This window comes from Zingiber officinale, chromosome 8B (genome assembly GCF_018446385.1).
Source record: "Zingiber officinale cultivar Zhangliang chromosome 8B, Zo_v1.1, whole genome shotgun sequence".
Classification (NCBI taxonomy): domain Eukaryota; kingdom Viridiplantae; phylum Streptophyta; class Magnoliopsida; order Zingiberales; family Zingiberaceae; genus Zingiber; species Zingiber officinale.
Genome location: NC_056001.1, coordinates 111782367 through 111854455, shown reverse-complemented (window position 1 = coordinate 111854455; position 72089 = coordinate 111782367). Strand labels below are relative to the sequence as shown.

General features: G+C 39.8%; 2 protein-coding genes and 1 pseudogene across 2 annotated transcripts in view; all 3 read left to right on the top strand.

Moving 5' to 3' along the window:
- The first annotated feature begins 4404 nt into the window (after positions 1-4404).
- Positions 4405-5778, top strand: LOC122014196. The gene is made up of 2 exons (XM_042570373.1): positions 4405-5212; positions 5282-5778. Exons 1-2 carry the CDS (start codon positions 4405-4407, stop codon positions 5776-5778), a joined length of 1305 nt encoding a protein of 434 aa, XP_042426307.1.
- Positions 5779-11927: 6149 nt separating this feature from the next.
- Positions 11928-54781, top strand: LOC122014195 (annotated as a pseudogene).
- Positions 54782-69312: 14531 nt separating this feature from the next.
- The window catches only part of LOC122016916 (uridine kinase-like protein 3), a 22978-nt gene continuing 20201 nt past the window's right edge, over positions 69313-72089 (top strand). Inside the window, exons 1-3 of the mRNA XM_042574351.1 lie at positions 69313-69504; positions 69634-69717; positions 69797-69857. Of these exons, the coding sequence (XP_042430285.1) occupies positions 69643-69717; positions 69797-69857 (136 nt within the window). The 5' untranslated portion in view covers positions 69313-69504; positions 69634-69642. The remainder of the gene's footprint in view (positions 69505-69633; positions 69718-69796; positions 69858-72089) is intronic.

The window sequence follows — 72089 nt, the reverse complement described above, 5'->3', positions numbered from 1 at the left end:
CCAGGACTTTTCCCCGTGCCAAACTCCCTGTTTGGACTTTCCCCGTGCCAAGTCTCCATACTTGGACTTTCCGCGTGCCAAGCTACCTGCTTGGACTTTTCCCGAATCAGGTCAACCAGGTCAACCTTGACCTAAGGTTGCACCTACAATCTCCCAAACACCTATTCTTGTCAAACATCAAGAATACAACTCTCTTCTCGTCAAACATAGTCAAACATCAAAACACAACTCGAGTCAGGTCAACTCGAGTCAGGTCAACCAAGTCAACCTTGACCTAAGGTTGCACCAACACCAACAACCTACTTAGGGGGGTGGTCTAATTGGGCTCCCTCTTAGAACGAGAATTGGGGTTTCTACTCCTCAAGAGCTCTAAATAGTTTGCTCCCAAATGAGAATGCCTAATGTTGATGGCTTAGTCTCTACTTCTATTGTTAGGGACGCTAGGTTCCGTTGCACCACTTCTGCCATAGTGGCCCTAATGAATTGGGTGAGTTGCCCTAATGAGATAGGGATTGCCATCGTTTCAAAAACCACCCCAGATTATGGTTAACATTGGCTCTCTAAAGCTTCAGCATGTTGGCTCTTTAAATCCTCCTTCGCTCTTACAACATCTGCCACACAACTTACACTTCAACATGGATTAAAGGGCTCTGACAATGGTAAACATGACCCCCTCTGATGCTTAAGTTAGTCTTGGACTGATGGAATGGGAGGAAATGAGAAAGTATGCACATGTGCAAGAGAGTATACTTGGATATCACCATCACCTACCCTTTTATGCTTAAATCTCTTAGTCGTCCACGTAAGTTGTCATGTTAGCCTATCGTTGGCTTGATGGGGGCTTTGTCGAGTAATGAAGGCAACGTCGTCAGTCTCGTATATTAATCATTGTTCAACCACTTGCCATAGGCCCTATTGACTGACATCTGGCTATATTCAGTGGTGGTTATTGACAATTGTCTATTTGTCAACCATATTTGTTAGGAATGATCAGAGTATTATATGTTTTCGGAGGATTTGGCTTGATAGGGATATTCTCATAGCAAATAGTAGACTGAGAGGATGTTCTTGATCAGAAAGTTCCCATAATGTATATTGGAGATACATAGATGTTCCCAATTGTGAATGTTCTCATAATGTATATTGGAAATGCGGTTGGGAATATTCCTATAGTGATAATGGAGATGCAGAGATATTCTTGAGGGATGTTTTCATAGTGTACTGGAGATGTTAGAAAGTATTGAGTCAGGGATGTTCTTAGTCGGGGATATTCCTATATATATATTAGAGATGTAGGAATGCTCCTAATCTGAGATGTACTCATCTTGTATATTGGAGATACAAATATATTTTCATAATGTATACTAGAGATACAAAAATATTCTCTATCGGGAGTGTGCCCATGTGTATAAGAGATGTGAGGAGATTGCTAATTGGAGATGTTCCTATACTGTATATTAAAAATATGAAAATATTCTTAGTTGGAAATATTCCTATAGTGTATATTGGAGATGTAGATGTTCCCATAGTGTATACTAAAGATGCGGGGATATTCTAAGTTAGGGATGTTCTAAGTCAGGGATGTTCTTATAGTGTATACTAGAAATGCGAGATGTTCTTATAGTGTATGTTGGAAATGCAAGAGTTTTATATTGAGGATATTCCTATAATGTATATTCGAAGATACAAGAATGTTCCCGATTGGGGATGCTCTCATAGTGTGTATTGGAGATGCAGGGATGTTCTCGGTTGGGGATATTTGCATGGTGTATATTGGAGATGTGAAAACGTTCCCGATCAAGAATGTTCCCATAGTGTATATTGGAGACGCGAGGATGTTCTTGATTAGAGATATTCTCATAGTGCATATTAGAGATGTGAGAAAGTTTTTAATTGGGGATATTTTCAATTGGGAATGCTCGTATAGAGTATATTGGAGATGCAAGTATATTCTCATAATTAACATCCTTGGGCTTTAGCATAAGGGATTATTTTAGGATTTAGAGAAGAATCTCATATATTTAGGAATTTATGCATACATTTTATAATTTTAAAAAATTGTTCATCCAATCAATCTTAAATCTTTAAATCAAATTTCGTGATCCCAAGGTCTTTTTATATATACAAGTCTTATAATCAACCGATTAGTCTGGATAGATTATAATTTCTGACTTTGTCAATGGTATATATTAGAGATGTGAGGATGTTCTTGATTAGAAATGTTTCTATAATATATATTAGAGATACAATAATATTTTTGATTAGAGATATTTTTATATTTTCATAATAAATCCTAGAGATGTTTCGAATAAAAATATTCTAATAGTTCCAAGAAGGATGAGATCTGAATGTTCTCTGTGATACGGTGCATGAGAAGAGGGTCTGGCGGATGACGTGGTCAAAGGTCAAGCCCATGAGATGGTCAGAAGTCTAGCCCCTATGAAGGTCAGAAGTCAAGGTTGCGTGGACACGATCAAAGTCTCAGCTGATAGGGCAGTCAAAAGATAAGATTACAGGTTGGACAAGATTCAGCCTCGATGGCAATTGAGGACAGAAGCAGGTCGGAATACAGACCTAGCGTACAGGTCGGAACGTACAAGCCATGGATAACAACAGACAGAAGCAGGTCTGAATACAGACCTGGCGTACAGGTCGGGACGTACAAGCCATGGATAACAGCAGACAGAAGCAGGTCGGAATACAGACCTGGCGTACAGGTTGGGACGTACAAGCCATGGATAACAATAGACAGAAGCAGGTCAGAATACATATCTAGCGTACAGGTCGGAACGTATAAGCCATGGATAACAGCAGACAGAAGCAGGTCGGAATACAGACCTGACGTACAGGTCAGGACGTACAAGCCATGAATAACAGCAGACAGAAGCAGGTCGGAATACAAACCCGGCGTACAGGTCGGGACGTATAAGCCATGAATAACAGCAGATAGAAGCAGATCAGAATACAAACCTGGCACAAAGGTCGGGACATACGAACCAGGGATTACAGAGGACAAAAGCAGGTCGGAATACAGACCTGACATACAGGTCGGAACGTACAAGCCATGGATAACAGCAGACAGAAGCAGGTCGGTATGCAGACCGAGCATACAGGTCGGGAGTATGCTTACCTAGGATGCAGGTCGGGACTTATATCTTCACGACATTGGATAAAAGGATCAAAGAGTACAGATCAGAACTCAAGATAAGCGGAAGTAGACCGATGCATACATGTCAGGATTTATAACTTTATGGCTCAGGATACTGGGATCGATGAAACATGCAGGTCGGGATATGTCAGCTAAAGATATAGGTCAGGATTCATAGCCTCATAGTCCAAGATAAGTAGAATTGGATGCAAGCATACATGTCGGGTTAGATAGAGTCAGACGTACAGCTTTGGAGTCGGGATAAACAGAACCGAACTCGGGTCAGGAGGCGATATCAGATCGGGGTTAGCAAGATATCAGATCGGGTTTAGCAAGTGCAAGGTCCTAATTTAGCAGTCATGAGCGGAGGATACCAGACACTACATGACAAGTAAGCAAGGGAATCGTAACTGCCTATCAGAGAATAATCAGAGTGTCAGGGAATATGCCAATAGTCGGGGCTCGTTACCCTTTTGGTCCTGCCGCCGGCCTATGAGAAGATGTCGCGTGTCATTCACCGCCAGACAAAGTCTGACAGCCGTCATTCCCTGACACCGGCCAGACCCAGAAACATTCGTTGCAGTATAAAAAGGGATGCTTTGTCCCTTACGCAGGTACACTCACTCGTCATTTCTTACTGATTTTTATTTTTCGTCCTTTCTCTGTGCTTCTGGGGAAAAAGTACCTGACTTGAGCGTTGGAGGACACCCAGGGACTTTTTCCCCTGGTTTCTGGTCTTTAATGACCCAGGGGCTCGTCTGAGTGTGTACAGAGCCCTAGCATCATCAACCTAGTCATCACCCTTCGTCATCCGCCCGTGTGAACCCTTCCGGAGGGTGCCAGATAGATCGGACGGTGCAACGACTTTTCGTCAACCCCCAGTACATCGAGGCCCGCCTTCATCCGACTCAGCTTCTGGACGGAATCAAATTTGGCGCCGTTTATGGGAACACAACAATCTGTTCCGGAACGTGAAGATGGAGGAGTCTGGTCGCATCAACGTCACCATGACTACAGGAGAATATGAACTCTTTAAGGAGGCCAAGAGGCAGGCAGCCTCAGAGAAACAAGCAACCGTCTCGCGACCGCGCCAAGCTCCTAAAGCCTCCACGGAGCCCATCCCTGTTTCAGATCGGGGCTCTAAGGGAAAACAGCCCGAGGGATTTCCCCAGGTTCTTTATCACGAGCCTGATTTGGGGTATTACCAGCCATGACCCCATGGCCCCAACCTCAAGAAAGAATAGCATCAAGTCTCTATGGCTGAGAGTTTCCTACCCCGAGATTCGAGGAAGGGGAAGGCTCTCATCATACCGGAAATGTTCCCAGAAGATCCGGATGAGAAAGTACCCTTCTCCGCTAGGATTTTGAACGAAAAATTACCTAAGGGCTACAGGGCCCCATCGATCGGGGAATATGATGGAAGCAAAGACCTGGAGGATCATCTACGTAAGTTTAGGAATGCAGCTTTGTTGCACCAATATAGTGATGCTGTCAAGTGTCGAGTTTTCTTAAATACTCTATCTGGTTCGGCACTACAGTGGTTTGATGAGCTATCACAAGGATCCATCACATGCTTCTTGGATTTCAAGATGGCATTCCTTCGTCATTTCGCTAGCAGCAAAAAATATCAAAAGACAGATTATTACCTTTTCGCTCTTAAGCAAGGGTCGACCGAACCTTTAAGAAGTTACATCAATCGCTTCAACCAAGTGGCTCAAGACGTCCCCACAGCCACTTCAGAGATTCTGATGAGTGCTTTCTGCCATGGATTAGGAGAGGGAGAATTCTTTAGAGATCTCATCAAGAATCCTGCTCGGAATTTTGATGAGATGGTGAAAAAATCACTTGCTATATCAAGGTGGAAGAAGTGCAGGCGGCCCGAAGGAAAGCTGAGAGACCACCTCCATCTGTCAATAAGCCGGAAAGAAGGATACCCCAGCCACCCCCTCAACCTCTTCCACGCGCTAGAGAAGGCAGGCCTACCTTCTAGCACGGTCCGGAGGTTAGACCGGCCCCCTGAGTCGCAGCTGTGCACGCTCCCCGATCTGGACCGTGGAACACTCGGTATTGCACCTATCATCGATCTCGTACTCATGACACTATCATTGTTTTCAGTTCGCTCGGGACTCTAAGTGAGCTGCCGAGTTAGGTTTACCCCCGCCCGAGTTAGCCCCTCAAGTGCTCAAGATGATATAAGAGCAGCGAGCCACGGCTGGACAGGCCGGGCAACCCCGCCCCGACCTAGCCGGACCCAGTACTCATCAACCCGATCGGGAGAGCCAGAGGTAGTACGGGAGGCCGAGAATAGAGGCAACGCCGCCATTCGAGAGATTGGTATGATCTCTGGAGGGTCAACCGATGGAGATTTGGGGAGAGCGCGCAAGTCTCATGTGCGTCGCTTGGAGGTCCACACTGTTGGATACAGCCAGGAGCAAGCTTCTAACCCTGTCATCAGCTTTGGGCCGGCAGACCTGGAAGGTCTGGAGCTGCCTCATGACGACGCCCTTATCATCAAGGCCATTATTGCCAACAGCCGAGTGGCCCGGGTTTTCATTGACACCGGAAGCTCGGTTAATATTTTGTTCAGAACTGCATTTGAGGAGATGCAGATCGATGCCACTGAACTCTAGCTCGTGGCCACCTCTCTATACAGCTTTACAAGCAATGAAGTGAAGCCAGTGAGTCAGATTAAGCTGGCCATATCTCTGGGCATCGAGCCATTGGTGCGCACTAGGAGGAGCCCTTTTATAGTGGTTGATTCCCCCTCCTCTTATAACATCATCCTGTGAAGGCCCGCCCTGCATGAATTTAGGGCTGTTGTTTCTACCTTCCATCAAAAAATCAAATTTCCTGTTGGCGAGCAGGTCGGGGAGGTTAAAGGGAAGCAGAAGGTCTCTCGCAGATGCTATATTGATATGGTCTGAGTGGAGGCTCGGAAGAATCAAAGGATGCAAGATAGTGGCATCCATGCTGTCCAAGAAGAGCTTTTGCCTATGGCTGAAGAACTCATCCCCTGGGAGGAGGTGCAACTATACGCTGAATGCCCTGAAAGTCTAACTCGCATGGCAGCAACCTGCCTCCTCCTCTCAAGGAAGAATTAGTCCAATGCTTAATCCGCAACCGGGATGTCTTCGCATGGTCTACAGAGGAGTTACCTGGAATCAAGCCTGAAGTAGCAGAACACAAGTTACATCTACTACCGGACTCCCGACCAGTCAAGCAAAAGAAAAGGAACTTCTCGATTGACCAGAACAAAATAATCAGAGCCGAGGTGGATCAGGTCAGGAAGGCAGGCCATGTTCGAAAAGTGCAGTTCTCATCCTGACTCTCTAATGTGGTCTTAGTAAAGAAGCCCAACAATAAGTGGAGAGTATGCATAGACTTCCGAGATCTCAATCGAGCTAGTCCCAAGGATTGCTATCCTCTGCCCCGGATCGATCAGATGGTAGACTCAACTGCCAGTTGCGAGAGGATCTACATGCTTGATGCCTACCAGGGGTATCATTAGATCCCCTTAGCGGTGGAGGACCAAGAAAAGACGGGGTCAGAGTGGTCCCTTCAAGCAATCCCTGGTCAGGAAATCACCCCCAGGTCGGCAGCATCTGTCCCCAAACGGGCTTTCCTAAGAAGTCCAGGTCGGGTTCCAGACTCTCGCCCCAGTGCGAGTTATAAGTGAGCTATGCTCTCACGCCCAACGACCGTCCAGGTCGGGTTCCAGACTCTCGTTCTAGTGCGAGTTATAAGTGAGCTATGCTCTCACGCCCAACGACTGTTCAGGTCGGGTCTCATACTCTCGCCCCAGTGCGAGTTATAAGTGATCACGACTCTCATGCCCAACGACCTTCCCGGTCGGTTGTCCCAGACTCTCGCCCTAGTGCGAGTTATAAGTGAGCATGACTCTCACGCCCAACGACCTTCCCGGTCGATTGTTCCAGACTCTCGCCCCAGTGCGAGTAAGTGAGCACGACTCTCACGCCCAACGACCTTCTCGGTCGGTTGTCCAAGACTCTCGCCCCAGGGCGAGTTATAAGTGAGCATGACTCTCACACCCAACGACCTTCCCGGTCGGTTGTTCCAGACTCTCGCCCCAGTGTGAGTTATAAGTGAGCACGACTCTCACGCCCAACGACCTTCCCGGTCGGTTGTTCCAGACTCTCGCCCCAGTGTGAGTTATAAGTGAGCACGACTCTCACGCCCAACGACCTTCCCGGTCGGTTGTCCCAGGCTCTCACCCTAGTGCGAGTTATAAGTGAGCACGACTCTCATGCCCAATGACCTTCCCGGTCGGTTGTTCTAGACTCTCGCTTCAGTGCGAGTTATAAGTGAGCACAGCTCTCACGCCCAACGACCTTCCTGGTCGGTTGTTCCAGACTCTCGCCCCAGTGCGAGTTATAAGTGAGCACGACTCTCACGCCCAACCACCTTCTCGGTCGGTTGTCCCAGACTTTCCCCCCAGGGCGAGTTATAAGTGAGCATGACTCTCATGCCCAACGACCTTCTCGGTCGGTTGTTCCAGACTCTCGCCTCAGTGTGAGTTATAAGTGAGCACGACTCTCACTAACGACCTTCCCGGTCGGTTGTCCTAGGCTCTCGCCCCAGTGCGAATTATAAGTGAGCATGACTCTCACGCCCAACGACCTTCCCGGTCGGTTGTCCCAGACTCTCGCCCCAGTGCGAGTTATAAGTGAGCACGACTCTTACACCCAACGACCTTCCCAGTCGGTTGTCCCAGACTTTCCCGATCGGTTGTCCCAGACTCTCGCCCCAGGGCGAGTTATAAGTGAGCACGGCTCTCACGCCTAACGACCTTCCCGGTCGGTTGTCCTAAACTCTCGTCCCAGGGCGAGTTATAAGTGAGCACGACTCTCATACCCAATGACCTTCCCGGTCGGTTGTTCCAGACTCTCGTCCCAGTGCGAGTTATAAGTGAGCTAAGCTCTCACACCCAAGGACTTCTTTTTTCGATCAACACTCCTTATATTCGCCGGAGCAAAATACAACAAGCCAAGTTCTCGTGCATAACTGGTCAGTAAGCCATATTTCCATTGTTTCTGCTAAATATAAAAATTCGCAGGCATATTCTCAAGTGTCTTAGCTGCTCAAGCCTGGGGATCTTTTGGTGTGAGGTAAGAGGAAGGTGAGGTAAGCAGGTTATCCTTATTACTTTTTGCTAGAAATGTTAGAATAACGCAGGTGTTTTATAGAAACATAACGATACCAGAGCAAGAGGGCATGGGGCTACACCATGAACGGAATCCAAGAAACATGTTTTATTTCGTTAATAAGGTGAACATTTTTTAAGGGTTTACATGGCTACCAGATTCAGAGGCTTGATCCTTCCTGGCTAGATGAGCTTGAGCTCTAGTGAGATCTTCCTTAATGAGATCGATGGCGCGCTTCAGTTGGTCAATAGTCTCCTCTTTGATCCGTCCTTCCTCTTTCAGGAGGGCCAGTTCGTCCTCATGTTCATCTTCAAATAGATAATATAGTGAATCTGACTCTGGAAGTCCGATTGAGCCTTAAGCTTGAGAGCAATCTCGGCCCGGGTTCTGGATTTGGCGGCTAGCCAGAGGTTTTCCATTTCATGAGTAAGGGACTCTTGAAGATCTTTGCCCGCAGTCATCTCCAACAAGGCTTCCTCTTTTTGAGCCAATAACTCCGTTAGATGGGCAATTTGTTGAAGCAAAGAAGCAAGTTCGCTGGATTCCGTTGCAGGTTCTATGGATGCTTGATGCTCTATTAACAAGAGGATAGCTTGAAGAAAAGATGATAGAGGTATACTCGGACCTTTTATAAGGAAGGAGAAGATGAAAGGATTTCCTTGAAACTTGAGTTGACGTTTGGAAAACAGTGTGACATTTATAGGAAAAGAGTATGCTCGGAAATTGAAGAATCAACATACATACAGAACAATCCCATTTATGCCATAGGACGACGAGAAATTCTAAAGGAGATAGACGGAAAATAGGTCAGCAAAAGATGCGAGAACCAGGTCAGGTAACAAAGAGACTTGGGTCTAGTCAGTCGGACTAGAGCCTCCTTCGACTAGACTTGAGGGGGAGGCTTGTGATATGGTGCATGAGAAGGGTCAGGCGGATGACGTGGTCAAAGGTCAAGCCCATGGGATGGTCAGAAGTCTAGCCCCTATGGAGGTCAGAAGTCAAGCTTGCGTGGACACGGTCAAAGTCTTAGCTGACGGGGCAGTCAAAAGATAAGATTACAGGTTGGACAAGATTCAGCCTCGATGGCAATTGAGGACAGAAGCAGGTCGGAATACAGACCTGGCGTACAGGTCGGGACGTACAAGCCATGAATAACAACAGACAGAAGCAGGTCGGAATACAGACCTGGCGTATAGGTCGGGACGTACAAGCCATGGATAACAACAGACAGAAGCATGTCGAAATACAGACCTGGCGTATAGGTCGGGACGTACAAGCCATGGATAGCAGTAGACAGAAGCAGGTCGGAATATAGGCCTGGCGTACAGGTCGGGACGTACAAGCCATGGATAACAGCAGACAGAAGCAGGTCGGAATACAGACCTAGCGTACAGGTCGGGACGTACAAGCCATGGATAACAGCAGACAGAAACAGGTCGGAATACAGACCTGGCGCACAGGTCGGGACATACGAACCAGGGATTACAGAGGACAAAAGCAGGTCGGAATACAGACCTGACGTACAGGTCGGAACGTACAAGCCATGGATAACAGCAGACAGAAGCAGGTCGGTATGCAGACCGAGCGTACAGGTCGGGGAGTGTGCTTACCTAGGATGCAGGTCGAGACTTATATCTTCACGACATTGGATAAAAGGATCAAAGAGTACAGATCAGAACTCAAGATAAGCGGAAGTAGACCGATGCATACAGGTCAGGATTTATAACTTTATGACTCAGGATACTGGGATCGATGAAATATGCAGGTCGGGATGTGCCAACTAAAGATACAGGTCAAGATTCATAGCCTTATGATCCAAGATAAGTAGAATTGGATGCAGGCATACAGGTCGGGTTGGATAGAGTCAGACGTATAACTTTGGAGTCGGGATAAACAGAACCGAACTCGGGTCATGAGGCGATATCAGATCGGGTTTAGCAAGTGCAAGGTCCTAATTTAGCAGTCATGAGCGGAGGATACCAAGCACTACATGACAAGCAAGCAAGGGAATCGTAACTGTCTGTCAAAGAATAATCAGAGTGTCAGGGAATATGCCAATAGTCGACGCTCGTTACCCCTTTGGTTCTGCCGCTAGCCTATGAGAAGATGCCGTGTGTCATTCACCGCCAGACAAAGCCTGACAGCCGACATTCCCTGACACCGGTCAGACCCTAGAAACATCCGTTGCAGTATAAAAAGGGATGCTTTGTCCCTTACGTAGGTACGCTCACTCGTTATTTCTTACTGGTTTTTTACTTTTCGTCATTTCTCTGTGCTTCTGGGGAAAAAGTACCTGACTTGAGCGTCGGAGGGCCTGACCCGGGGGCTTTTTTCCTGATTTTTGGTCTCTAACGACCCGGGGGCTCGTCTGAGTGTGTGCAGAGCCTTAGCGTCATCATCCTAGTCATCACCCTTCGTCATCCGCCCGTGTGAACCCTTCCGGAGGGTGCCAGATAGATCGGACGCAGCAACGACTTTCCGTCAACCCCCAGTACATCGAGGCCCGCCTTTATCTGACTCAGCTTCCAGACAGAATCACTCTATTATATCACCCGGGACAACATGAGCCCAGATTTCCTAGTTCACAAAAAGGTAGATCAGGGAATAAACCATTTGCAATTACAGCCTGATCATGGCCGTTTGACCGCAATTAGTTGCGATCCCTTTTTAGGTTCACCGCCCCCCTAAGTTATAGTTTGGGTTGGGACAGGTGGCTGGAGGCCACCTCGAGGTTGTCTCCTGCTTTGCGCCAGACTACCTGACTACTTGTCTATCGCCGGTGGCTTTTAATCATCCGTCCTAATCTAAATTATAATATGAAGGAACGATGAACGTAAGGAAAGATCATAATTAATTATGATCAAATTATGATCATAATTTAATTATAATTATGAATAATTTATTCCTGATTTATTTTTTTTTAATCAGAGGATCTGTGTCCCATGTGTTCCGTTAGGCTACCGTCGAGAGACTTAATTTTTTTTAACGCATAGTAAAACAATAATGCATTAGATTATAGATAAAATGAGAAAAATAATGGGATTGTAAAACATGGGCCTTCTGATTTTTTTTATCCTACGAAATTCACGAATAAACAATCTGACGAGAAGTACGTTTCCAACACCGCGAATAAAGTAGGGCACCGACGTGGCCCAGGCTTCGCTGATAGAGTCAACGCGCGCTGCCATCCAGTTCAAGTTCGTCGCCCGGCATTGAACGCCGGATTCACCCATCTGGGTTGGCGCCACGTCCTCATCGCATCCGCTACCTAACCGACGTGGCATCGGCCATCGGGTAACCTCCCCGAAGACGCAAGAAGCTACAATACTCTGCATCCGGTGATTGCGCGGTCGGCGATTGCGATGTACGACGGATTATGCGCTCGCACGAGTATTTTATGGGTGCATTTGCCCATTTAACTGAGTGCGCGGGCGCCACAGCACGGATTCTCGAATCAACTACTTGATGGTGGTAGCCCTTGAGCGCTGCACGGGGTCTTGCAAAGCTCCTGATGCAATCCACCCCGGTTTACCACAGCTGTCATTTCTTTTGCCGACTGCGACAGCTGGCGATCTGCAACTGGTATTCTAAAGCAATGCTCTTACGCTTCCACTATCCGGAAACCCTGTAATTGCGCTGAAGACGAGGTTTCATGCAAGGTGTTCCTAGCCGCTCTGTTTTAAATCCCGCTGCCGCTACCTTCTCCCTCGGCCCATCGCGACGCGGCTAGGGATCGGATCGAGGACTCTTTTTGCGGATCAGATCGCATTGCCTCGCTGAGATCGAGGAAGACGGGGGAAACTGACGATCGCTCGTGTTTACAGCTCGATTCTTCATCACTCACCGATCGCATTGGATCTGATCTTGCGGTGGATGTGAGTCGGCTCGGCCGAAAGTTTCGGTAATCGATTGGGCACATTTCCTCAAATCTTTCCTAAGGATTTTCCTTTCTCATTCGATCTTTACCATCTTTGTTTCGGGATTAGAGGATACGTCGACATTAGATTCTAATTTTTCCATTTTTTTTTTGCGATTTGGTGGTGGCTTTTCCCCATTAACTGATTTGGCAGATTTATTTTCACTGAAGGACCGTTTTAGCATTTTTATAGGTTTCGGATGAGAAATATGATAATTTAAAAGATTTAGAAATACACATAAAATTCGATAGCAAGACCCGCAATTTTATGAAAGCAGTAAATTCCAGCCCGGGCGTCCAATGTGAAGTGCGGAGTTGCCTTTTCGTATAACAATTGGAGCATTGGCTTAATATCGCTATTTCTCCTGTGATGTGTTTTCGTCCGGCGTTAGCTCTTTTTGTCGTTTTTAACTTTAGCTGTCAGGAGAGTTTATATAGATTATTAAACATAAAGTAAAGTTACTATGGTTACTTTATTCCTTTCCTGATATCCAAAGTTCCTTCATTTCCCCCCTGATGACAGCTATAATGCGATGCTTCCTTCTGCACTTTGATTTTGCCTATATATGGTTTTAACTTTTATGTGTAGGCCTTTCTAGGACGGATTCAGATTTTTTTTAAAAAATATTAATTTCATTTGACTAAACATTAATTGGTTCTTGAAGCAATAGTGTACAAATTCACAAATTGCTTTACAATAAGTTGCTTTTATAACATATACATCAAGGCGAACTTTTGACATTAACGAAATTTATCTAGGTTACTAAGGTTTCAATAGAAAGAGACACATAGTTTCAGAACTTGGTAGAGAGAAAAGAAAAAGGTAAAAAGGGTGCTGTGACTATAAAAAATATGAGAAAAATCACTTCAAAAAGTAAATGGAAGAAGGGTCATTTTATTTGTTTTTATTTTATTCTCTCATATGATTTTGGTGTTCCCTCATCAAATGTTGAAGGAGACTAAACAAAAGTTTGCTTGATTGATTTTTTTTTTGAAGTTATTACTTTTGATTCATCATTTTATTATGGAATGTTGGTTAAACTTTTTTATTTCTTATGCTTATGTCTATCAATCTAATCATGATTGATACATATTTTTGACTGAATGTTCAAAGAGACCTTGTCTAATCTTCAACAAATTAATCTTAATTTTAATCTTAAACTTGTCTTTAATGTTTTGTTTTTTTTTCATTATTTTATTATGTAATTTCGGTTTAAATTTATATTTCATATGATTTATGTCTAACAATTTGAGCTGAGATCTCAATTGATCTAATGAAATTTTGATTCATAATTCCTTCATCATAGTATTGAATATGTTGTACGATAAAGGTAGCCCTGTGCACAAAACTCTTGCCAATGCGGGGCCGTGGAGAAGCTCTATTGTACGCAGCCTTACCCTGCTTTCCAAGATGTTGTTCTTGATACTCGAACCCTTGATCTCCAAGTCACATTACAATAATTTTATCATTGTGCTAATGCTCTCCTTTATTGAATATGTTGTACGATACTACGATCTGGTGCATCCGAGGGACTTACGATTTGATGGGAGATAAATTTGTGGATAAAGTAAAGTTGTAAAGGTAAACTATTAAGTGAGTTGTGAGAGTTGGGTGATCTATACTTTGGATTTAGATAGATTTTATATAAGCATTGACTTGACTAAGAAACTGAATGTTTCAGCTGGGGATTAAAATATCATGCCGAACCAGTCGAGAAGGGCGAAACATCTCATTTCGCCCATCGACAAGACCTCGGTACTAGGCCCCGCGACAACAGAGAGGTGTCGGGGACCCTCCAACTGTTGTGGAGGGGTCGCGTGACCTCATGGCCGTTGCGGAGGGGTCACACGACCCCTGCATTTGCAGCGGAGAGGTTGTGCGACCCTCGCGTCCGCCGCTGGAGGGGTCGCGCAACCCCTGAGGTCGCTGTCGGAGGGGTTGCACAATCCCCACGACCGCGCCGGAGGGGCTGCGCGAACCCTATGGCTGCGTAGTCACACGCGCGACTTTCTCACACAGCGAGTTTGGTGTCAGGTGAGTTTTTTAAATTAAAACATAGATAAATTGTTTTAATCAACTCCTAGCTATGATAGGGATAATATAAAGAGATTTTATTAAACTCTAATAAAATTATCTAATTAATTTATTTTAATTCTAAAAAATAAAATATTTTATTTATTTATTTATCTATTTTTGTATTTATTTCCAGATTATTTTTATATTTTAAATATTTATGTTAAATATTTTATTTTTAATTAATATATTATATATTTAAAAAATATCGAAAACTATATCGGCATAATGCGATACGATACCGAAACCGTATCGTTCCAGTCCAGGACTGAAACCTCGGCACGGGTCGAGATTTTAAACCATGGTTTCAGCATTATAGTGGTCGATCTAGTCGATTGGAGGTTGATCCTAATTGATTAATGTGCTAAATCAACTCAAGCTAGACTACTCACGAATAAAATACTTTTGTTTGGAGTTGAGTTGACTAGGCTTTTGACCGTGGAGATTAAGTCGACTGGGCGGTCAACTGAGTTCCCATTTAAATTCGAAAGGGAACCGTTTGAAGATGATCTTATCCGGGGCATTTGACTGATGAGGTTTAAGTTGACTGAATCTAGATTGTTAATGAGTCAATTGGAGACAACAACTAACAGCTAACAACCCCTTGATCAATGTTTAGTGGATTGACAAGGGAATTGAAACGAATGACATTAAATAAAACAACTTGGTGAAGCCTATCCAATCATTGATTGATGGCTATAACTAGAGGGAGGGAGGGGGGAGGGGGGAGGGGGGAGGGGGGGGGGGCTTAAAGTACATGAACAGAGCTATTATTCTCAGATTGTTTTTTTTATATGTTTCATGTTTAGGGTGTACGGTTTATACCTTTAAACCCTTAATCTTATTATATATAGTTGTGATTTTTGCATTTATTTTGATTGTAAAAAGTTTTATATGAGGTTTATCCACCTCTGAGAAGAAGAAAGAAAGGAGGGTTTTTGAGTAATGACTAACACACTTTGTTTTTCTTGTTGTATATTTCTAATATTTCCATTGCACTTAACTCTTATATATGGTGTGCAAGAGAGTTTTTTTTTTATTAACTCAAGCGCTATTCAACCCCCTCCCATCTAGTCTTCTATTTCTTCTTATCCAATTGCTATGATCCATTATTTCCTGATACTTTGCTTTGATAGTTCAAACCATCAGATGGGTTCTACTTCAGTCAATGGAGTTGCAGAAAAAAATGACAAGGGTATTCATTTTTCTGGCCTTCATTTGGATGGTCTAGCAACACGAAAGTCCAGGGAGGCAACCTCAAATTCAGCGACTGACAGAGAGCCTTTTGTAATAGGTTAGTTTGTATTAATATTTAGAAGCAATTCATTCTATTGATCTTTTGCTGTGTCATAGGATTTCCTTTCATCTTTTCTACATTTGTAAATGTAAATTTGAAATATTCATTTGTCCATGGTGATAAAATGTTTGTCAATATTTCCAACAAAGCAGTTACTTATTTACTTACCCATAAAATAACTCTTGAGAAATCAATTTACTTGATGGGTAGATCTTGAGACTATAAAGCTTTGATACAATTATTGGGCTGAAGATGACATCATTATTGGAACAGACAGCACCAAAACAACCATTAGTCAATGAAGTTTTGTATGCACCGTTTCTAACCATCCTTTAAAGTTTCAAACCTGTTGTGTCTAAAATGCAGAATCAACCATGTGGTGAATTCTGTCTCCTATGGTAGAATAACACACAAGAATAAGAACCATCTAATATGGTTGTTCTAAGCCTATTCTATGGAGGGAAACCAAGTCAATATAATATAAGATCAAATGTACATTAAGAATTAGAAAAGTCAATACCCACACCTTGTACAAAAGATCTCCCAAGTAAGAGACCTAATAGGTTGTTATATAGAAGTCCTTGTATGGATCAACATGAAGGAAAATCTTTCTTGGTATCTTATTGGTGTAGCACCCATTGAGATATAATTGCCAAGAAAAGCAAATGAAGACAATCTTAGCTATATGAGACTATATATCCAATTAGTCAAATACCATATATATATATATATATACTTTTTTGCCACTAATGGAGCATAAGTGTTATTAATGGAGCCATCAGAGGATGTTTATGCAGTACATGCCCATTTGCAATCCACAATAGACTCGCTAGAAAGAAAGATTAACAAGTTCTCATATGGCCATTAGAATTCAGTGCTGCCATCTTATCAATTAGGGGCACCTTTGAGCTGATAAGAGCCTCTGAGATAGCCTAACAATTCTTGATAGAATGCATTGCAGAAAGAACAGAATATTCTGGGATAAGGAAACATAGCAAATATAATCAGGAAAAGAATGTAAAGTGCTACACTTATGTGGATATTCTGCCTCGCAACAATATGAAGGTTAAGTCTGCGTTATAAATCAAGACCATAAAAGGTTCTAGTAGGGTAGTGGAGTTTAATGGAATAACTATAACTGGCTTGAAATATAGTTGTCTGCTATATGCTTGTAATGGTTGAGTCTTGCCTGCTTGCAGCAAAAGATGGTGAATAGATAGAATAGGCATGGGAGCAGAAGATGGTGGAATTGCAAAAAGAATAGGCAAGGGAAGGGCCTCAACTATCATTTTTGGTCTGTAGAAGAAAAAAAAAGACCCTTCCCCGAACCCTGCTTTGGCAGGAGCTTCGTGGCTGCCTTTTTTTCCTTCTTCTACAAACTTAAAATGATAGTCGAGGCCTTTCCCTTGCCTATTTTAGGTTTGTAGCAGAGATATAGAAAAATGGAGTGTAGTCAAAGAATGTTATGTAGGTTTAAACAAAAGCTCGATGTACATAAAATGGTAGCTCTTCTGCAAACTAGAATACTCAAGGAACTCACTTGATAGACTTAGGGGACAATTTATTATTCCACGCAGATAAGATATAGACAACACATGTACAAGCACATACATGTGGTGGAAGACTACATAGTGTATCACCAAGGAAAAGAATAGAAAAAGAGATTTAACCAAGAAAATAGAAGAGCATGCTATCCTTGAGATAACATGATGTGAGAATTACTTCATCCTAAATCTGCAAGGGAACCTAGTAATAGAGTTCACGTTAAAGTTCATGCAGTCTTAGACCAAATGCTTATTCATCCTTTGTGAACATCATGCTATTAAGATGTAATACTATTAAGGTGTAATACACCACGTATTCACCAACATCAAGGTATTGTGACGTAGGAGGGGATTCAAATTGAGTTTTTAAGTAGTTATCCGTTCATTAAGTTTAGTTTATTTTTAATTTTATTTAATTTTGTCCTAAATATTAGGGAACAGAGTCTTGTTAGTTTATTTATCCTAAATCTTAGGGAATAAGTCTAGTTGGTTATTTTTTTTGTTTATATTTTTTTAGGGTTTTGAGAGCTATATAAACCTCTGCTTAGATGATGTTTAGGACAAGTTATTTTGATATTGAATCAATTGGTTTCGCTTAAGCCATGTTACAACTTACAACTACATCTCTTTTTCTTTGCGCTTTTGATTTCATAATAGGTTTAAGCCTAATTTAGGCTTTTCCTTTTTTTTTTTTACTTCTCTCTTATTTTCTTATTAATCCCTCACTAACTTCACACTTCAGAATAATATACATATTTTGCTCGGCGTCAGTTAGTATTAGAGCTCATTAAGATTCAATGGAGGGTCATCGTGGACATGGTCATGATCGTGAAAGGCAGGTTTCGGCTGAGAAAACCTCACACCATGGTCGTAGCATCCAAGACGAGATTCAATATCTATAGAGACAAGTCACAAAGTTATCTCGGCGTCTAGCTGCACAAGATCGTAAAGATTGTAAGTTCCTTTATTCTCCTTTTGAAAATCCCTAATTTCCAATCAAGAAGAGATGCCCAAGCGCAAATTTGGTTTCAAGAAATACGAGATCAACCGCCCCACCACTTACTGTTGGAACCCTAAGGTTGTTTTGGTGTGATCAACAAGTTAAGTTAGGTTCTGTGTGTTTCTAACCTTGTGTCTAAGTGTGCAGAAGCTTAGGAGCACAGGTAGTCGAGTGGAAGACGCAACTAGAGAGAAGGACGAGACGCGGTGCGTCTGAGGGACGAGGTGCTGCGGAAGAGTACACTGGCGGATGAGAAGGAAGCGTGCGGTGGTTTCGAAGGACGAAAGCCGGAGTAGAAGACTGCTCGAGGAGCAAGAGACGCAGCTAGCGAGAAGGACGATACGTGGTGCGTCCGAGGGACGAAGACTGCGGATGAGTACGCCGGCGGACGAGAAGGAAACACGCGGCGATTCCGAGGGACGAGAAGCCGGAGCGGAAGCCCACTCGAGAAGACCGGAAGTTGGGTTCGGGTGAGCCCTTTTCTGGATGTCCGAGATCACCCAAGCGAGCGGATCCGGAGTTGAAGACCCGGACCGAATAAGTCAATCGGAGTTGACTTTTGGGTCTGGGGCGCCCGGAACGTACCGGGGCACCCGGAGTTGACTTTTTCACAGTGAAAATTCTTTTACTCATAATTTCACTTAGAAAATTTTCTTAGAAAGTTGTTTTTACTTAGAGATTGTTTATGTGAAAATTATTGTAAATTTTTTAAGTTTAAAAAAAAAATTCTAAGTTTTTACCCTTAGATTTTTTCTTAGAACCCCATTTTTTATGTGATCAAAGGGGGAGAAGGAAAAATATAAGTTTAGGGGGAGGTAGACCAAAAAGTCTAGGGGGAGGTAGACCAAAATTTAACTTGTTTTATTTTTGCACTTAATTGCAAATATAGTTAAGTTTATATTATGTCTATTTTTACCCTAGATTAACTTGGGTTGCTCACACCAAAAAGGGGGAGATTGTTGGAACCCCAAAGTTGTTTTGGTGTGATCAACAAGTTAAGTTAGGTCCTGTGTGTTTCTAACCTTGTGTCTAAGTGTGCAGGAGCTCAGGAGCACAGGTAGTCGAGTGGAAGACGTAGCTAGCGAGAAGGACGGCACACGGTGCATCCGAGGGACGAGGTGCTGCGGAAGAGTACACCGGCGGACAAGAAGGAAGCGTGCGGTGGTTCCGAGGGACGAAAGCCGGAGTGGAAGACTGCTCGAGGAGCAAGAGACGCAGCTAGCGAAAAGGACGGCACGTGGTGCGTCCGAGGGACGAAGACTACGGATGAGTACGTCGGCGGACGAGAAGAAACACGCGGCGATTCCGAGGGACGAGAAGCCGGAGCGGAAGCCCACTCGAGAAGACCGGAAGTTGGGTTAGGGTGAGCCCTTTTCCGGATGTCCGAGATCACCCAAGCGAGCGGATCCAGAGTTGAAGACTCGGACCGAGGCGACCAGAGCCGGAGTAGAGGACCTGGACCGAATAAGTCAACCAGAGTTGACTTTTGGGTCCGGGGCGCCCGGAACTGACCGGGGCGCTTGGACCCCTCCAGGGCGCCCGGAACGTACCGGGGCGCCCGGAGTTGACTTTTTCACAGATCGAGTCAAAACTCGATCTGAACGTTGGGGGATAAAATTTTATCCCCCAGGGAGCCTGGAACCCTCAGGGCGCCCCGACCAAGGCTATAAATATAGCCTTGGTCTAGAAGCTTTCACACAACTCAGAGCAATTAATTTCCAACACTTGTACGCTTCAGTTTTAGATTAGTTTCTTTATTTTGCACTTTCACTGCTGTAAGAGGCTTCTCCGCCCGAAGGAGATACTAGTGGACATTCCTTGGATTAACAACCTCCTTGGTTGTAACCAAGTCAAATCCGGTGCCTCGTTTTTCTGATTTACTTTCTACTTTAATTTACAAGTATTAGTTTAAGAGTTCAAGAAAGGTGTTTTTATTTTTGTTTTACAGGGCTATTCAACCCCCCCTCTAGCCGGCCGCAACGATCCTACACCTACAACTTCGAGAGAATGCCGACTTCGCAGCGCCTCTTCGTCCCTTCTTCCTCTCGCGGCGACAGAGACAACCATGAGGATGCGGACCTCGACAACATCGAGTATGACCAGCTCTACTCTCTTGATCGTTTGATCGCTGGAGGCAGCGAAGATGACGAAAAGATCAAATTATTCGGTGATCCAATTTATAACGATGATGAAGTGGATGAGGTTGTCAATGAAGTTGGTGACAGCGTGTTGCAGGTTTCGAGCATTGATAATTTCCCTGTTGAAAGCGACAGAAAAGTTGAAGAGAAAAACCTTCATCCATAGGTTTTGTTCAAGACAAGGAGAATGAAGTTAAAATATTGCCCACAAATTTATGGAAAAATGGTATCTTTGGAAGCTCACGCACTGTGGTGACTTATGCTTCTAAAGTTGCATATGCCTTTGCAACTTTCAGAGCAACAACTTGTGTAGATTCTATGATAGCAAAAGTTGCAATTGATAGGGGAAGCTGTGAAAATATTGTATCTGAAGAAGCTGTGCAAAAGCTGCAGTTGAAGACGGATCGTCATCCAAAACCCTACGAGTTGTCATGGCTGAGCAAAGGGAGCGAGGTAATCGTAGATAGGAGGTGCCTTATAACTTTTTCTATTGGCAGCAAGTATTACGATATGGTGTGATGTTGTGTCAATGGACGCATGTCATGTATTGTTGGGACGACCTTGGCAATATAATCGTAGCGTCATCCACAATAGACGGAAGAATACCTACACCCTCAACATCAAAGGGAGGAACATCGTATGGGCTCCTCGACAAGAAGGAACCCCTGCAAATTTGGTACTCAATAACCCTACACTACTTTCTATGTCTAGATTTTTGAACGAGATGAAGCACGAAGACATGGTCTATGCTTTGCTTCCTTACAAAAGCGATGAAATAGACCTAGATTCAGATCTACCGAGGTGCAATAATTCCTCTCCGACTTTGCTGATTGGATGGCCGAAAACTTTCCTTTGGGACTTCCCCTATGAGAGACATTCAACAACCTCGTTCTGGGGTCAATCTTACCTAATCAATCGGCATATCGTCTTTATCCCTAAGGATGCTGAAGAACTATAACGACAAGTTGTGGAACTATTGAGACGAGGCTATATTCATGAGAGTATGAGCCCTTGTGCAGTCCTTGCTTTACTCGTACCAAAGAAAAATAGTTCGTGGAGCATGTGTATTAATAGCAGAGCCATCAACAAAATCACGGTGAAGTATAGATTTCCGATTCCTCGCTTAGATGACATGTTGGATCAACTTTCTGGTTCAAAGATCTTCTCCAAGATCGATCTTAGGAGTAGATACCACCAGATTCAAATCAAGCCCGGAGATGAATTGAAGACCGCCTAACCCCTTCAAGACACAACATGAGTTGTACGAGTGGATGATCATGTCTTTTGGATTGTCCAATACACCCAACACGTCCATGAGATTCATGCATCAGGTCTTACGACCTTTCATGGGAAGATTCATAGTTGTATACTTTGATGACATCCTCATTTATAGTCCGACACGGGCTTTGCACCTTGATCATCTCTGCATTGTTTTTGAGAAGCTAAAAAGGCAGAACACTTGTACATCAACAACATGAAGTGTTCTTTCTTCATGACCTCAGTTTCGTTTCTTGGATTTATAGTGTCTACCGATGGTGTTCATGCAGATCCATCAAAGATAGATGTAATCTTAGAGTGACCGCAACCAAAAATCATTCACGACGTTCGAAGTTTTCATGGATTCAAGGAATGAAATCTCGAACCGTGCTGTCCGAGACAAACGATTTTTACCATTCCGACACTTTACCGACACCGACATAGTTAGGGCAACAATTTCGGGTGCGTCATCATCACGTCATGTGCGCACAACAAAAGAAAGAAGGGAGAAGGGGGAAGGGAGAAGGAATCAAGACTTACCTGGAAACATTGGGCTTGGCGAGGCCACCGGCGAGAGATTAGTGGTGAGGCAAGGCGGCGGCGTGGCGATGACAAGAAATAATCGTGAAGGGGGAGGAGGCAAATCGTGAATCGTGAATACGAGGAAAAGATGGATTTATTAAAAGTTTTAATTAAAATCATTAATATATATAATTTCTAATTAATTATTATATAAATTATAATTATATATTATATACATTAGTAATTAAGTAAATAAATTGTTAATTAATTAATATAATTATAATATATAATTTTATTATTTTTATTAAAAATATAAAAAAATAAAGTTAAAAAAGATAATTTATATAATATATAGTTATATAATTTAAAAATCATATTTTAATTTTTTTATAATTAAAAATAGATTAAAATTTTATAAAAATATCTAAAATAATATTAAAAATTGATAAAAAAATTGATATATATATATATATATATATACTATAATATTTAGTATATATTATTTAGAATATTTATAAACTGTAATTATATAAATGAATAAATAAATAAATTATATAATTATTATATATAAATTAGGATTTTTATGTTAATTTAAATAATTATTATAAATATTTTTTTTAATGTTAGAATCAATTTGGGATTTGGAATCATGAATATTAACATATTTTTTATGCCTAAGAAATACGTTAAATTAACAATTTTGATAAAGATATATTATCAAGTTACGTAAAATTAGTATACAACTTATTTTTAAATTATATATATATCGAAACCGTATTGACACAGTACGATACGGTACCAAAACTGTATCGTTCCGGTCTGGAACCGAAACCTCGACACCGATCAAGATTTTAAGCCTTGCTGTACAAAGCAAAACCTAAATTCTCGTGTATTGGGAACCACGAGTTAGGTCTTTATATAGAAAAGAAGATATACACCAAAAGACAAAAATACCCCTATAATTATTCTAACACTCCCCCTCAAGCTTGAGAATATAGATCATATACACCAAGCTTGTTACATATGTAATCGATCCGGGGACCTCTAAGTGACTTAGTGAATATATCTGCTAGCTGATCATTTGAGTTGACAAAACTAGTAGATATTTCTCCAGATATGACTTTCTCTCTGACAAAGTGACAGTCAACTTCAATATGCTTTGTTCTCTCATGAAAGACTGGATTTGAGGCAATATGCATAGCGGCCTGGTTGTCACATATGAGTGACATTTGTGTAACCTCTCCAAACCTTAGTTCCTGAAGCAACTGTTTTAACCATATAAGTTCTTGACTAGCAATAGCCATAGCTCGATATTCTGCCTTTGCACTGGATCTTGCCACAACATTCTGTTTTTTTACTTTTCCAAGAAACAAGGTTACCTCCGACAAATATACAAAATCCAGAAGTGGATCTTCTATCAGAGGGAGATCCTGCCCAATCTGCATTAGAATACCCCTCGACTTGAGTATGTTCTTTGTCTTCATATAGAAGACCCTTTCCTGGTGCACCCCTGATATATCGAACAATGCGAGTCACGGCATCCCAATGTTCTTTGCATGGAGAGCTAAGAAACTGACTTACTACACTTACTGCAAATGAGATATCCGGACGAGTGACAGTAAGGTAGCTTAGTTTCCCTACCAATCGCCTGTACCGTTCAGGATCTGAAAGAGGCTCCCCCTGATTTGGCAGGAGCTTGACATTAGGATCCATGGGATTGTCGACTGTCTTTGAGTTTAACATTCCTGTTTCTTCCAGAATATCCATTGCATACTTCCTTTGGGATATAATGATCCCATCTTTAGACTGTGCCACTTCTATCCCTAGGAAATATTTGAGTTTGCCGAGATCCTTTGTCTGGAAATGTTTGAAAAGATGTTGTTTTACTTGTGAAATCCCAAGATGATCATTACCTGTGATGACAATATCATCAACATAAACCACTACATAGATGCAACCAGTAGATGAGTGGCGATAAAAGACAGAATGATCAGCCTCGCTTCGAGTCATGCCAAACTGTTGAATTACGGTACTAAATCTACTGAACCATGCTCTGGGTGACTGCTTGAGACCATATAAAGATTTCCGCAAGCGACATACAAGACCAGAAGACTCCCCCTGAGCAACAAAACACGGAGGTTGCTCCATGTAGACTTCCTCGAGCAGGTCACCATGTAAGAATGCATTTTTGATGTCCAATTGATGAAGGGGCCAATGGCGAATTGCAGCAATAGACAGAAAAAGACGCACAAAGGACATCTTGGCAACAGGAGAAAAAGTATCTCCATAATCCAATCCAAATACCTGAGTATAGCCTTTAGCGACAAGACGAGCCTTAAGTCGATCAACCGTGCCGTCTACACCAACTTTCACCGTAAACACCCATCGACAACCAACCACTGACTTCCCAGGAGGTAGAGGAACGAGGTCCCAAGTCCCACTGCTCTGTAAGGCACTCATCTCATCAAGCATAGCCTGTTTCCATCCTGGATGGGCAAAGACATCACTTGCAGTCTTTGGAAGAGAAACAGACGACAAAGAAGACAGACAATAATAATAGGATGGTGAAAGACGATGATAGCTTAAAGAAATATAGTGAGGTGAAGGATTACGAGTAGAACGTATACCCTTTCGAAGTGCAATAGGAACATCAGAGTCAGGAGATGGGACCGGAGGAAACGGCGAAGGACTTGGCTCCAAAGATGTGCCCTCAGCAGTGTCAGTGTTGGTCGGCGGCAAAGCAGAATGAGGACGACGCTGATAAACCTGCAAAGGAGGAGACGAGGCTGGAGATGATAGAGGCGCCTCCGAAGGACAAAAGATAGTTACTGGTGCAGGTGGAGAGGGAGAAACCTCAGCCTGTGAAGTGGAAGGACCAAAAAAAAGGAACCGACTCAAAGAACGTGACATCAGCAGAGATGAAGTACCGACGAAGAGTAGGGGAATAACATTTGTACCCTTTCTGAGACCGTGGGTACCCAAGGAACACACACTTATGAGATCGGGGAGAGAGTTTGTCAATGCCGGGATCAAGAGCATGAGCAAAACATATAGAACCAAAGACCCGAGGTGGTAGAGGATGAAGGGACTGATGCGGATAAATTACCTCATGAGGTATTTTACCCTGGAGAGTGGTTGAAGGCATGCGATTGATGAGATAACACACAGTAAGTACGGCATCACCCCAAAACTGCTGAGGGGCATGAGAATGGAGAAGAAGAGTCCGAGCGGTCTCAAGGAGATGACGATTCTTGCGTTCTACAACCCCATTCTGTTGAGGGGTATAAGAGCAAGACGTGCGATGCAACACACCATGAGATGTCAAGAAGCTACGAAACTGAGTAGACAAATACTCGCGTGCATTATCACTTTGCAAAGTTCGAAGGGAAGTACCAAATTGAGTTTTTATTTCAAGGAAGAAGGATTCAAAAATAGAAAACAATTCTGATCGATCGTTCATTAGATATAACCATGTACAACGGGAAAAATCGTCTATAAAAGTAACAAAATACCTTGACCCCATTGTAGAAGAAACACGACTCGGACCCCAAACATCAGAATGAACCAAAGCAAAAGGAGACATAGCCCGACTCTCAATGCGAGGAGAAAAAGAACTACGAACATGCTTACCTAATTGACACGACTCACAAGATAAAGACTCTAAGTGAGAAAGACTAGGATGTAACTGTTTCAATTTATGAAGACCTGGATGTCCCAACTGAGCATGAATAAGTAGTGGAGATGTCGCCGCCGAACCAACAAAAGAGGGTTGTTGAAGCTGATATAGGCCATGGGATTCACATCCGAAGCCAATCATCCTTCCCGTACTCCGGTCCTGTAAGGAAACAGATGTGTTAGTAAAAGAAATGACACAATCAAGAGATCGAGTAAGTTGACTTATTGACAATAAATTAAATGGAGCGTCGGGAACATAAAGAACATTATGAATAGAAAGAGATGAAGAAGGATGAACAATACCAATACCCTGGGATTGAGTTTGGGAACCATTGGCCATGGTGACCATTGGGAAAGTACCAGAAGTAGCGAGAGAGGAAAATAGGGATTTATTTCCAGTGATATGATCGGTGGCCCCAGAATCAAGAACCCAAGGACCCGAAGAACGAGATATGCCAGCAAAGGAAGTACCAGCGTGTGCAATGGTAGCAGTGGAACCAGAAGCCTGACGATCCTCAAACCATTTCAGAAAGTCAGTATAGGAAGGTGTTGGAGTCGAATCAGGTGATAACTGTGAAGTGGAAGCTGAAGAAGCAACAGAACTCTGAACGATCTGAGCAGCACGAGGAGGACGACCATGTAGACTCCGGCACTTATCAATCGTGTGTCCCGGTTTATGGCAATGATCACACCAAGGGCGTCCTTTGCCACCCTTGCGAGGTGGAGGTCCTTTGTGTCGAGAGACCAACGCTGACGAGTCGGCAGGTATCGTCAAGACTTTGGCCGGGATATACCAGACTTTGGCCGGGACACGAAGAAGAGTCGCCCAGGTATTGTCCATGGTAGCTTCTGTGGGGCTACCCAGGATCTGATTACGAACATGAGAATAATATGTGGGCAGACCATATAAAGCCAGAGACATAAAAAATTTCTTCCGATTTTCAAGCTCTTCAGCAGGATTGGCCGCAGGTGGGAGCAGTTCATTGAAATCACAAAGAAGACTAGAGACTGAACCCAGATAAGTTGACATTGAATCCTTAATCTGATGAGCGCTGAGGATGGTCATGAGATCTTCACAAACTTGATAGAGTCGCCGAGAGGTGTTTGTAAAGAGTTGTTGAGCCTGTGTCCAAATAGCTTTACAGGTTTTGTGAGTACGGAAGACATCCCTAAGAGATGGATGGATGGTGGCTCGGATAATACAACACAACTGAGCGTCAACCTTCTTCCACAGAGGACGATCGACGTCTTGAACATCATCTTCAGTCTGTGTGAGATGTGTCTCATATCCCTGTCCAACAAGCCAAAGTTCAATGTGAGATGCCCAGGAGATATAATTTTTACCATCCAACTGCTCGGAAGAAAGGGATGCAGTAATATGGTTGGTAAAGATTGAAATATCTGGCTTTGGGGTGCCAGATGTAGCCATGAATAGATAAACTGAGCTTGCTTCTGCTGAAAGAGATTGCTTCTTCTGGCGTCGGGCTTGTTGGCTGCTGGTGACAGAGCAGTGGCAGAGGTGAAGGTTCTTCTATTCGTTCCCCAACGAGTGGATCTGAAGGCACGAAAGGAGGACCTGGGCACAGGGGTTCGTGCTCCTCTCCCGTGAGGGATCAGAACGCAGAGACGGGGGTTCGTGCTCCTCTCCCGCAAGGGATCATAACGCGAGTGGATCTGAAGGTACGAAAGGAGGACCTGGGCACAGGGGTTTGTGCTCAATCCTTGGTCGCGAGCCTCAGAGGAAGCAGCCGTCGCCCCCTACACGCTGGATGGCTACAGAGAACTTGCGGAAGAGGAGGCGCGAGCTCAGAGAGGAGGCGGCGAGTCTTCTTCTGCGGCCGCGACTGTTCCTCGGAAGGGATCGACCGAGGCGGAGGAAGCGGAGGTACGTCACTGGGAAGGCCTCGGAGGAATGTTGATCTTGCAGCCGCAATGCGGGATCTGGAAGCGAGGACAGAACGCCGCTGGATAGAAAGGCGGCGCGGGTAGAGGAAAGACAGCGCGGGTAGAGGAAATAAATTAGGGTTTTAACTTTGCTCTGATACTATGTACAAAGAAAAACCTAAATTCTCGTGTATTAGGAACCACGAGTTAGGTCTTTATATAGAAAAGAAGATATACACCAAAAGACAAAAATACCCCTATAATTATTCTAACACTTGCATTGATTGGCCTCTTTCTATCGCCGATTCATCTAGAATTTTAGCGCCTCCTATCACTAAGTGTCTCAAGGGGCGTGAGTTCAAGTGGACTGAAGCAGCTACGACTAGTGTTCAACTGGTGAAGCAAAAGATGACTGAAACACCTGTTCTAGTACTTCCAAAGTTCGACAAACTATTCAAAGTAAACTGTGACGCATCTAGCATTGGCATTGGTGGTGTTCTAAGTCAATCAGGACACCCTATTGCCTTCTTCAGCGAGAAACTATATGGTGCCAAGAAAAATTACTCTACCAATGACCTAGAATTCTACGTTATTGTGCAATCCTTGAAGCATTGGTGTCATTATCTTTTGCAAAAGGAATTTATTTTGTTCACTGATTATGAGGCTTTAAAGTACATCAACGACCAATACAAGTTAAGTAGTCGACACGCCAAGTGGGTAAACTACTTGCAGGAGTTCACCTTCACGCTGAAGCATCAATCTAGGAGTCTCAATCGTGTTGCAGATGCTCTAAGCCGTCATTCTTCCCTACTTACTACCATGAGCATTAGGGTTGCCGGCTTTAAATCTTTCTTAGATATGTATGTTGCTAATCCCTCCTTCAGCAAGATAGTTCAAGAGCAATGTAAGGGAACTCTCACTAGTGCTGTTTGTATACTACCTTACCAATTCCTGAAGCTCCTTGGTGTGAGATTAGCATGAATTTCGTATTGGGTTTACCCCGCACCGAACGGACCGCTGATTCTATTCTAGTTATGGTGGATGATTCTCCAAGATGACTCAGTTTGTGGCATGTAGAAAAACCATGGATGTTGTTCGGATTACCACCCTCTTCTTCAAAGAAATTGTGCGTTTACACAGTATTGTAGGCGCAGCGGAGACCGGCAAGAGGGGGGTGAATTGCTGAAAACAAAAAATAAAGACTACCCTCCTCGGATTTCAACTCAGAATTTAAATCAGCAATAAAATAACAGCAACTAAATTAATTAAACATAAAAAGAAATAGGAACATAAAAGACTCAGGGATTTAACCTGGTTACAACCAAGAAGGTTGTTAATCCAGGACAGTAGAAAAGAGCGCAGTAAGAAAAATCTCCTTCTCTGAAGGCGGAGAAGCCTTTTACACTTTTGAAGCTCACTAATTACTTAGAAATTGCTTACAGATTGATTGCTTGAGTTGTTGTTGAATTCCTAGCTCCAGGGGCCTTTATATAGCTCCTGGAAAGTCTATCCCGAGGGTCCAAGGCGCCTCCAGCTCGGTCAGCGGATAAAACTTTATCCGCAATGCAAACGGTCAAATCTGACCTGTTGAAGGCGCCTTCAACAGTGTTGAAGGCGCCTCCAAGCCTGCTGGAGGCGCCTCCAAGCTGGCAGCACAGTTTCCAGCTTGGTTTTTCCAGCTTCCGACGCTCCCGGTCTTCTCCTCGAGCAGCCTTCCGTCCCGGCTTAACATCCCTTGAACGCCGCGCACGCTCTTCACGCCCACCGGAGTACTCTTCCGCAGCTCTCTCGTCCTTCGGACGCACCGAGCCCGTCGGCTCCCTTCCCGTGCCGTCCTTCTCGCTAGCTGCGTCTTCCGCTCGACTTTCTGTGTTCCTAAGCTTCTGCACACTCAGACACAGGGTTCAAACACAGCAGGACCTAACCAACTTGCTTGATCACATCAAAACTACCACGGGGTCCAACAAGTATTCCTCAAACTATTACTTCATATGATGATACTAGATTTGTCAGTAAATTTTGGAAGATTTTATAGGGAAAGTTAGGGTTGAATCTAAACTTCAGTAGCCCCTATCACCCTCAGACCGATGGTCAGACTGAGTTAGCAAACCGCGACTTAGGAAATCTTCTGAGATGTCTCACAGGACCAAACCGAAGCAATGGGATCTGGTTTTACCTCAAGTAGAATTCGCATACAATAGCGCAAAGAACAAGACCACTGATTTGAGTCCTTTCGACGTTGTTTATGGACGAAACCCATCGGGGTTCTGGGTTTAGTCCCTATTTCACGTCCAGGACAAGCTAACTCTAAGGCTGAGGAGATGGCCGAGTATCTTCGGGTCATTCATGAGTAGGTTAAGCAGGCTATTCAAGAAAGCAACACCGAATACAAGATCATGGCAGATCGGCATCGACGTCAGGTTCTTTTTGATGTTGCTGATATGACTTGGGCTGTATTAACTCATGATCGTTTCCCTATTGGTGAATACAACAAGCTCAAAAATCGGAAGATTGGACCTTGCCAGATACTAGAAAAGATTAATGATAATGCCTACAGGTTGCGACTTCCTAGTCATTTAAAAAAATTTCTGATGTTTTTATTTTAAAACACCTAAGTCATTGTGCTTTGGATCCGGATACACCCATCCTAAACTCGAGGACGAGTTCTCTTCAACTCCAGACGACTAATGCAGGAGGGGATCCAAATTGAGTTTTTTAAGTAGTTATCCGTTAATTAAGTTTAGTTAATTTTTTTAATTATATTTAATTTTGTTCTAAATCTTAAGGAACGAAGCCTTGTTAGTTAATTTATCCTAAATTTTAAGGAATAAGTCTTGTTAGTTAATTTATCCTAAATCTTAGAGAATAAGTCTAGTTCGTTATTTTCTCCGTTTAGATTTTTTTAAAGGTTTTGAGAGCTATATAAACCTATGCTTAGATAATGTTTAGGATAAGTTATTTTAATATTGAATCAATTAGTTTCGCTGAAGCTACGTTACGGCTACATCTCTTTTTCTTTGCGCTCTTGATTTCATATGAGGTTTAAGCCTAATTTAGGCTATTCCTTTTTTCTATGTTACTTCTCTCTTATTTTCTTGTTAATCCCTCAATAACTTCACGTTCCAGAATAATATACATATTCTGCTCGGTGTCATATTGTCTTCTTTAACTGATATTCTATAGTATCGGCCTTACAATTTGACTCATGGTAAAATTCAACTCTAAAGTGTGTAGCTTTCCATTGGGTTATTACAGAATTGCTTCACACCAAGCAGGCAAGTCCACATAACTATGAAATTCTTAATAAGATGTCGAACAATTTTACCAAAAAGACACCTCATTGTTTTAGAGTGCACATTTATTCCATTTAAGACATTGTACACCCATTGCTCAGTCATGTTTTCCCTACGTTAATGTTGTTTTGATTTGTCCACCCCCCACCCCACCCGTCAACATCGTTGAAGATTGCCAAGAGCCGCACCTTGTTTAAACACTATGCCTCGGTGATCACTTCCTGCCCTCTTTAGACCAAGTTGCAATAGGCTCACCAGCTACCCCTTGGTTTATCCTCAAACCACACAAATATTAGAGGGTTCCTACTCTATTATGCAATACAATGTCTACTTACCAACATTTTTTGTGTTCTTTGACCAATATCCCACATTATTAACCTCATGGTTTTGTTTCATGGTAAAATTTGACTCAAGGTGAGGAGCTTCCATCTTGATCACTTATTTCATATTTGCTCGACATTGAGCATGCTTAACTATGGATTTCTTATGAAGAATTCAACTAATTCTATCAAAAGATACATAGTTGTTTTAAAGTATATATTTAATCCATCTAAGACATTATGCAACCATGGTCTAATCACACTCTGTTCAGTTTGTGTTTTGATTCGTTCCTGCCTCTGATGTCCTAGAAGTTTGCTAGGAACAACACATTCTCCAAGTGCTCTACTCCAATAATCATTCCACTTGTCAAACTGGTCATAACATAAGGTGTATGAGAGAAAGATTTTTGATGACAAAATCCTTGACTCAAAAGGAAAGGCTGAAATGTGTTAAAGAAGAGAAAATGGTGCAAGATGTCTGCCTTGACATTGTTACTTTTCAATACATGAATACAAGTTGAGCACTTTTTTTTAATGCCAACACAAAAGGTAGAGCAAAAAGAGAAGATTTCAAACTATTTTTTCATGATGGAAAGTCATGCCATGCATGTGTAGCATCAAAGGAAACGTCAAAATACCTAAAATGCAAAGGAAAACTACTAGGACCTAAATCATCATAACGGATTGAGGAGAAAGGTGCAGAGGCGCAGTTTCTGATTCTACTAGGGAATAAGCATTGAAGATGTTAATTGGCAAGATTCACACTCAAGACTCTCTAGACTTCAGAGGCTAGAAATTATGTTATGAAGATTTTTGAAGTTAGGATGTCCTAGATGGCTGTGTATTAGCAAATGGAGCTGCTTCTTGCTTGCTTGCTGTAGAGAGACATGATCAAGAGGATAAACCACAGATTTCTCTTGTGCAAGATGAAATTGCAAAAGAAAATTGTGTGCTAGAGATGTCCACGTGTATGCAAGGACAACGGTGAGTGAGGAATCTTAATTACTCTCTGATACCATGTTAAATATGGAAAGGCTTTTTTAGGATTCTTTCTCCAAGGTAGCCCCCTCTACGTGTGTGTATGTAGTTTTATTGTGATTTTACATTTACATTCTAAATTTGGTATACTTGCTAGTCTCAATATATTTAGAATTATGTTTTCAATATTAGCTATTAGTTTTATTACTGCAATTGTGTTAAGTAGAGATTAATAATGCTGAGAAGACATGGTGCAACCTGAAGTAGTTGAGAAGATATGGTTTGGTGTGGTTTGTATATTTGACTTGCAATTGTGAAGGCCTGTACTGCAATTATGAGGACCGTGTACATAGAGCGAAGATAATAATCATCTCTGAGAGAACTTGGACGTAATTAATATATACGCTCCTATTTGAGGCCATTTGAGGGGGAATGTTTGATATAATAGGTTAATTTTTTAGTAGTCAGTTAGTGATGTTCTTAAAAATGATAGATGAGCTTCTGAATTAGTTAGGAATAAAGCTATTCTATCTATTTTAATTTTATTTGGTGAATGATAATATAATATTTATCCATCTCATCTTCAGTATATATTTCTATTATGAACAGGTGTTGCTGGTGGAGCAGCTGCTGGAAAGACAGCTGTCTGTGATATGATAATTGAGCAACTCTGTGATCAAAGGGTTGTTGTTGTGAATCAGGTAGGGGTAGTTGTTACTTATAATTTTGTTTGCCCTTTTTGTTGTGGAATTTTATAATTAGGAAATGTTTTCCTTGCAGATTTAGTTGAACATTCAACATAGAACAACCTTTTTGATATGTTCTGTGTGCTTGTATGTTTGCAGCATGTGTCCTCATTACAAGAATTATCCTTTGACTTTTATTTAAACCTAGAGATTCTTGTCTCATTTCACTAGTCATGTAATACTGCACTACCAAACCAGCTTACGATTTATTGTTTAAGGTTAACAAACTTAAAAAATTTACATTTTATTTTTGTCCTTAAAACAAATTTCATTAAAAAGTTGCATCTGGTAGCTATATCATTTTGATTGCAGTGGCACCTGTTCTGAATCTCAGAATTGGTCCTTCATATTGAGAAAAGTATAAAGCATTGATGATACCGTACTTATAAGAGTTGCATATGAAGATTATATTTGTTCACCGTAATTATTTAATACCATGTTTTTGTTTGCAAGATTTATATCTGTTGCATATTCTTTATTTGAATGAAATGTTCCTCTTGTTTTCTTTGAAAAAAAAGAGGTCGGTCCATATATATGTGTGTGTGTGTGTGTGTGTGTTGGATATTATACATAACTTTCATGGAGACTGATCTTATATGTGCATCATATGGCAGGAGTCTTTTTATTATGATTTGACTGAAGACGAGGTAAATCATCGAATATAACTTTGACCACCCAGGTAATATGATCCTGTTGTTCATATGCAAATTTTAGTTCTTCAGTTATTAGTTAATATACTTTTTCCATTTTTTTATTGTTTATACACTGTCACTTTTGCTATAAATAGTAGATCATAGAGCAAATCTCTTTCTTAATATTTGGATAAAAAGTTTGACCTAGAAGTTATATATATACCCATGGATTCTAATCACAAAATCTATTCTTAGTATCAAAGCCTCCCTAGCTCCTCTGCTGCTCCATATTCCTCACTGTATCCATGGAAGCCAACTCCTCTTTCTGCATGTACCCTCCTATGTGATCCATTCTTCCTTGTATATATTGCCACCACAAGCACTCTCCTATAAGCTTCATCTTCCCATAGTTGTGTAAAACCCCCTTTTGTAGGATTGCTCCCTAACTGCAACACCCCTATCATAATTCGGTCTCTTTCCCTTAAGGGTGACAATTTGAACTAGCGAGTCGTAAATGGGTGTATCTCATTGAGTCTCAACCCATTTAATTTCAACTAAACTTGTGTTGTTTAATAAATGAATCAAAATTTGACTCTCACAAATTGTTTATGATCAATTTATGACCCATTTAATTAAATATGTTACATGGATTCTAAACGGGTCATGTGACATGATTTATATAAAAGAGTTTAATGGCATGACCTCTTTACATATGGTATTCATGAATCTAGAAAAAACTTATGGCGCATGCGGAAAATTTTGTGAAAAATTCTAGAAAAGAAAGGTGTTAGCGTAACATATATTAGAAGAATTCAGGATATGTATGAGGATATAATATCAAGAGTGGAAGGCTCCAAGACAATTAACGGGAGTGTTTCCTATAAAGATAGGGTTTAAGTATCAACTCTAAGTTCATATTTTTTTACACTAGTCGTGAATGAATTCACTAGACATATCTAAGATAGGTTACCATGATGCATGTTGTTTGCAGATAACATTGTTTTAGTTGATGAGACAAGTGAAGGAGTTAAAGCTTAGTTCGAATCTTGGTAGAAAATGTTGGAAGTAAAAGGTTTTTGACTTAATAAAGTAAAGATAGAATATATGAACTTTAAGTTTAATAATATTAGACATACCAAAATAATTGTTAAGATAAGAGATAATGAGTTATTTGTAACTAAGAGTTTTAAATATTTAAGGTCATTTTTGTAAAAGGATTGAGGGGTTGATAGAAATGTTTTATATAGGATACAATTGATATGATTGAAATAGAGGAGAACGTTAGGTGTTCTTTGTGATTGTAAGGTATCTCTAAAGCATAAAAAGGAAATTTTATAAAATAACGGTTAGACTTGCTATGTTGTATGGAGCTGGATGTTGGGCTATGGATCGGGCACGCAAGCAGAAGATGAGAGTCACATAGATGAGGATGGTAAAATAAATGTGGGGACATATGAGGATGCACAGGATAAAAATGAGAACATTCGAGAGAAACTTAGGGTTGCACTGAGGAAAAATTTTGAGAGATGTGTTTAAGATGATATGTGCATATACTTAAACAACCAATAAATGTGCTAATTAGGTGATGTGAGTTTGTGCCAAATACACATTAATTGAGGAAGAGAGAAACTAAACAAGACTTGGTTAGCAATGATAAAAGATAATAAAATTTATTTAAATATAATTAGGATATAATAGGGGGATCCTATAGCCAACACCTCTTTGTGGAATAACTAATTAAATATTAATATATTTATAAACGGGTTCTTCGACCTGACTTAACCCATTTATTTGTGGGTCAATCCGTTTGTAACACAAACATGATTACCTCAAATCCAATGTACAAAATTATGGGTCGGTGGTTGGATATTGTTGTGTAAATAGATTGTGTCATCTTTTGTCACCTCTAACCTTATTATTGCAAAATTCTAGTTTTTTGTTTTTTATGCAATCACGCCCTTAAGCATGAAGTTTTGATATTTAGGCAAAAACTTATGTTAGTATTATAGGTGCAATGAATTACCACAGGTTAAGGGTGACCCAATATTTGACAATTGAAGTTCTTGCAAGTTAGGCTTAATTGGATGCTTGGCAGAAAGACCTGAACGTAACGCTTCTTGGCACGTAAAGTCTCGAAGACTTGAATTTAACTTTTAGTATATTGAGACTTGAATTGTTTGGTCAATCGACTTAAGTAAATTGAAAAGGCAACAAAATATTTCCGGTCATATATATTTGGAAGAAGTCAATTACTTAGTCTACTGGTGCTGGTGTTAGAAGAGCCAACTGAATTTGTCATCAGTCGCCATTAGTCGATTGTTCTTGCTAGACTCTGGTACAACAATTTCTGGTCTAAAAGTTTCAATAAGATGGGACTGATGGCAGACTTAGTTGACTGGAGCTACCATTAAAGTTGGTATGATCATGATGATCAACTAGAAGCTTGAAGCAGTTCATTGTATTCATGCTGGGAGAATAAATGAAGGTTGGTTAATAGCCTATAAATATGGGACAAAGGAACAATACAAAATCTATTGAAAAGTGTTTATACTCTTGTTATTGTCTCACCAATCTTGTGATTTTACTTGGTCTATTTTTGTTTTTATTCTTTGTGCCAAGTGTTCTTTTGTAAGAGGAAATTATAAGAAGTATCTTCACCTTCAGAAGGTGTCCAAGAAGGAATTCTTTTTAATGATTTTCTAAGAGTGACTCTTTGAAGAGTCATAGATAGTGGAGTAGAAGCGATGGATCCAACCCACATAAAGGTTTCCATCTTAACCTTGATCTTTATCTTGTTTGTGCTTTATTTTTGTATATTGCTTCTTTTGGCTAGGTACTAATCATAACTATAGACAAACAAGCAGTATGCTATTCAACCTCCCCTTCTCTAGCCTCAGCTATCAACCAACAATTTCTTACTACAACCACAATAGACAACCCCCTCCCTTCTTCACCTCCTTTCGTCATATTTGAATTGAAGATCTCAATCTTAGATCTTGACTCGTAAAATGTTTTTTATGTCCCTTAGGGTGTTGCTTATTTAAACTTACCATTGTCAATACTTATCCAACTTGAGTGACCTGAGTAAGTATTGAATGTACTGGTTTTCAAGACAATAATATTGGGTTTACACAAATATTTTTAATATAAAACATGATTATCATTTAGTTCATGATTACGTCATTGCTTTGTGAGAAGTTGGGTGAATTTGCTATATACAACCTCCAAGGATCTCACAATTATACAGAGTCAACAAGAAATATTTCAATTAATCAATTTTCTTTTTCCTTACAATTCCTTTAGTGTTGTCCACTCACACTTGTCTTATTAAGTTCTTTATGTTACCCATGCTCTTTCAATTGTCATCTCCTGAGCTCCTCGTCTCCATTTGAACTTGTAGCTCATGCTATTTGACAATGACGTGGAGTTTGAGGATGCAGTCGGGGACATAGATATAACTCAAACCCTACATGTGTTCATTGTTGTCACATCAACAACCCATTTAATCATTGCTTGGACCATGATAGGTCACTATGTAAACTAGTTCCACATCATAATCCTTTTACTCTTCTCAATGTCCAGGATAGTTGCTATCAATTCATTCAAATATGAATAATTTCAAGCATTTGACTGTTTCTACCTTCATTTTTGGTATTACTCCCATGACAAAATCCAAGGCTCTTACATTCCTATCAAAGGACAAAGTTCTTTGCAGACACTCAAATTGATCTAAGATAAAGTTGTGCTTATTTTTTTTGTCTTCTACACATTGTATATTTGAGGATCTGTGCAAATGAAGACAACAAGTGACAGTGGTCATTAATCTAATAGAGTTTACTACCTAGGCATTCAACCTTTCTCTAGTGCTCTTACTACCACTAGTATCACTCCTTATCTGTGTCATTGCCATTTTAGGAGTTTGTCACTTCATCATTGACCAAGTTCTAGTGTGATGGATGCAAACTTAGCTAGAATCATTATAAGTTGTTTCCGTCTACTAGTTATAACTATAATTCTTCTCCACTTAAGCTAGTTCACTCTAGTATTTGAGCCCCAATCCTTATAAAAAACTATGCATGTTTTGATCATTTTATAACCTTTATCGATAACTATTCTTCTAGAACATATGTTTAATTATTGAAAATTTGTTTATAAGTCATTGATGCATTTAAAAATTTTAGTTCTCAAATAAAGACCCAATCGCCTAGTTTTATCAAAATTCTACGCATTGATAAGCGCTTAAGCCCATAAAGTTTGTCTTTGCTTGTTTCATTACTTCAGAAATATCATCCAACAAAATACCTATTCTTTTACCTTTGAGCAGAATTGTGTTGCCTAATGCAAAAACCAGTCATTTTGCACACACACATACTATGATGTTTCATATGCGTGCATACACTAAACAATAATATGGAAATGTGTTCTCACCTCATGCTATCTTTCACATTTTTTCTTTTGTATTTATGGTAATACTCCATTCTTATATCTTTATCTTCACAAATCAATTTTTCCTTGCCATTTAGAGTTTTGGTTGTCTATACTTTTCTCATGTTCTTAGACTTGAATGTGACAAACTTAGTCCCAACTCCCAAACCAATCACTATATCTTGTTTGAGTACTCTCACACGTGAAAAGGATGTATGTCCTATGATCCTACATCACTTTTTGACAATTCTATGTCATTGTCAAATTTCATAGACTATCCTCTAATGTCAATACTTCTTCCTCCATGTGACATTGACTTACCTATTGTTCCCACGGAAGATAGCTTCCACTATGCACCATATTATCAATTTTGGGTCTAAAAGGTTAAGCCCATCCTTTCATGGGTTTATCTTGTCTTTGTAAACTATGAGGATCCCCAAGTTGCACTTGGAGATTCCTACCAGAAACAAACAACAATCAAGGAGTTCTAAGCCATATAATCACAAGGAATATGAGAACTTGTTCTTCCACCTTGTGGAGTGCAATTAGTTATTTTTTTTTGAATCAGTGTTTACAATTAAATGTCTTCTTTATGGCCCAATCACTATATATAAGGTAAGATTGACCAACAAAAGGATGCACTCAAATATATGGTGTGGATTACTTCAGGGCATTGCTTATCGAAATCAGTTTAGGATCTTTTTGCCCTAATAATAAATTGAAATCAATAGTATTTTAGATAGAGGCAAAAAATGCTTTCTGTAGCAATTTATTAAGAGTTCTTGTTATTAAGTAATCTCCACATTATTTTGCTTAGGAGGATACTGGGATATGTACACTCAAAAGATATCTATAGTTTCAATCAAAGTTCATGGAGGTGTGATAAGTTTTGCTAAGAACTCAGTCTTAAGTGTAGTGAAATAGATCATAGATTGCAATTTCTTTCCATGCAAGCTAGCATGGGTGAAACATTTCATTCCACATGAGAGCCGACACATGAAACAAATTGATACCGTGGCACCAACATTGCTGCACTAATTGAAGATACAACAACACACGAGGCTATGTGAGACCTTGCCAACGTGTAGCAAGTACTCAACGCCTTCTTCTGACAACACTAACATTTCATGAGTTTCTTCCCAAGGCTTTATTGAAGCTTCACAACTCCTTCCCAATGTGCCCTAAGGTACATGACGTCCTACTCCAACAATGGCAAGGCTTTATGAGGCCTCTTGATGCACAATGAGGTTAGTGACATCCTCTTTTGTTCGTTTTGTCTTTGCTACGATAATGAGGCTTTGAAGCCTTCTTGAGATGATCTTGCTCAGTTTCCTGATGATGCCAAAGCTTTACAACTTTTTCTTGACGCTTGGTGAGGTATGCATGTTCTCCTCCATCTCATTCTCCTCCTCTCTGTTGGTTGCTACTCGGAATATCGTACTATTCCCTGTACAAAAATTTTGTACAAGTCCTGAACCTTCCCTAACAACCTATTGTGTTCTTTAGAAATTAAATTTGGAATCGCAAACAGAACTTAACATTATTGATTCCAAATTCAACTTATCTATTCTTAGTGGTTTAGACTTGGATCGCAAACGATGCTTAACATTATTGATTCAAATCCACCCATGTTACAAATTCGATTAAATATTTATTTTAGAGATCGACTTCCAGGTTAAACATGGCGAGGCACTAGGCCTTCTTGGTTATGGGAGCATCCACCACTTCCTAGACAAAGCCTTTCAACGAAATTCAATATTTAATCTCCTTATAGTAACCCTAGGTTTAACCAATAAGAACAATCGAATCACAAGATCGAAAAACAAAAGAAACACAAATTCGAATCATAAATCCGAAACCTAGAATCGTTAGCCTCTTGTGTTTGGTATTTCAAAATCAACTAGTTATGATGCGGAAACTAATAACTAGTTATACCTTTTGTTGCTTATAGACCTCACGATCTTCTGTCGTATTCCTCTTCTTATCTCGGACGTCGTGTGGGCGACGATCTACCGAGACGAGAATCCACCCAAATTTCCTTCTTCTCCTTGCAAGTTTTGGCCACTAACAACCTCCTTGAGATGAAGAACTTCGGCCACCAACCAAGCTCCAAGGGACGCTAAGAAACAAAGCCTCCTATCTCTCCTTCTTCCTCTAGCAAGATCCGACCACCAACAACTCCTAGAGATGAAGAACCGCCAGCCACCAAGGAAGAAGAATAGGAGGAAGAAGAGGGATGAGGGTCGGCCACCACTAAGGAAGAGAAGAGAGGAATAATAGATGTGTTGTTATGAGGTGAGGCACCTCTACCCTCTCTTTTATATTCCTTGGTCTTGGCAAATAAGGAAAGTTTTAAACATAATTAAAACTTCCTTATTTTTCTTGCTAATGAACAAAAGGAAAATTTAATTAAAATTTTCTTTTATTCTTTTAATGACCGACCCCTACAAGACCTCCAAACAAGGAAAGTTTTAAACACAAAATTAAAACTTCCTAATTTGTTTTCGGAAATTTTTAAAAATTCCTTCACGGTTGGTTATAAAAGGAAACTTTTATAAATTAAAATCTCTATTAAAACATGTGGATGATTACAAAAGGAAAGTTTTTTCCAAAATTAAAATCTTCCTTTTAACTACAAATAAGGAAAGATATCAAATCTTTCTCTTAATCTTTTGTAGAAAGTTATAAAAGGAAAGATTTAAATTTTAAAACTCTCTTTTAAAATCATGGCTTTACATAAGGAAAGATTTTAAAATTAAAATCCCTTTTAATTTTATTATGGTCGGCCACCTAAGCTTGGGTTCCAAGCTAGGCCAACCACCACTTGACCCATCTAGCCTTGGTTTGGCCGGCCCTAGCTTGGGCTCCAAGCTAGGCTTGGCCGACCACCTTAAGGTGGGTAAGGAGTTGGGTTTAGGTGGGTATAAGACTTTATAAATAAGAGGCTACGATAGGGACCGCGAGGAGGAATTGATTTTGGTCTCCCGATGAACTTGAGCTTCCCGTGTTCGCCCCGAACACCCAACTCGAGTTCATCAATAATATCTCATTCCACTAAAGAGTTATTATTGTACTACCGCACCAATCCCATATTACTATATGGGCTCCTTCTTATCATGAGTGTGTTAGTCTCCCTGTGTTTAAGATATTGAATGCTCACTAATTAAATGAGTTACTGATAATTCACTTAATTAATATCTAGATCCAAGAGTAGTACCACTCAACTTCATTATCATGCCGGACTAGGTCCACCTGCAGGGTTTACATGACAATCCTTATGAGCTCCTCAAGGGGGCATCATCAACCTAGATTACTAGGACACAGTTTCATTCTATAATCAACAACACACCATATAAATAATATCATTTCCCAACTTATCGGGCCTATTGATTTAACGAGCTAAATCGCACCCTTTGATAAATCAAAGAAATAAATATTAAGTATACGTGCTTGTTATTATATCATGATTAAGAGTACACACTTCCATAATAACAGAGGTATTGTTCTTTTATATAGTCAGTATAAAAAGATACTACCTCAAATGATCCTACTCAATACACTCATAGTGTACTAGTGTAATTTATTAGTCAAGATAAATTACTACCTAATTACACTACAACCACTCCAATGGTTTGTCCAATTTCATCTTGGTTGTGAACTACTATTTATAATTTATAAGGAACTGATAACATGATCTTCTATGTATGACACCACACATCATGTTATCTGCAATATAAATTAATTGAACAACTACACTTAGCATATAAATGTAGACATTTGACCAATATGATTCTTATTTCTAAATAAATGTTTATATAAAAAGCTAGGCTTTTAGTATACATTCCAACACTCTCTACCTTGTTTTCCTCATATATCTCATTCTCCTTCTCGAATTAGGGTTCTTGCTTAACATTGACACTACTGACACATCTCATTCTAGTAAGACATAAAAGCCTCGATTTAAAATGACATTTCAAACTTTGAAATAGATCATTCAATTTTTTGTCCTATGGATCACCTGATTTTAGTATTTTATGTTGATGACATTCTTTTATCATCAAGTGATATGTAAGGGATTACAAAAATTTAGAAATCAAAGTTGATATTAAAGATTTTGAAGTTTATGCTTTGAGTAGAATTGTCTGTAACTCTTTAGGAATATTTTTATCTCAAAGAAAATATGAAACTTCTTGCAAGAAGTTGATCTACCTGGATACAAACTTGTGGAAACTCCTGTTATTCCAAGTCATGATCTATGGATAGAAAATGGTGATTCTAAAAGTTGTTTTGTTTCGGAAGTGTCATCGCTAAGTATGAATATTTAATATCGAGCTTATTTGTTTGTGCTTCTAGCAATAGGTTTAATCCGTGAGTCCTTGATCTCCTAAGCCTTCTTATTCAACACCACTGAATTTGCTGGAACGTCCAAGCATGTGGTTCTTGAATTGAACAGTTTTCTCAATGGTAATAGAGAAAACCTAGGTTCTGATTCCCTTATCTTGTTGGTACTTCAGACATCTTTCTCATTGAAATGTCAAGGGAACCATGGATCCTACACCTCCTCCTATTTACCTTTTGCCTCCAGGCTAGCACCTTCCATAGACAGTATTGATCTTTAATTGTTGAAAATGTAATGATAAGAAAATCTGGGAGCTTTTCTAGCTAGCCTGAATCTGGGTTTGCAAAATTCTCTGGAGGAGGTCACATTAAGAGGAATGAGTTGCTAGTTTAATTTGTCTAAGAACTACTTGGAATTTGTTTGAATTATGTTGTCTGCCTGGTGGAATTAGCTGAACTGCTCGAGTTTTGTTTGGATGGGTTGAGATGGTTTAAAAGATGACTAGTTTGACCGAGGTGAATGGGTTAGGAGTGATTTTAGCTACTGGTATTAAGTTGGTTTTGCTATGAAGTAGTGTTGAATGGTTTTTGGAGCTGAATGGGTTGATGTGGATTAAGCTTTGTCAGGGTAGTAGAGGTGGCGTCAGAAATATCCAAGGTGGTGAGAATCTTGTCACCTTGTGCTCTGTTAAAAACTGTAGTTCTTCCTCCATAAACCAGTCCTCCCCCTCTAGGTTGCCTTGACTTGCCTTTTATAGGCCTAAATGCTAGTGTAGTGGGCAATTGCCATGTGCTGAACCCCTATTGGTGAGTCATCTTCTCTTTGTAACAGTTTTAACTATCAGCTGTGCATTACATGAACATGTGTCAGACTTTTACTAGCTTAGCTTAGTGCATGTGGATTTATCATTGTTCCATTGTGAACTATCTCAAATTACACGTCACTCATTCAAAACATTCCTGATTAATGAGTGATGTTTCCGCAATCACCCTTCAATTCCATATTTGACCTTTGGACATATATGTTAACTAAAATCAGGCATACTAATATGTAAATATTTTCCAAATTCAAATATAATTTAAATTTCCTAAGATAAAACCTGTTTTTTTTGTTAAAATTAATTTATTTTTTTATTATCAGTTCATTATATTTGTCACATGGGATTAAATAGGGGCTGTTTTGTGATTTTGCAACTGGAGGGGAGACATGGTACCCAAACTCGAAGCCTCATATAATTTATCTTTCTAATTTTAAAAATATACTCTTCCAAAAATGTGGTGTCCAAAAAGGAATTTTTGAATACCCACACTTTGAATGACTAATGATAATCTATTAATACAGTCTTTTCAGAAGGTGACACACACATAAATGTGGTAGGATATAACATGGTTGTTTTCGTCCTTGAATATTTTCTCTTTATGAGTGAAATGGATCTTTATAATGAGATTCTCAAGTTATCCTTATGTAGTCCCTTTTGTTGATATAGATGCATTTGACACTGAACACTTGATTTCCTGTATGGAGAAGTTGAGGCATGGGCTTGCAGTTGATGTCCCAAACTATGATTTTATAACTCATAAGAGAAAATTGCCACCAAGAAAGGTATATCAATCATACTACGAGCATGATAAAGTTTGAATTTTTTTCAACAATAACACATACTTGTGGTTGGAAAGAACACATTTGGCTTTATGATTTCTCTACATGTCAAGTTATAAATCTCTCGGAGCTAGACAATAGAACCTTGATTACTTAGAAAAACAAGTTACTTCTCTTGATTGTAACTGAGAAAATTCTGTGAAGGGCCTGTAGGCTTTAATTTGAAATGTCAATTCTTCTGCTTCTTAATAACAGAAAAAGATATTTTCATATCTTCTTAATTTAACCAGTCTGACAATTAAATATTTTTCTTGTATCCATATCTGCTACATTAGAAAGTGTTAAAAACCACAAATTGTTCCATAGAATGACAGTTTGTTTTCCTTTGTGTTTCATGCAAAAAGTTACTCTAGTTGAAACATTCTGTGAAATAATTTTTTTGCAGGTAAATCCTTCAGACGTAATAATTCTGGAAGGGATTTTAGTATTCCATGATTCACGTGTTCGTGAAATGATGAATATGAAGATCTTTGTTGATACAGGTTATTTTCTCTCCTCTAAGAAGATTATATGCACTGCATTTTCTGTCACAACATCATTTCAAATAGACTCTTCTCTATGACCAGACGGTTCTTAGTCATGTGAAATATCTTTCGTGCAGATGCTGATGTGCGGTTGGCAAGGAGGATAAGGCGTGATACTGCTGAGAAAGGTAGAGATCTCAAGACAGTACTCGATCAGGTTGGACTTTCTATTTTTGCTAAGCATTCAAAGTTAAGAACTGTACCACATTCAGATGTTTGAAAGATTAATTTAGAGAAATAAAATTATATGCTCTTGATAAAAGAGAAGAAAAATAACACTCATATATGGGTAATAAGTCTGTGACATTAACACCTTTAAACAAACTATTAGTTCTAGTACAATGTATTTCACTCCCTTTGTTTTCTTGGATAAGTAAAAGTGGTATATTATGGATCCAAAATGTACAAAATGAGGTTTTAGGTCTATTCATGTTTGATGTAGTATCAGGTCTGAATAGATACTTAAAGACATGTATACATGTATTTGCACGCTCATGAATATCCTTTCTACATCTAATAAACTACGATTTCGGGTCATCCACACATAATGTATCAGTGATGACAAAGCTAAATGATGAGCCTTTGTCACCATCCTGCTCCCTCTGTAATATTGCTTAAAGATATGGATCATCCTCCGATAGGTGGACATCTCTGGATGTATATGCAACCTGTTTCGAATCCTTCGCCATAGGTCTACAATCGGGGGGCTATGAAAGAATAGATGCTTCGGTGTCTCTAGCACTCCGCAAAACGTGCATTATCGATCCTCCTATTACCTGTCGATTTCTAGTGGGGAGCCTCCGTTGTGCCAACATTCAGAAAGTGACTGCATGACTCAGAACGTAAGACTTCCACACTGTCCGGGCCCATGGCACCTTGAGACTAGGACCTCGGAAGAAATAATAAGCCCGTACAACTTGGTCATTCTATGAAGACCACTTTGCTAGTCTTTGTCTAATTGCCTCAGGTGACCCACTAACCTCAGGGATGAAATCCCTTCTGTGTAGTAAAGGCTTGATTAGTCGGGAATTTGAATGAGCTGCTTGCCAACACCACAAATCAATGTGACTCAAGTAGGTATGATGTACCCATTTGATCCATGACGCATCCTCCTTCTCCTGAATCCTCTATAGAACCTTAGCTAGTAGGGCTAGGTTCCACACCCATAAGTCTCTAAATCCCATGCTGACCTTGTCTTTTGGTCTACACATATTTGCCCAAGAGATTAAAGGGTGCTTGGACATCCACATGAAAGATCGACAGATGCCGTAGATATGATCGATGATACCTTGAAGTAGCGGTATAATAGAAAGTCAGATGCACTCGACGCCTTGAAGTACTGAAGTGATAAGCTGCGCCTTGCCTACATTAGACAATGTCCTCCTTAGCCAGAGAATCAATCAACGGGCTATAATCAGATATCCATAGGCGTTGTGCAGCTAGTGTAATCTCGAGGTATCTAAAAGGCAGTGCCTGATGGATAGAAGCCTACTCTGTGTCGTGTCATCAACTCCAGCAAGGTAAATATTGGACCACAGGCGATTAACTTAAAGTCTAGAAGTAGAACCAAAGTCCTGTAAACATGTGATCAATGTGTTGTATCCATCCAATTGAAAAGGAGATCATCTGCATAAGTTAAATGAGTCATGCCTCAAGTGCTCGCATTGTGGGTGGAAGTTGAAGTCAGGCAACATCGTGCTCTGCTGCAACTGCCTACCAAAGATCTCAATGTAGATCCCAAACAGGTATGGGGATAGAAGATCCTCCTATTGTAGTCCTTAGGCTCCTCGAAAAAGACCAAAAGACCCTCCATTTATAGCCAATGAGAAAGAGGTACTAGTCACACACTTCATAATCCAAGTGATAAACTATTCCGGAAAATTTAGCCCAATGAGTGCGTCATGAAGCAAAGGCTAGTGCACCGAGTCAAAACTTTTTGAAGATTGATCTTCATAATACATCTCGGAGAAATGCACTTTTTGTCATATTTTCTGAACAAATAAATATTGTCCGTGATGAGTCTAACTGCATGAAAGCTGCCTGCGATTGGTGAAGAATAAGATCAAGAATACCAGAAATCCATCAAGCCAACAATTTAGATAAAACTTTATAAAAAATGGTACAACAGGAAATAGGCCTATAGTCGGCCACTGTTCTAGCATGAGCAGATTTAGGGAGAAGAACTATGAATGTGTGATTTCATTGCCGAAGTATCTGACCATTGCGAAATAATTCCATGACTGCAGCAATGAAATCTTGTTCCAACTACATCCCAAGCATGTTTGAAGAACTTTGCCCCATAACCATGTGAACCGGGTGCCTCTAGATCACCAATGTCAAACAATGGCGCTTGATTTCACCAGGGAATGGCAAATGGACGAGCTAGGCATGCTGTTCAGAGGAGAGCAGCTGGCCAAACTGGGTGATCTGCTATGGTAGTGCAGTTCGGTTTGAAGTGGTGCTCAACCGATCATGAAAATGCATGATGAAGGTCTGTACTACCTCCTCAAATGATGTGGTTAGATTCCCATCAGACCTTTCTACAGCTGTGATTTCATTCCGCCGGTTGTTCCTATTGACAAGTGCATGAAAGGAGGAAGAATTTCTGTCGACTTGTTTGAAGTAGCCTACTTTTGCTCGCTGCAAAATTAAGCTGTGTTCAACAACATTTAACTGGCAACAACATATTGAAGAGACTTATATTCGGTAGGGATCTGTCCATCATGCAGTCCAGTGGCCTGGGCTTCTTCCAAGCGGCAGCGGGCAGCAGCAGCGCGTTCAGAAATGTTCTGGTGATGTTTGTGGTTCAGTAGCTTCAGATCTGATTTCAACATCTGGAGAGCCTGCCTAAGCTTGAACTGCGCTGTACCTTGTGGAATTTGCTGCATATAAGCCGTCCATTTGCTTTCGATGAGTGTCGTAAATGTTGCATGCTGGACCCACATGTTGAAAAATTTGAAAGGCCGTGAGATACGGTTGCCACCATCTAATACCAATATTATACAGTATGAGTGGTCAGAGAAGCAGCCTGGAGGAGTAAACTCTGCATAACTTCGTAGATCAGCCTCTAGCCAAGTTTTATTGACAAGCGCTCGATCAAGTTTGCTGCATATATGACCATTTGTCCAAGTGTAGCAGCAGCCAATGTACGTCAAGTCTTCCAAACCAGCAGAAGCCACAAAGCGCTGAAAATTGGATATACAATATTGTGTGACCGGAAGCCCTCCGTGCTTATCTTTGGCCGACAAAAAAAAGTTGAAATCGCCAAGAACTAACCATGGTCTCACCATATCTGTAGCAAGGTGCAACAATCCATCCCACAATGGTTTCCTACTAACCAGAGATAGCTTACCATACACAAAGGTAATGCAAACTGTTTGTGTGACACTTTACAAGTCACCGAACAATGAGCATACTGTTCGTTCCATTCTGTCACCACTAAATCAACCTTTTGGTCATCCCATTTCAAGAGAATCCGAATACTAACTCCTAGATTGATTTGTTGTTCCACTTGAAATTGTTGAAAACGTTAAGACTTTAAATTCTGATATCCTTCATCAAAAGTTTCATCTCTAAAACACCCAAAACACCTAACTTGTGCCTCAGAAAGAAGTTCTCAACCCCTTTCTGTTTGAGGCCCCTGTTAAGGCCTCGGATATTCCACGAGCCAACCTTCATACCCCGGAGACGACCTAGGCCATCCAGTGTTGTTGAGTTTCTTCTTCCCCTTGGCATTAACCTCGACTTCAACCAACCGAGCAGTTTTTCCTGCACTGTAACAACTGAATCCTTCTGATGTCCACCCCTTGTCGAAGCTGGAACTGTCTCTATTGATTGGCCTTTGCCTTTGCCTTTGCCATGATTTGCTGTAGGATAAGCTCGTTGAGTCCATTCTGGTGCAGGTGAGGCAAGAATCTGGATAGGCAGTGCAGGGTGGTCGGCAGGTTGTAGCAGTCCAGGTTCTGCTTGAGTAGATGGAGCTGTGCCACCTTCTGTAGGATGAGCTGCAGTATCAGTGATTTCTTGCTGCGCTGTTTGTTCTGTGAGGACTACACTGGATTTGGATTTAGATTTTTCCTTGCCTTTCTTGCTGGTGTATACTTTCCATGCCTCTGCCTCCCTATTCGTGAGCCTCATTGCTTTGACCATTCACCTGCTGAACGTTTTCTGCATTAGCTGCAGCTACTGTTTGCTGAGTCTCGGCAATTGCTGGCTGTTCTGCTTCTGCAAATGCAGAAGGAGTTGCTGATTGTTCAGTCACTGTATTGCCATGAGCTGTAACTGCTGTTGTGAGAGCGCAATGCTGAAGATTGGCATTAGAGACCACTGCCTGACATTTCTGCTGTTCTGTTTCAATCACTGAAGTTGTGCTAGGGTCCAATCCAGCAACCTCGGGTAGGGAGTCGCTATGTTGTTGTGAGCAATCTGGTAATTGAGCAATTGCTGGAATTGTAGGCATTACACATGGTTGCTGCCAACATCCCTCTGGTTGTTTCTGTGAATCCACTGGCTGGTTTTGGGGGCTAGCAGTAGCTTCACATTGCGGAAGGTAGTGTCCCATATGCCGACAACTTGTACAGAATTTAAAGTGTGATTCAAAGTGGAGTGGGAGGTCTACCTCTGTTCCATCTGGGAGTGCAGCAGGGATGAAACTCGGCAGTTCCTTAGTGATGTCAACCTCCACGATGACTCGTACAAAGCTGATGCATCAATGCTGCTGTGTCAGCTGGTCTGTGTATAGAGGCCAACCAACCTTCGAGGCTAATTTACTCAATGCTTTGATAGTCCAGCACTCCAAAGGCAGATTAGAGATTTGCATCCAGGGAATCGTTGAAGTTCCTCTTGTCGAAAGAAAAACCCTGTGGGTAGTGGTTTCAAATACAACGGACAGCCAATGCAACACAAGGCCCTCCTCTTAGGACATGATCACAATTGGCGGGGCTTTGGAATTTGAATACAAGACACATAGTCCCATGTCATATCACACCTTCCAATGGTTGGCCATCATGTTGATTGCTAGCCATCCAAGGAATTGCCCAAAAAACTGCCCAATCAAGCAAGCACTTATTGCCTTATTGCGTCTGCGATCGAGTCCACATCTCCCTCTACAAATGCAACATGGTCAGTATTCGGTAGGATAAATTTGAAGGTGTTATCCTATGAGAATAGCCTGTTGGCAGAGAACAAAGCAGTCCATTTTCGTCTTCCTCCATCTCCCTCTAGTTGCGCCTCCATGGATTGATCATCTGCGGCAGTAGCTTGGTCTTGTTGCTCTGGATTGGAGGGTTGATTTTGCTATGCACTTGGAAGTCCTGTTTGTTTGGGTCGCCAACTTCCACCACTGGACTCTGCTGGTCACTCAGCTTGCGCCTGTCTGCTTCCATCCCTCTTTTCTGATTGGTGAGCATGTTGCCGCTTTGACATATTTACATGAGGTAAGAAACAGGCCGGTAAAGATGTCGAGGTTAGTGGTAGCCAAATCCAATAACACAATCCATAGTGTAAGTCAAATTTTGAATTCATAGCAGCCCGCACAAGTCGAAAAACTTCCGCCTAAGAGCACCCATATTGGTATTAATGTGTGGGTGTTATAACACCCAAATGGTGTTACAACCAATGTGGGTGGGTGTTATAACATCCGCACATACGCCAACATTCAATTCTTTGAACGCAATTAATGAGCAAAATTCAAAAAAAAAAAAATCATTCTGGCCCATGCGTGCATCAGTGTGGGTGAATGGGACCCATAATTAATGAGTGAATAGTGGGACCCACAGATAATGTTAAAATGAATGTGAGCGTGTGTTAATAAAAGGGAGGTGTTAATATAATGAGTGTGTGACATGTGGATCACATGCTTTTTGAAGAGGTGATATATATTAAAGTTCAAATCAATGTGGAACACACCTGGTAAGTGAGGTGACGTGGACTGATGGTATTGGTCAACTCCTCAAACGCAAAGCCAACTAAGGGAGAATGGCTGAGGTGACTCGTCTTTCCTAGCAGCCCTTTCCACATGAGCCTGCACAACTACTACTTGCTCAAGGAACCAAGCCGTAGCTGAACACTGTCCGTTGGATTCAGGGAAGCACTTCACAGTAGAGATCAACCCTAGTAGTGCTACTTGTTGAACAAGTGTGATGTTCGCAATCAAGGTTTAAAATCTTGACCTGTGCTGAAGTTTCGATCCCAAACCGGAACGATATGGTTTCGGTATCGTATTGGCATGTATCGTATCATGCCGATACAATTTTGATATTTTTTTATTTAAACTTGAAAAAAATATTATAATAATAATAATTTAACTATCTCAATTTAGAATGATCAGAGGTGCACAAGATTATAAGTGCTTTATTAGGAATCATAAACTTGACACGCATTTATCAAAATTTCTTAAATAAAGGACATATAATATTTCCTAGGCAGATAGACATTCTAAGATAAAAATATATGTTTCATATGTTCAAGAAGCAAGAATTCTAAAAGTAAAAAAGCTAAATATCTTAATATTCATAGATTTAAATTTTAAATTGATTCTAAGATTAAAAAAAAATTATCTATAATAAATATGTAAATTAATTTAAAAATGCTACATTATGTATAATAATTATATAAATTAATTAATTATTATTTTAAATAATATATATTTAAAATGATAAAAAAATCAGAATATTAATTAAATAGTAAAACAGAAAAAAAATTTAAAAAATATCAGAATATTAATCTGATTTATTAGACTTTTTTTAAAAAAAATATATTTTTTTTAAAAAAAATAGACTTTTTTTTGAATTTTTAAATAAAATTTAAATTAGTAAAATTAATTTTCAGAATATTAATTAATAAAATTTATTTTTTAAATTTTAAATATATTTATATTTTATTGGCATAATTTAATTAGACTTTATAAAAGTCTCTTCGAGATATTATACTTAAGTTAGGAAATGTTTTAATTAATTATATTGAAATATTTAATTTTTAATAATAACGTCTTTGGACATCACGATCTTCATGTGGCGGCTTCGAGAGTCGCGGCACACCTCCGGGCCGTCGGAGACATCCCGTGACTCCTTCGGCGACGCTAGAGGAGCTCTACGACTCCTCCGAGATTGCCGAAGGCGTCCCTGACTCCTCTAGCGATGTTGGAGGAGTCCTGCGATTCCTCCGGCAGCACCGGTCACGATGGAATCGCGACACGCCTTCTGTCGCAAGACGACGAGCGCGCAATTCCTCCTATCGTTGCCGTCGTGTGCAAGATTCCTCATGTCGCATGCATGTGATGGCGCGATGAAATCATCACTAGTCTAGTGTTGGTTTCGATGCGCGGGCGGAACGGTAAGTTTTGCCCATTCCGCCCGACGCAGAACAAGATTGTAAACGATGCTCGCAATAGTTGTCCTCCTTGTAACATGTGTGAATTGTTTTTACCTGCAACGCTGCAGGGTGAGCAGTCCGCCACCATGCAACCTTGCCAACTTCCCACGGTGAGCATGTGACTTTCCTGTAGCACATTTCAAGTCGATGCCTAGCCAAGAGCCTCTCTTGTTCTTGCCTTCCCTCTAGAGAGAAGGGAGAGCTTCTCTCTCTAAACGGACAAGTTCACACCTTAGGGTTCTCTAAATTCTTACAATGTATAACACCCCTACTCTCCCTCAAGTTGAAGGATATATTAAATTGATATTTAATTTGTTACACAAAATAGGCCAGCTCAATGCACAAAGCTCTAGCAAATGCGGGTCTCGGGGGAGGGTCAGACCATATTGGCTCAGCTGCTCTTCGTGTTCCAACCCGGGACAGGCAAACAAACCTCCTTTGTTAAGTAACTCGACTGACTGCCTCAGCCGATCGGGGTTGTGGGCCGGTCGGACATGTTGTTCCTTTATAACCAAGGAAGAAGCCGAGTGAAGACCGAGTCATTGACGTCTAAGGCCGAGTTGGCAGTTCCCCTAAGTGGCAGCTGGTCGGCCCATAGTGGGGCCCAAGGCCAACGACTCCGTATTCTTTTTTGGAAGTTTGTGCCACGAAGGATATTTTAAGGAAAGGTGTCATCATCACTTTATGGCATGTCCTTTCTTAGTAATGCTTTCGAATATGTGCATAGACACAACAGTGACACTATAAAAAGGGGTCTCTATCTACAGGCAGAGGTTTGCGATGCTCTATAATTTTACACACTCGTTGCTATAGTTTTCTTCCACTATTTTCTCCTCATAACTCAATTACTGACTTGAGCGTTGGAGGGCCAACGCTGGGGACTATTTCCTAGATCAGTACTAACGCTCTTTGTGTTACGTAGGACACCACGGAGTTTTCAATTGGTCAACAGCAGAACCACGTTCCCAGCCAATCACCTTCACCGCTTTCGGATAGGATCACTCCCTTTCTAGGATTAAGATTTTCCAAGAGGTAACCTCCCCGCATCTTCCATTCTCTCTCCTTTTGACTTGTTCCCAGTGTCCGCTGCCTACACTCTTAGTAGGGATGTCTTAGTTGCAACATGAGAAACTGCTAGCTCATGATTGTCGCATGCCTTTCACTTGTGCTCTTGAGTAGCCATCTAGTGAGTGCTGAATAGTGCTTTCACGTTTGCTACAGGCACCAACCTACACAAGCTTGATTGCCAACATTGGTGAAGGATATTGCATTGTCGCCTTCCATGTAGTATGTTCTACATGGAGATGGCTGATAGAGCAGTGGAGCTCTACTATCCACCACATTGAATGAGGTGAATATGTTGCCTGCTCCATTGCCTAATGATATAAATTACATATTCTCTTTATAGGCTGACCATTGCTCTTCTGCTCTTTGCATCCTCTTGCAAGCCACTCTACTCGATTTCCTTTGCATGCAATTTGTTGGTCTCTCTTGTGAGTTCTCAATACATGAGACCAGTTTTCTCCCATGGGCCTCCCTTGTCTCAGCCTCTAGAGCACCACAAGAGTTTTGGAGGCACTAACAAAGGTTCTCGAAGAGGAAGGCTAAGCAGAAAAGGAGATGAGAATGGTGGGAGAGGGGAGACTAATCACGTTACACTAAATCCATAGTTTCATCTTGGGGATTATATAAGAATAAAACGCTAGCTAGAGTTTTAACTGCTTTGGTATCATGGATGAGGTATAATCATATTATCTTATTTAAAGAAAATGATGAGACTCATATATATAGTAAATACCACCTAGACTGATTCCCAATGGATTAAATTATTAACTCTAGTATGAAAAATAGCCAATATGGGGACTAAATTATTAACTCTAATGCCCATATATAGCTATTAACTGTTAAATTTACAAAATCAGTTAGAGAGCCAAGTTCCACTACAAAGCTTCTCTTTCCAATTTTATTTTTCAACTGTAAACATACAATAAGGTTTGAACATTACCTGATTATGCTCTTCACTCCCATTGAATATGTCATCCCTGCTTTTTCTCTCTCAGGAGAATAAGGTTTATCACTTTCCTGTTACTAGATTAATATAACTCAGTTGTCATGAGTTGTTCATGTTTGACATTGCTATTGCATGTTAGTGTCAGATTAGAAGCCTAGTTCCTATATGGCTATATATATATATATATATATATATATATATATATATATATATTCCTTTGATTGGTCATATATTAACAATTGTTGCTATTCTTCACAATTTGTTAATGCAGTACTCAAAATTTGTCAAACCAGCTTTTGATGACTTCATACTCCCAACAAAGAAATATACTGACATCATCATTCCCCGTGGTGGAGACAATCATGTCGCGATTGACTTGATTGTGCAACATATCCATACAAAACTTGGTCAGCATAATCTCTGTAAAATATATCCAAATCTTTCTGTGATCCAGTCAACTTTCCAGGTAATGATTATGAAAACACTGTTTCTTTTAGGCAGTTGTTCATCAAACTGAAGCTCACTTTCTAGGATTTCAAAATGTCTGATTTTCAAATAAAGCCCTTCTATAAACAGCTAGACAATCATTTTGCAGATCCGTGGAATGCATACACTCATACGAGATGCGAAAACAACAACACATGATTTCATATTTTATTCAGATCGACTGATTCGCTTGGTAATTAAACTATTATCCAATGGTAGTGATGTTCTTAGTGATAACTTAATTTTCTTTGCATATTTTGTCGTTATGATAGGTTGTTGAGCATGGTCTAGGTCATCTTCCATTTAAAGAAAAGCAAATTATAACACCAACAGGTGCTGCTTTCTTCCACTGTCCTGTGTTAATAAAGCAAATCTTCTAGTTTGAATCTCAATGTTCTCATTAGTTCATGTAGAATGCCAGAATTTTTAATAATATACTGTATGCACACTTTTTGACCTTGTTGCCTCAGTTTTCATCATACGAGTAAATTCAGAAACTTGTACTGACAAAAAAGAACCCTAAAATGCAAGTTCAATTTATCTCTTCACTTATTTGTTGTATTCTTAAGTGAATGAGATCTTCATGCCTAGCTTCGTTGCCTAATCACTCAGTCTTATAGTAAATCAATCAATCTATCAATTGAAGATAAATTGCAGAAGTAATTTGATGTTTCTTTCAAGCAATCAACTTTATATGTTGCAAATCAAAACACAGCGAGGTAGTTAAATAGCAGGAGAGAGCAACAAGAGAACATTATCCAAAATTGTTCATTAGATATCGTTATACTTAGGATCTTTGTGTTAGTCCCCATAACATAGTAATATATATAAACAGATGGGACTGCCAGGACAATCAAACCTAATCTTAGGTTCATGCTATTAGAGCACAAATCCTAATCAACCATCTTCCCCCACATGGAATCTTTTTTATAGCTGCATGAACAAGGGCAATTGCATGAGAGCTTGATTATCACAATATAACTGCAACAGCTTAGTAGGAGTACATTACAACTTAGTCATCATTCATTTAAGCTAAATTAGCTTACATATCTCATTAGTCATAGCTTTTTTTTTTTTTGTGTATTTGTGCTAAACTTAGTCACTATAGTTTTCTTCTTGCTCTTCCAAGATATCAAATTGTTCCTTGAAGGACACAATAATTTGATATGAATTTCTTATGTGAGAACATGCCTAGATAATATCTATATATCCTATAATTTGAAGACGGACATAATTTAACTCTTTTTTTGAGCATATTTATGCATTGCATAATTCTTAAAGCTATCTCCTAATGATCATGACATTGATTCTAAGGATTTTGATTGATCACGATCATATAAAATGAGATATGTGGTCTGGTGATAATAATAAGGTTTAAAATCTTGACCCGTGCCGAGGTTTTAGTCCTAGACCAGAATGATACGATTTCGGTATCGTATCGTGTCGTGCTGATAGGGTTTCAATATATATATATATATATATATGACTTGGTTGTTGTATTAATTTTATGTAACTTAACAGTATATCTTTCTCAAAACTTCTGAAATAAAGAATAGGTAATTTAAAGTATTTTCTAGACGTAAATATCAGACATTCATATCAATAAAAATGTGTTTTGATTAGGAACCAAGAATCTAAAAAGTAGAGAGCTAAATATGTTAATATTCATGGTTCCAAATCTTGCTTATAAGATAAAAAAATTATTATCTATAATAATTATATAAATTAGCATAAAGATCATAACTTATATTTAATAATTATATAAATTATTTATTAATTAATTTATATAATATATCATTATATAATTATAGTTTATAAATATTCCAAATTATATATATATTAAATTCTAAAATCAAATTTATTTTAAAAAAATTATATATTTATTAAAAAAATTAACAAATAGTTTTTTAGAATCATTTATAAAATTTTAAAATTATTTTAAATATTTTTATAAAATTTTAAAATTATTTTAAATATTTTTATAAAATTTTAATCTATTTTTAATTTATAAAAATAATTTAACGTTTTGAAGGGGAGCCTTAGTGCAACGGTAAAATTGTTGCTTTGTGACCAAAAGGTCACAGGTTCGAGCGACGAAGCAGGGTAATGTTGCATATAATGGATTCTTCTCCGGGACCCCTCATGGCAGAAGCTTCATGCACCGGGCTCCCTTTAAAAAAAAATAATTTAAAGTTTATTTTTAAAATTATATAACTATATATTATATAAATTATCTATTTTTTACTTTAATTTTTATATTTTTAATAAAATTATATATTATAATTATATTAATTAATTAACAGTTTATTTAATCAATTATTAATTAATATATAATATAGTTATAATAATTAATTAAAAATTAGATATTATATATATAATATCATGATTTTAATTAAAACATTTAATAAATCCTAACTTTTCCTCTGTGAATCTCGCGATTGTCGCGATTGTGTCGTCGCCTTCCTATTTTTTTCGTCTTGCTGACGTCGTAGGGCTCGAGATGAGTCCACCATTGCTATGGTGCTCGCGCGACGAGTCCGCCACGGTGCTTGCATGATGAGTCCACTGCGGTGCTCGTGCGACGAGTCTGCCATGGTGCTCGTGCGACAAGTCTGCCGCGGTGCTCGTGCGATGAGTCCATCCCAGTGGTCGTGCGACGAGTTCGCCCCGATGGTCGCGCGACGAGTTCTCCCCGGTGCTCGCGTGACGAGTCTGCCACGGTGCTCGCGTGACGAGTCTACCAAGGTGCTCGCGCGATGATAAGATCCTTTAATGGATCTTTTCAAATAAATCCATTAACTTTATTTCCTTTTTAAAATAAGTTTTAGACTTTTTCTTTTTTATTTTAGATAAGTTTTAATCTGACATTTTCTCATGAAAATGTATTTTTATTTTACACCTTTTCTTTTGAAAAGGTAGTTTTATTTTATTTTTCTTTTAGACCTTTTCTTTTTGAAAAGGTAGTTTAGGTCTCTATTTAAAGAGACGTTATGTAACTTTGGAAGATAAGTAATTTCCCTTTTAATTAATAAATTTCGTTTGATTATTGAAGGCCGATCCCCTCGAAGCGATCACCCTATCCCCTTTTCCCTCTTCTCTTCGATTTTTTCACGTGATAGGCCCCCGGGTTCCTATCAACTTGGTATCAGAGCGAGTTCATTTCATCTTCGTCCTATAGTATCTCGCAGCAACTTCAACAAGCGTATGGTCTTAACCCGACTTCAAGAAAAGAAAATTCACTCTGTCATGACGACCGGAGGATCTCATCCTGACGCCAAATGGGCTCTGGAATTTGAAGCTAAGCACGAGACAAGGATGGATAAACTCGAAAAAACTATGGCATCGTTGGTCACAATAGTGCAAGAATTGAAGGATCGTTTAGAAGCAGATTCCAGCTCAAGCATACTAATCAAAAAAGGAATAAATCAACAATCTCGACAACAACATTATGACCAAGGAGCAAACTCAAATGAAGATCGAGAGCACAACCATCTACGTATGAAGGTGGAATTTCCTCGCTGGGAGAACAACGATCCGATTGGATGGATTTCAAGGGCTGAAAAATATTTTCGCTTCCACGGCACGTCGGACAATGCAAAGGTAGAACTAGCATCTATAAATCTTGAAGGCGATGCCATCCAATGGTATGACTGGCTTGAAGCATGCCATGGGCCTCCAAAATGGGAGGAATTCAAGGAAGAACTCATTAATCGATTTGGTCCCTCCGGTTATGAGAATGTTGATGGAGAATTGGCCAAAATTCGACAGACTTCAACCTTACTAGAGTACTAAGGGCGATTGAGCGACTCTCTAATCGAACTCGTGATCGGTCGGAAAAGCAACCACTGGGCACTTTTATTGAAGGACTTCGCCTTGATATACGACGAGAAGTAAAAACGAATCAACCCGCACCAAAACTACTTATCCTTTCGTATCATCGAAAGAAGAGAAGAAAGAAGAAATAACAAGGTAATTCGTGAAAACCCATCACATTATTCAACACCCCGTAGATTGACAAAAGAAGAGATCAAGGAAAGGATGGCAAAGGGATTATCCTTGCATTGTGATGAAAAGTGGCACCGTGGTCATCAATGCAAGCAAAAGAGGATAATGATGATTGAACCAATAGAGAACTCTGAGGAAGAAGATGATTTCTATGAAGGTGAAACACAAGATAATATCAACCAAGTACAAGATGACTACATGGCAATATCAAGATCACGCCTTAGAAGGACTACAAACCCGCAAACAACGAAGGTAAAAGGATTCATTAAAACAACCAAAGAATGATACTTATAGATTCAGGAAGCACCAATAATTTTCTAGACTCAACCTTAGCAAGAAGGCTTAAACAAAAAATAGAGCGAACATCTACATTTGATGTTAAGGTGACGGATGGAAGATCACTTACAAGTCTAGGAAAATGCGAAGGTATTAAAATTATCTTACCAAATTATGAATTAATCACAGATCTTTTTCTTCTACCCCTGGATGGATGCGATGTTGTACTTGGAGCACAATGGTTGAGAACATTAGGAGACATAATATGTAATTTCTCTCAACTAACAATGCGCTTCCAAGATCAAGGAAAAGAAGTTTGCATCAAAGGCAAGAGACAAGATACTATCACATCAATCAGTAGTTATCAGGCAGAGTGGCTATTAAATAAAGATTGCTCCATTTTTCTCATGCAACTCTCCATCAAAAAGGATCCTAAAGGTACCTCATATACCCCTCCAGAATTAGAGGCACTTCTTTCTAAATTTTCTATGATATTTGCTGAGCCAAAGGGACTTCCTCCATCACGTTCACATGATCATCGTATACCTCTAATACCGGGGAGTGCACCAGCAAATGTTAGACCTTATCGCTACCCTTACATACAGAAGGAGGTAATTGAGAAGATTGTACAAGAGATGCTTCAAGATGGTATTGTTCGCCCAAGTGTAAGCCCATATTCATCTCCAGTACTGCTTGTGCGAAAGAAAGACGGAAGTTGACGAATGTGTGTAAATTATCGGGCACTTAATAAAATTACGGTGAAAGATAAGTATCCCATCCCCATCATTGATGAATTACTTGATGAATTAGGAGGTTCCTCATTCTTCTCAAAATTGGATCTTTGCTCAGGCTTCCATCAGATAAGGATCTATCAGCCGGACATTCCAAAAACAGCCTTTCAGACTCATGATGGTCATTATGAATTTTTAGTCATGCCTTTCGGTTTAACTAATGCACCTTCTACATTCCAAAGTTTGATGAACGATATTTTCAGGCCTTATCTCCGTAAGTTTGTTTTGATTTTCTTTGATGATATCCTTGTTTATAGTTCATCATTCGAAGATCATTTGCATCACCTTTATAAAGTACTCACTCTTTTACGTGAGCATTCTCTTTTTGTGAAAAGATCTAAGTGCAGCTTTGGGACAACTAAGGTGGAATACCTTGTTCATATTGTAAGTAAAAAAGGAGTAGCTATTGATCCCTTAAAGGTGCTAGTTATGAAGGAGTGGCCCACCCCAAAGAATATCAAGGCATTACGTGGTTTTCTGGGTCTCACAGGTTATTATCGTAAATTTGTAAAAAATTATGGAAAGATTAGCGCTCCACTAACGGCTTTGTTAAAGAAAGATGCATTTAGATGGGGTCCTGAAGCAGAAAACGCATTTCAAAATTTAAAGGAGGCTATGACGACAACACCAGTTCTTGCACTACCTAATTTCAATAAGCAATTTGTCATTGAAGCCGATGCATCTGGAGTTGGAATCGGAGCAGTACTTATGCAAGAAGGACAACCATTAGCTTTTACTAGCAAGGCACTATCTCCTCTACATCAACAGATGTCAATTTATGACAAGGAAATGTTGGCTATCATACATGCCGTTACAAAATGGAGACCCTATCTTCTTGGCCGACACTTTCAAATACGAACTGATCATAAGAGTCTTAAGTTCATCTTGGATCAATGTATCTCAAATATAGATCAACAAAAATGGATCAAGAGACTTTTAGGATATGATTATGAAATCGTTTACAAGAAGGGAACTGAAAATACAGTAGCTGATGCTTTATCTCGCCTTCCTAACCAAATAGAGTTCACTGCTATATCCTTAGTAACTTGCAAAAACTTGGAGAACATAAAAAAAGAGCAAAAGGAAAATTCAGCGGCACAGGCTCTCATCCAAAACATATTACAAAATTCATCGCCAGAACCCCACTATTCTTGGGATGGAGAAATTTTACTATATAAAATAAAATCTTCCTTCCAACAAATTCAATTGAAAATGAAGTAATACTGGAGGAATTTCATTGTTCACCAATTGTAGGGCATTCTGGATTCCTACGTACTTATAAACATATTTCAAGATCTTTCTATTGGAAGGGAATGAAGAAAGATACCAAAAATTTTATTGCTGAATGTGATGTATGTCAAAGAAACAAAGGAGAAAATATAGCAAGACCAGGTCTTCTTTAACCCCATCCCATACCTGAACAAATATGGACCGACATTTCCATGGATTTCATAGATGGGTTACCCACCTCATAAGGATAAACTGCTATCATGGTGGTCGTTGATCGTCTAACAAAATATGCCCATTTTTATTCATTATCGCATCCTTATATAGCTGCTCATGTTGCTCAAGCATTTGTTAACCATATAATCAAACTACATGTTCTACCAAGATCTATTGTCATTGATAGGGATCCAGTATTCACAAGTAAATTTTGGAGAGAATTATTCCAATTGAAGGTACTAAACTTAATTTTAGCACATCCTACCACCCACAGTCTGATGGACAAACAAAGGTTGTTAATCGATGTTTAGAGAATTATTTATGTTGCTTAACTGGTGATAGACCCAAGGAGTGGGTTCGTTGGCTTCCATGGGCAGAATGGTGGTACAATACGACCTACCACTCAGCTACTAAGATTACCCCATTTGAGGCCATTTATGGATGTATACCACCCTCAGTTAGCTCCACACATGTGGATCAACAAATGTGCATCAAGTTCCATCAAATCTACTAACAAGGACCAAATATGCAATCTTGAAAAACAACTTATGCAATGCATGTAAGCAAGAACGGCACTGCCTATTACGCATCGCTCGGAAAGAGAATTATAGAGATCGGGTTTTTCTAAAACTACAAACCATACAAACAAAGTTTCAATTGTAGGTTCAAACTCTATTTGAAGATTGATCTTCATAATACATCTCGGAGAAATGCACTTTTTGTCATATTTTCTGAACAAATAAATATTGTCCGTGATGAGTCTAACTGCATGAAAGCTGCCTGCGATTGGTGAAGAATAAGATCAAGAATACCAGAAATCCATCAAGCCAACAATTTAGATAAAACTTTATAAAAAATGGTACAACAGGAAATAGGCCTATAGTCGGCCACTGTTCTAGCATGAGCAGATTTAGGGAGAAGAACTATGAATGTGTGATTTCATTGCCGAAGTATCTGACCATTGCGAAATAATTCCATGACTGCAGCAATGAAATCTTGTTCCAACTACATCCCAAGCATGTTTGAAGAACTTTGCCCCATAACCATGTGAACCGGGTGCCTCTAGATCACCAATGTCAAACAATGGCGCTTGATTTCACCAGGGAATGGCAAATGGACGAGCTAGGCATGCTGTTCAGAGGAGAGCAGCTGGCCAAACTGGGTGATCTGCTATGGTAGTGCAGTTCGGTTTGAAGTGGTGCTCAACCGATCATGAAAATGCATGATGAAGGTCTGTACTACCTCCTCAAATGATGTGGTTAGATTCCCATCAGACCTTTCTACAGCTGTGATTTCATTCCGCCGGTTGTTCCTATTGACAAGTGCATGAAAGGAGGAAGAATTTCTGTCGACTTGTTTGAAGTAGCCTACTTTTGCTCGCTGCAAAATTAAGCTGTGTTCAACAACATTTAACTGGCAACAACATATTGAAGAGACTTATATTCGGTAGGGATCTGTCCATCATGCAGTCCAGTGGCCTGGGCTTCTTCCAAGCGGCAGCGGGCAGCAGCAGCGCGTTCAGAAATGTTCTGGTGATGTTTGTGGTTCAGTAGCTTCAGATCTGATTTCAACATCTGGAGAGCCTGCCTAAGCTTGAACTGCGCTGTACCTTGTGGAATTTGCTGCATATAAGCCGTCCATTTGCTTTCGATGAGTGTCGTAAATGTTGCATGCTGGACCCACATGTTGAAAAATTTGAAAGGCCGTGAGATACGGTTGCCACCATCTAATACCAATATTATACAGTATGAGTGGTCAGAGAAGCAGCCTGGAGGAGTAAACTCTGCATAACTTCGTAGATCAGCCTCTAGCCAAGTTTTATTGACAAGCGCTCGATCAAGTTTGCTGCATATATGACCATTTGTCCAAGTGTAGCAGCAGCCAATGTACGTCAAGTCTTCCAAACCAGCAGAAGCCACAAAGCGCTGAAAATTGGATATACAATATTGTGTGACCGGAAGCCCTCCGTGCTTATCTTTGGCCGACAAAAAAAAGTTGAAATCGCCAAGAACTAACCATGGTCTCACCATATCTGTAGCAAGGTGCAACAATCCATCCCACAATGGTTTCCTACTAACCAGAGATAGCTTACCATACACAAAGGTAATGCAAACTGTTTGTGTGACACTTTACAAGTCACCGAACAATGAGCATACTGTTCGTTCCATTCTGTCACCACTAAATCAACCTTTTGGTCATCCCATTTCAAGAGAATCCGAATACTAACTCCTAGATTGATTTGTTGTTCCACTTGAAATTGTTGAAAACGTTAAGACTTTAAATTCTGATATCCTTCATCAAAAGTTTCATCTCTAAAACACCCAAAACACCTAACTTGTGCCTCAGAAAGAAGTTCTCAACCCCTTTCTGTTTGAGGCCCCTGTTAAGGCCTCGGATATTCCACGAGCCAACCTTCATACCCCGGAGACGACCTAGGCCATCCAGTGTTGTTGAGTTTCTTCTTCCCCTTGGCATTAACCTCGACTTCAACCAACCGAGCAGTTTTTCCTGCACTGTAACAACTGAATCCTTCTGATGTCCACCCCTTGTCGAAGCTGGAACTGTCTCTATTGATTGGCCTTTGCCTTTGCCTTTGCCATGATTTGCTGTAGGATAAGCTCGTTGAGTCCATTCTGGTGCAGGTGAGGCAAGAATCTGGATAGGCAGTGCAGGGTGGTCGGCAGGTTGTAGCAGTCCAGGTTCTGCTTGAGTAGATGGAGCTGTGCCACCTTCTGTAGGATGAGCTGCAGTATCAGTGATTTCTTGCTGCGCTGTTTGTTCTGTGAGGACTACACTGGATTTGGATTTAGATTTTTCCTTGCCTTTCTTGCTGGTGTATACTTTCCATGCCTCTGCCTCCCTATTCGTGAGCCTCATTGCTTTGACCATTCACCTGCTGAACGTTTTCTGCATTAGCTGCAGCTACTGTTTGCTGAGTCTCGGCAATTGCTGGCTGTTCTGCTTCTGCAAATGCAGAAGGAGTTGCTGATTGTTCAGTCACTGTATTGCCATGAGCTGTAACTGCTGTTGTGAGAGCGCAATGCTGAAGATTGGCATTAGAGACCACTGCCTGACATTTCTGCTGTTCTGTTTCAATCACTGAAGTTGTGCTAGGGTCCAATCCAGCAACCTCGGGTAGGGAGTCGCTATGTTGTTGTGAGCAATCTGGTAATTGAGCAATTGCTGGAATTGTAGGCATTACACATGGTTGCTGCCAACATCCCTCTGGTTGTTTCTGTGAATCCACTGGCTGGTTTTGGGGGCTAGCAGTAGCTTCACATTGCGGAAGGTAGTGTCCCATATGCCGACAACTTGTACAGAATTTAAAGTGTGATTCAAAGTGGAGTGGGAGGTCTACCTCTGTTCCATCTGGGAGTGCAGCAGGGATGAAACTCGGCAGTTCCTTAGTGATGTCAACCTCCACGATGACTCGTACAAAGCTGATGCATCAATGCTGCTGTGTCAGCTGGTCTGTGTATAGAGGCCAACCAACCTTCGAGGCTAATTTACTCAATGCTTTGATAGTCCAGCACTCCAAAGGCAGATTAGAGATTTGCATCCAGGGAATCGTTGAAGTTCCTCTTGTCGAAAGAAAAACCCTGTGGGTAGTGGTTTCAAATACAACGGACAGCCAATGCAACACAAGGCCCTCCTCTTAGGACATGATCACAATTGGCGGGGCTTTGGAATTTGAATACAAGACACATAGTCCCATGTCATATCACACCTTCCAATGGTTGGCCATCATGTTGATTGCTAGCCATCCAAGGAATTGCCCAAAAAACTGCCCAATCAAGCAAGCACTTATTGCCTTATTGCGTCTGCGATCGAGTCCACATCTCCCTCTACAAATGCAACATGGTCAGTATTCGGTAGGATAAATTTGAAGGTGTTATCCTATGAGAATAGCCTGTTGGCAGAGAACAAAGCAGTCCATTTTCGTCTTCCTCCATCTCCCTCTAGTTGCGCCTCCATGGATTGATCATCTGCGGCAGTAGCTTGGTCTTGTTGCTCTGGATTGGAGGGTTGATTTTGCTATGCACTTGGAAGTCCTGTTTGTTTGGGTCGCCAACTTCCACCACTGGACTCTGCTGGTCACTCAGCTTGCGCCTGTCTGCTTCCATCCCTCTTTTCTGATTGGTGAGCATGTTGCCGCTTTGACATATTTACATGAGGTAAGAAACAGGCCGGTAAAGATGTCGAGGTTAGTGGTAGCCAAATCCAATAACACAATCCATAGTGTAAGTCAAATTTTGAATTCATAGCAGCCCGCACAAGTCGAAAAACTTCCGCCTAAGAGCACCCATATTGGTATTAATGTGTGGGTGTTATAACACCCAAATGGTGTTACAACCAATGTGGGTGGGTGTTATAACATCCGCACATACGCCAACATTCAATTCTTTGAACGCAATTAATGAGCAAAATTCAAAAAAAAAAAAATCATTCTGGCCCATGCGTGCATCAGTGTGGGTGAATGGGACCCATAATTAATGAGTGAATAGTGGGACCCACAGATAATGTTAAAATGAATGTGAGCGTGTGTTAATAAAAGGGAGGTGTTAATATAATGAGTGTGTGACATGTGGATCACATGCTTTTTGAAGAGGTGATATATATTAAAGTTCAAATCAATGTGGAACACACCTGGTAAGTGAGGTGACGTGGACTGATGGTATTGGTCAACTCCTCAAACGCAAAGCCAACTAAGGGAGAATGGCTGAGGTGACTCGTCTTTCCTAGCAGCCCTTTCCACATGAGCCTGCACAACTACTACTTGCTCAAGGAACCAAGCCGTAGCTGAACACTGTCCGTTGGATTCAGGGAAGCACTTCACAGTAGAGATCAACCCTAGTAGTGCTACTTGTTGAACAAGTGTGATGTTCGCAATCAAGGTTTAAAATCTTGACCTGTGCTGAAGTTTCGATCCCAAACCGGAACGATATGGTTTCGGTATCGTATTGGCATGTATCGTATCATGCCGATACAATTTTGATATTTTTTTATTTAAACTTGAAAAAAATATTATAATAATAATAATTTAACTATCTCAATTTAGAATGATCAGAGGTGCACAAGATTATAAGTGCTTTATTAGGAATCATAAACTTGACACGCATTTATCAAAATTTCTTAAATAAAGGACATATAATATTTCCTAGGCAGATAGACATTCTAAGATAAAAATATATGTTTCATATGTTCAAGAAGCAAGAATTCTAAAAGTAAAAAAGCTAAATATCTTAATATTCATAGATTTAAATTTTAAATTGATTCTAAGATTAAAAAAAAAATTATCTATAATAAATATGTAAATTAATTTAAAAATGCTACATTATGTATAATAATTATATAAATTAATTAATTATTATTTTAAATAATATATATTTAAAATGATAAAAAAATCAGAATATTAATTAAATAGTAAAACAGAAAAAAAATTTAAAAAATATCAGAATATTAATCTGATTTATTAGACTTTTTTTAAAAAAAATATATTTTTTTTAAAAAAAATAGACTTTTTTTTGAATTTTTAAATAAAATTTAAATTAGTAAAATTAATTTTCAGAATATTAATTAATAAAATTTATTTTTTAAATTTTAAATATATTTATATTTTATTGGCATAATTTAATTAGACTTTATAAAAGTCTCTTCGAGATATTATACTTAAGTTAGGAAATGTTTTAATTAATTATATTGAAATATTTAATTTTTAATAATAACGTCTTTGGACATCACGATCTTCATGTGGCGGCTTCAGAGAGTCGCAGCACACCTCCGGCGCCGTCGGAGACATCCCGTGACTCCTTCGGCGACGCTAGAGGAGCTCTACGACTCCTCCGAGATTGCCGAAGGCGTCCCTGACTCCTCTAGCGATGTTGGAGGAGTCCTGCGATTCCTCCGGCAGCACCGGTCACGATGGAATCGCGACACGCCTTCTGTCGCAAGACGACGAGCGCGCAATTCCTCCTATCGTTGCCGTCGTGTGCAAGATTCCTCATGTCGCATGCATGTGATGGCGCGATGAAATCATCACTAGTCTAGTGTTGGTTTCGATGCGCGGGCGGAACGGTAAGTTTTGCCCATTCCGCCCGACGCAGAACAAGATTGTAAACGATGCTCGCAATAGTTGTCCTCCTTGTAACATGTGTGAATTGTTTTTACCTGCAACGCTGCAGGGTGAGCAGTCCGCCACCATGCAACCTTGCCAACTTCCCACGGTGAGCATGTGACTTTCCTGTAGCACATTTCAAGTCGATGCCTAGCCAAGAGCCTCTCTTGTTCTTGCCTTCCCTCTAGAGAGAAGGGAGAGCTTCTCTCTCTAAACGGACAAGTTCACACCTTAGGGTTCTCTAAATTCTTACAATGTATAACACCCCTACTCTCCCTCAAGTTGAAGGATATATTAAATTGATATTTAATTTGTTACACAAAATAGGCCAGCTCAATGCACAAAGCTCTAGCAAATGCGGGTCTCGGGGGAGGGTCAGACCATATTGGCTCAGCTGCTCTTCGTGTTCCAACCCGGGACAGGCAAACAAACCTCCTTTGTTAAGTAACTCGACTGACTGCCTCAGCCGATCGGGGTTGTGGGCCGGTCGGACATGTTGTTCCTTTATAACCAAGGAAGAAGCCGAGTGAAGACCGAGTCATTGACGTCTAAGGCCGAGTTGGCAGTTCCCCTAAGTGGCAGCTGGTCGGCCCATAGTGGGGCCCAAGGCCAACGACTCCGTATTCTTTTTTGGAAGTTTGTGCCACGAAGGATATTTTAAGGAAAGGTGTCATCATCACTTTATGGCATGTCCTTTCTTAGTAATGCTTTCGAATATGTGCATAGACACAACAGTGACACTATAAAAAGGGGTCTCTATCTACAGGCAGAGGTTTGCGATGCTCTATAATTTTACACACTCGTTGCTATAGTTTTCTTCCACTATTTTCTCCTCATAACTCAATTACTGACTTGAGCGTTGGAGGGCCAACGCTGGGGACTATTTCCTAGATCAGTACTAACGCTCTTTGTGTTACGTAGGACACCACGGAGTTTTCAATTGGTCAACAGCAGAACCACGTTCCCAGCCAATCACCTTCACCGCTTTCGGATAGGATCACTCCCTTTCTAGGATTAAGATTTTCCAAGAGGTAACCTCCCCGCATCTTCCATTCTCTCTCCTTTTGACTTGTTCCCAGTGTCCGCTGCCTACACTCTTAGTAGGGATGTCTTAGTTGCAACATGAGAAACTGCTAGCTCATGATTGTCGCATGCCTTTCACTTGTGCTCTTGAGTAGCCATCTAGTGAGTGCTGAATAGTGCTTTCACGTTTGCTACAGGCACCAACCTACACAAGCTTGATTGCCAACATTGGTGAAGGATATTGCATTGTCGCCTTCCATGTAGTATGTTCTACATGGAGATGGCTGATAGAGCAGTGGAGCTCTACTATCCACCACATTGAATGAGGTGAATATGTTGCCTGCTCCATTGCCTAATGATATAAATTACATATTCTCTTTATAGGCTGACCATTGCTCTTCTGCTCTTTGCATCCTCTTGCAAGCCACTCTACTCGATTTCCTTTGCATGCAATTTGTTGGTCTCTCTTGTGAGTTCTCAATACATGAGACCAGTTTTCTCCCATGGGCCTCCCTTGTCTCAGCCTCTAGAGCACCACAAGAGTTTTGGAGGCACTAACAAAGGTTCTCGAAGAGGAAGGCTAAGCAGAAAAGGAGATGAGAATGGTGGGAGAGGGGAGACTAATCACGTTACACTAAATCCATAGTTTCATCTTGGGGATTATATAAGAATAAAACGCTAGCTAGAGTTTTAACTGCTTTGGTATCATGGATGAGGTATAATCATATTATCTTATTTAAAGAAAATGATGAGACTCATATATATAGTAAATACCACCTAGACTGATTCCCAATGGATTAAATTATTAACTCTAGTATGAAAAATAGCCAATATGGGGACTAAATTATTAACTCTAATGCCCATATATAGCTATTAACTGTTAAATTTACAAAATCAGTTAGAGAGCCAAGTTCCACTACAAAGCTTCTCTTTCCAATTTTATTTTTCAACTGTAAACATACAATAAGGTTTGAACATTACCTGATTATGCTCTTCACTCCCATTGAATATGTCATCCCTGCTTTTTCTCTCTCAGGAGAATAAGGTTTATCACTTTCCTGTTACTAGATTAATATAACTCAGTTGTCATGAGTTGTTCATGTTTGACATTGCTATTGCATGTTAGTGTCAGATTAGAAGCCTAGTTCCTATATGATATATATATATATATATATATATATATATATATATATATATTCCTTTGATTGGTCATATATTAACAATTGTTGCTATTCTTCACAATTTGTTAATGCAGTACTCAAAATTTGTCAAACCAGCTTTTGATGACTTCATACTCCCAACAAAGAAATATACTGACATCATCATTCCCCGTGGTGGAGACAATCATGTCGCGATTGACTTGATTGTGCAACATATCCATACAAAACTTGGTCAGCATAATCTCTGTAAAATATATCCAAATCTTTCTGTGATCCAGTCAACTTTCCAGGTAATGATTATGAAAACACTGTTTCTTTTAGGCAGTTGTTCATCAAACTGAAGCTCACTTTCTAGGATTTCAAAATGTCTGATTTTCAAATAAAGCCCTTCTATAAACAGCTAGACAATCATTTTGCAGATCCGTGGAATGCATACACTCATACGAGATGCGAAAACAACAACACATGATTTCATATTTTATTCAGATCGACTGATTCGCTTGGTAATTAAACTATTATCCAATGGTAGTGATGTTCTTAGTGATAACTTAATTTTCTTTGCATATTTTGTCGTTATGATAGGTTGTTGAGCATGGTCTAGGTCATCTTCCATTTAAAGAAAAGCAAATTATAACACCAACAGGTGCTGCTTTCTTCCACTGTCCTGTGTTAATAAAGCAAATCTTCTAGTTTGAATCTCAATGTTCTCATTAGTTCATGTAGAATGCCAGAATTTTTAATAATATACTGTATGCACACTTTTTGACCTTGTTGCCTCAGTTTTCATCATACGAGTAAATTCAGAAACTTGTACTGACAAAAAAGAACCCTAAAATGCAAGTTCAATTTATCTCTTCACTTATTTGTTGTATTCTTAAGTGAATGAGATCTTCATGCCTAGCTTCGTTGCCTAATCACTCAGTCTTATAGTAAATCAATCAATCTATCAATTGAAGATAAATTGCAGAAGTAATTTGATGTTTCTTTCAAGCAATCAACTTTATATGTTGCAAATCAAAACACAGCGAGGTAGTTAAATAGCAGGAGAGAGCAACAAGAGAACATTATCCAAAATTGTTCATTAGATATCGTTATACTTAGGATCTTTGTGTTAGTCCCCATAACATAGTAATATATATAAACAGATGGGACTGCCAGGACAATCAAACCTAATCTTAGGTTCATGCTATTAGAGCACAAATCCTAATCAACCATCTTCCCCCACATGGAATCTTTTTTATAGCTGCATGAACAAGGGCAATTGCATGAGAGCTTGATTATCACAATATAACTGCAACAGCTTAGTAGGAGTACATTACAACTTAGTCATCATTCATTTAAGCTAAATTAGCTTACATATCTCATTAGTCATAGCTTTTTTTTTTTTTGTGTATTTGTGCTAAACTTAGTCACTATAGTTTTCTTCTTGCTCTTCCAAGATATCAAATTGTTCCTTGAAGGACACAATAATTTGATATGAATTTCTTATGTGAGAACATGCCTAGATAATATCTATATATCCTATAATTTGAAGACGGACATAATTTAACTCTTTTTTTGAGCATATTTATGCATTGCATAATTCTTAAAGCTATCTCCTAATGATCATGACATTGATTCTAAGGATTTTGATTGATCACGATCATATAAAATGAGATATGTGGTCTGGTGATAATAATAAGGTTTAAAATCTTGACCCGTGCCGAGGTTTTAGTCCTAGACCAGAATGATACGATTTCGGTATCGTATCGTGTCGTGCTGATAGGGTTTCAATATATATATATATATATATATGACTTGGTTGTTGTATTAATTTTATGTAACTTAACAGTATATCTTTCTCAAAACTTCTGAAATAAAGAATAGGTAATTTAAAGTATTTTCTAGACGTAAATATCAGACATTCATATCAATAAAAATGTGTTTTGATTAGGAACCAAGAATCTAAAAAGTAGAGAGCTAAATATGTTAATATTCATGGTTCCAAATCTTGCTTATAAGATAAAAAAATTATTATCTATAATAATTATATAAATTAGCATAAAGATCATAACTTATATTTAATAATTATATAAATTATTTATTAATTAATTTATATAATATATCATTATATAATTATAGTTTATAAATATTCCAAATTATATATATATTAAATTCTAAAATCAAATTTATTTTAAAAAAATTATATATTTATTAAAAAAATTAACAAATAGTTTTTTAGAATCATTTATAAAATTTTAAAATTATTTTAAATATTTTTATAAAATTTTAAAATTATTTTAAATATTTTTATAAAATTTTAATCTATTTTTAATTTATAAAAATAATTTAACGTTTTGAAGGGGAGCCTTAGTGCAACGGTAAAATTGTTGCTTTGTGACCAAAAGGTCACAGGTTCGAGCGACGAAGCAGGGTAATGTTGCATATAATGGATTCTTCTCCGGGACCCCTCATGGCAGAAGCTTCATGCACCGGGCTCCCTTTAAAAAAAATAATTTAAAGTTTATTTTTAAAATTATATAACTATATATTATATAAATTATCTATTTTTTACTTTAATTTTTATATTTTTAATAAAATTATATATTATAATTATATTAATTAATTAACAGTTTATTTAATCAATTATTAATTAATATATAATATAGTTATAATAATTAATTAAAAATTAGATATTATATATATAATATCATGATTTTAATTAAAACATTTAATAAATCCTAACTTTTCCTCTGTGAATCTCGCGATTGTCGCGATTGTGTCGTCGCCTTCCTATTTTTTTCGTCTTGCTGACGTCGTAGGGCTCGAGATGAGTCCACCATTGCTATGGTGCTCGCGCGACGAGTCCGCCACGGTGCTTGCATGATGAGTCCAC

Excerpts from the sequence above, each read along its gene's own strand:
- LOC122014196 (XM_042570373.1), top strand. The coding sequence starts at position 4,405 with ATGGCTGAGAGTTTCCTACCCCGAGATTCGAGGAAGGGGAAGGCTCTC. Across the intron at positions 5,213-5,281 it reads TCTGGACCGTGGAACACTCG|TGAGCTGCCGAGTTAGGTTT; the intron begins GTATTGCACCTA and ends CGGGACTCTAAG.